A 71,607-nucleotide genomic window follows, 5' to 3' on the forward strand; every position below is an offset into this window, starting at 1 on the left:
GACTTTATTCAGTTCCCTGTAGTCTACAGTCATATGCCAGGAGCCATTTGTCTTTTTCACTGGCCACACTGGGGAATTAAAAGGACTCTGAGTGGGCTTTATGATGCCCATCTTCTCCAGCTCCTGAAGAGTTTCTCCAATTTCCTTGTGCCCCCCAGCACTTTATACTGCTTAGTATTTGTCAGCTGCCGAGGTACAGTTGGGTGCTTAGCATGTCCTCTCAGAACCGTCTTTGCCACATGTACCCTCAGTTTGAACTCACCTGCAGTGGTCTGTAACCATAGGCCCTGAAGGATATCTACCCCCAAAATAGATTCAGGGATGGGAGAAATGTACACAGTATACTCCTTTGGGGGTAAACGCCCTATCCCTGATGGGATTTGGGCTTTCTTCACTGTAGTTGCCTTACTCCCATAGCATCTATCATACCTGGGAAAACACTCAGGGTTTCCATAAATCAAAGAACACTCAGCTCCTATGTCCACCAGCATCAGGACACGTACATTCACAGGGAACCAATGCATTGCTAATTCTACAGTGGTCTCCAGTCCCCACCATGTCCCCCAAGGTGGAGACCTTGACACCCCTCTCAGTCAAACCATGATGCCTGTAGGGGCCGGCCTACGGCCGAGGCTGAGTCCCACTATGGCTGAACACCGCCTTTCCACTCTAGTTGACCAATGCCCTAAGATGGCGCCCGCTTAATGGGCGCCACCCTGCCTGGTTAGGTGGCATTAGCATAAGGAAGTTGCTCCTATAGGCTTGCCCCATGCTTCTGCGCTCGTGCTCAACTCATGCAGAAGGCATGCTACCAATCAGCTTAAAGGTCATGCATGATCTTGATCACCATAGGCCAGCTTCCCTTATATAAGGCATAAGCAGGAAAGAGAAGCACTTACTCACTCTCTCTCTCTCTCTCACTCACTCACTCTCCCACTCTCTCAATCTCTGTCTCCCTCTCTCCCCTCACTCTTCTTCTCATTCGCTCCCCCCGGCTGTTGCTTCTTCTCACTCACCTTCTCCCGGCCTTCCGAGCAACAATAAACAACTGAAATGAACCAGGTCTGTGTATGTATCGCTGTCGTCACCGCCACAAGGGGCGAACGCGGTAGATGCCCAATCATCCTCCTGTGTGGGTGAGGGCCCAGGTGAATCCTGAGTACCATCCCCCAGGAAGTTCTGCAGGGACACAGGGTGGGCATGAAGCCTTGACTCCAGTTTCCGTGTCCTGGACCTCAGCGGCTGCGATCGCTACTCTGGTGGCTTTAATTGTTGCAACAGTTCTAACAAGATCCTATTGGGCTGCCCATCAAGTTTTTCTTTCACTACCCTGGCCTTTATCAAATCAACCCACATCTGGGTCCTTGAGACCTTCAGTGGGCCTTTTGCACCTCTCCTTTCAGATGTAGTCCTACTTCCTTCTGTGCCCTTATTGTTTCAATCTCCCCCAGATCTGCTAAAGTATGAGTAGCCTCACTTATGGGTTGTCCAAGGTGGGTGGCAAGAGTAGTCACTAGGGACCCAAAGCGAGATGTGGGAGCTGTATGCAGCACCAGGTTTCTCATTCCTACAGTGAACAACTCATCGGGTACCTGGGTCCATATTATAGATGATATTTTTCATACCCAATGCCCACAATAACAGTTGGAGCTCTACATACATTTTCAAACTACTGGGTAAATATGGTAAAACATTCTGATTAGGCCAAACTACCCTGATGGTAGCTGTCAGCCATTCCAGAATTGTCTGATTCCCTGAGGCATGATGGGAATTTTGCAACCACTGCTGGAGGGAAGGGTGAGTCATCAGGAAAGACATCCAACTCATTTCAGTACTGGACATAATGTTTTCCACCGTCATATCCCAGAGACATGAGAGCCATGTAGGCAGAGATTCCTTTGGCTTCTGCCTATACTGGAGGCTTATGTCCACCAGCGCATCCTGGGTACAGGGACAGAGCATGGAGTGCTCCACAACCTGAAGAGGGGGTGGCTGTCCCTCCTGAGGAGTCCGCAGTTGTTTCGTTTTTATTTTCTTAATTACAGCCTTTAATACAGGAGAGGCTGGTATCTCAGGAGGTGGCTTTGCAGCAGACTGGCCCGTGGCCCCGCCTCCTCTTCTTCTCCCCAGGCTCCTCCTCCATCTCTGGGGCTGAAGGCACCACTCTTTCCTCCCCTCCCCCATGGCCTCCTGCAACGGCTTTTCCTGCTGCGTTCCCCTCACTGCGGCTAAGGAATCTTCCAGGACTGTGACCTGTCTTTTCAATAACTGTCTCCCTTTCTTAATGGCATCCCATATATTATTGCCCAGCTCCCCCAGCAATGCTGAAGTGTGTCTCTCTCCCACTTAATTCCCTCTCTCTCTTTGCTAACCCTCTGGATAATCCTCTTTTTCTGCTAGATAACATTTTCCACTATCTCAATGAAAAGAGATCCTACAATGGCAGCTGCTACATGGCCACTTAGGGTCTCTAAGAAGCCTTCCATCTCACGGAGGGGTAATTCTGCAGCTTCCGGTGTCTCCACCCTTCCCCAGTTCTCGGGAAGGCCCACCCCTCTAGGAGGTACTTCATCCTAGACCAATTCCCCAGTAGGAGCTCTCAAATGGAAGCCCCACATATGCAGGGACAAAAACAGGTGAAGCTGCACTCTCTGCTGCTGCATCCACTGGGACCTCCCCAGTATCCATAGGTGGGATTCTGTGCATCTCCGCACCATCTCTAGGTGCCCCTCCCAAAAGTTGCACCCATTTAGACTGATTTCAGGTTGAGAGATCCTGCCAACTACGCCAGTTGCCGCTCTGGGGAGAGGAAATCCCGGGCCAAAATACCTCTAAAATTAAAATCAGTCAAAGGGAGAGATAAAGTTTAAAACTGGGTTATTGCTTACAAACTGCGGCCTGGGGCTGTTTCCTCTCTCCTGCTCTGGCAGAAGCAAGAGACCTCCCGCCAACCTCTTAGGTTCAGATAAACCCTTGGTTGCCCAGGTAATTACCCATTGATATGAAGATGAACTACTTCTCACCACCCCTTAGGAATACCTGTTCATAGGGAGATGCACTAAAGCCAGGAGAGATATTCTGAATACTACAATTTTACCCACAAGCCCAAAGGAGGGGTCCAGAATCATTAGCTGTCTTGGGCTCATCACCCTGCTGAATGGATTTGAATTCCTTAAATACAATCATATTACTTTAACAGGTTAACTGCTTCTGAGGACAAAAATGATCATCTGCTTCCTTAAGAGAAACTCAAGAAAGAGAATTAGGGAAAACAATTCTTGTGATTAGACTTTCATTGTGGGCAGGTTTCACCCCCTGGTGAGAGTCCAGGTGTGCTCCAGGTGGGAGGGGATATGGATGAGCTCTAACTCTGTGCCAAATCAATGGTTGGTGGTTGTATTTCATGGTTTTATAATACCTAAGTTTGTGAAAAGTTTGATTTTTTTGGTTTGTCCCAGGTCAAAGTTAATAATTGCCATATATAATAGGTAGTACATTTAAGGTATTAGGGAAAAAAAGATATTTGTCAGGTGAGAATATACTTGCAAACTGGCAGCTGAGAAGCAGTAGTCCTGACCTAGATACTGATTTTACTGCAATATCAGTTTAGATGAGCAGATTAGGGGAAGGAAATTTACAGCTGCCTTGAGGCTGAAACTTGCAAGGTCAACCTCCATTTTAAAAATAAGGGCCCTACCCTTGCTTCAGGGGCCATCACTTTCCTTTCTAGTAAGCCTGAGTATGTCTGGTGAAAAATAACTATGAAAGTTGTACCAAATACATATTCATTTTTCCTGTGAAGTTTCTCGACTCCTTCATGGATGTATTTCTCTTAAAAAGGACCACTTAGAATTCACATTTTTTATGGTTTTTATCCCAAATGGTGTGGTGTTAAAGAAAGTATACCAATGCCCTCCCTCCATGGTGTCATGCAGGTAACACAAGACTGGTTCCAAATACTCTTGGTGGTTTATACATTGTCTACTTTCTTGCTACAACAGCAAATCTGAGTAATTCCAACAAGACCTGCAAAGCTGAAAATCATGACTATCTAGCTCATTCTGTAACGTTTGTCAACCTCTGAGTTATCCTGTCCCTTGCCTTGGCTAAACATTTTGGTCTTTAGTCACCTGAGCTTGTTGGTATGTAAAATATCAGCACAAATGGACACTTGTAAAGAACCATTTATTCATCTAAGATGTTCAATCATTCTTATCATCTTTCCACTTTTTGTTGCCTTTTATCACTGAGGAAATTACTAAAGATGTCACAGAATTGGTATCCCACTGAGAGTGAGCACTCCATGATTCTGTTTGTTTGTTTGGGCTGTGATTTTTTTTTTTAAATATAATTATATAATTTTTTTTAATAATTATTTTTTATTGAAGGGTAGTTGACGCACAATATTATATTACATTAGTTTCAAGTGTACAACACAGTGGTAAAACATTTATATACATAATTCTAGGTTCCAGCTATCACCCTACCAAGCTGTTACAGTATCTTGACTATATTCCTTATGCTATACATTACATCCCGGTTACTTATTTATTTTACCATTGGAAGTCTGTCCTTTTTTTTTTTTTTTTTTGTGAGGGCATCTCTCATATTTATTGATCAAATGGTTGTTAACGACGATAAAATTCTGTATAGGGGAGTCAATGCTCAATGCACAATCATTAATCCACCCCAAGCCTAATTTTCGTCAGTCTCCAATCTTCTGAGGCATAACAAACAAGTTCTTACATGGAGAACAAATTCTTACATAATGAATAAGTTACATAGTGAACAGTACAAGGGCAGTCATCACAGAAACTTTCGGTTTTGCTCATGCATTATGAACTATAAACAGTCAGTTCAAATATGAATACTCATTTGGTTTTTATACTTGATTTATATGTGGATACCACATTTCTCTCTTTATTATTATTATTTTTAATAAAATGCTGAAGTGGTAGGTAGATACAAGATAAAGGTAGAAAACATAGTTTAGTGTTGTAAGAGAGCAAATGTAGATGATCAGGTGTGTGCCTGTAGACTATGTGTTAATCCAAGCTAGACCAGGGCAATAAAACATCCACGTATGCAGAAGATTTCTCTCAGAACAGGGGGGGTGAGGTTCTAAGCCTCACCTCTGTTGATCCCCAATTTCTCACCTGATGGCCCCCCTGCGACTGTGCCTGTCTTAGGTTGTTCCTCCCTTGAGGAATCTTACCCGTCTCTGGCTAACCAGTCATCTTCCGGGGCCATACAGGGAAATGTGAAGTTGGTAAGTGAGAGGGAAGCCTTATTGTTTGAAAAGGTTAGCTTTTTACTTCTTTGCATATTTATGCCCTGTGGCTTCTATGCCCAGCATTTGTCTTGAGGTATCTTTACCACTTGGAAGAATTATGATACTCGGTAAATTTGATATGAGGCACGAATTCTATTTAAGGGTTGTAATTAGGAAGGAAGAAGAAAAGCTATAGAAGTAGCAGGCGGAAGAAAACATGGGAAGATTGATTATTTCTTTGACATATCTTCTTGTAGAGTAACTTCAGCATGGATAGGTTTTAAGCTACTACTTAAATTGCGCACACACATTAACATAATAGGAGTATAGTTACCTAACCAAAGCATATCTGTAATTACCAGCCATCTCCAGTGAAACCAAGAAAACCAGTTAGGCACCTTAGGCATTTGTGAAAACTTATCTATGATATGGTGGATATTGTCCAACTGAACTTGAACAGTCTGAGAGAAATCAGACAAATTAAAACAACCCATTCCTGGGGAATGTTCACCTCCCTTATGTTCTTTTAACAGTAAATAGTCTGTAGTTGTAAGAGTTTGGAGCGCTACAATTTGCACTTCTCCTAATTCTTGGTTGAGTTCCAACAGTATAGATCCAGTCAAATTTGTTGTTTTACTGTATGCACAGGCCAGCTTAGATATCTCCTTCCTCATTCCCATGGCAAGTCCAGGAACTGGTGGGATGAGTGTATCTACAGCTGTAGCAGTGCGTGGATCTTTGTTGGGGTTTTTTGATGATCATCTTCTGGCATGAGTCTTCCAGAGAGTGCAGATGTTGGAAGTTCTCTTTCATATCGTATCTTAGTTCATTTTTGGGGTAGCCCAATTAGGCTTTGATCCTCTGTATAAACACAAACAGACCCTTTGCCTACACTTTTATATGCCCTTTATACCCTTGTGTAGAACTTGTTGGAGGTTACCACACAGAAACTGCCCTTTTTTTTTTTTTTGCTTTGTTTTTGGTATCACTAATCTACACTTTCATGACGAATGTTATGTTTACTAGGCTCTCACCTATACCATGTCTCCCCTATAAACTCCTTTACAGTCACTGTCCATCAGCATAGCAAAATGTTGTAGAATCACTACTTGCCTTCTCTGTGTTGTACATGGGCTGTGATATTTTTGACAGTATTTATATCCTTCTGCTAAAATCACAGCACACCACATAATTGCAGCCATGTAGGGAGCTCTGAACCGGATTCTCATTCTTCTCCAAAACAGACTGTCTGAGAGGGCCTTCAGCATTTGAGAGACAAAGGGCCAAGTACACGGGAGTCTCCACTCATTCTTCTGGGCTTTTCAAGGCAGAGGGTCACCCATGTCGGTTCTTAATCATCTGGGGCAGCAGGCATTCAAAAGGATCCTGTCTCTTCTCCTCTGCTCACTCAGTTTCCTGGCCTAGATCATGGACAGGACAGTGATGCCGAGCTTTGACACTGCATAGGAAGTGAACTTCTAATGAGGTCAGCCATCCTGCATGTGCACTCCATTCCTTATATCTTCCATAAGCTTGTTCATGAGTCCCACCAGCTCCTTCTCTGTGATGGTCTCACTTGTAAACTTCTGCTGCAGTTCTGGGCTGCAGCATTTAAGAGCTACCAAGCTCAGTGTGCTAGAGAGATTCACCACTCTGCCTAAAATTCTTAAGATATCATTCTATAGAAGGGTATGCACAAGAATGATAAAACCAAATGTGGTAGGATTTTGTCTTGTGAGAGGCCATTACTAGCTGCTGTATTAATGAAGACTACCTGTATGAATAAAGGACATGATGCATGCTTGAAACTTGCCATAACCATAAATTTCAGGTGTCAGGAAATGTTCTCATGGGAGGGCAGTGCCCAGAAATTCCCAAAGAAAATGAAAAGTATATAATGAACATGCTAAGGGATGTAAGGCGGTGCTCATTTCATTCATGAGAAGACAGCTTTGTTCCCCCTAAAGCAGCTTGGGTCCACCTGTGCACCTTATAGTCACAGGGTCAGTGCTCTGTGAACAGATGTCTCCTGACCAAGAAAGAGCTGATGGGTTTAGTGATGGCGGTTCAAAGGTGAATGCACAGCACCTGGTTTGGAAGGTGGCTGCTCCGCTCCAGCCATGGTAAACAACACAGCTCAGTGGGCTGAATGGCATGCATTTTTCTGTAGCTGGGGTCTGTATCAACTCATGAGTAGTGACTAGTGGCCTGATGCCTGATTATATGGTTCTGGGGTGGGGTGGTGAAAACGTGGAAAAGTTGAGGGATGCTTGGAAAAGGAATGGCCTGCTGCCACATGATGAGGCTTGAGCACATCGTGCCAAGTTACAGAGGCCTGTTGCAAAGAACATATTATATTATTCTACTTATATGGGATGTGCACACCAAGAGTATCTAGAGACAGAATGTAGATTAGCGGCTTCTTAGTGTCAGGGGGAATGTGAGACCAGAGGATGAATAGCTAGAGGGCCCAGGATTTCTTTTTGGTGTGATGAAATATTCTAATCTTGAATGTGGTGATATTTCTACAACTGCGCATATACTAAACATCACTGTATTGTATAGTTTAAGCATGTGAAGTGTATGTATGAGACTTGTATCTGAATAAACTATTGAAAGTGTAAAGCAAAGACATGTTTCTCACTAATTGTTTTGGAAAATATATTAGGTATTCATAAAGATGAATTTATATTAGCATTTGTGAAAATGAGTTTATAACTTTCACATTAAATAAATTTACTAAATATTATAACAAGGTCATGACAGCATAGTAACAAAGACAAGGAAATTAATAAACGATCACTTTTTACTGTGCATATTCAGGGAAGGCTGCCACCATCAGATAGCACTGGTCACGATCAAATAGACTTTCTACCCCTTTGCCCCTCCTCCTTCTGGGACCCCTACTATGCAAATATTGTTTTATTTAAAGTTGTCATTGTGGTAAAATGAGAGTTCCTGTGGCCAGGATTCTCACCTGGCACTGGTTGACTAGCTCACTGCACACCTGTGGGCAATACATGGCTGTTGACTCTATATAAAGAGCTCTGCCCAGTGCTCTGGGTGGCATGGTGGCAGGGCCGCAAGGCTGCAGGAGAGGAGATCAGAGGCTGGAGTGGTGGCAGCACCAAGGACAGAGACTGAGACCGCTGCGCAGGTAGAGAGGTCCATAGGCAGAGACTGGCTTGCTGCATGCAGACTTGCTCTGAGTGAACAGGATTTTAGTGACTGACCTGCCACCTGGAAATAAAGTTGCTATAACCCTTTTACACCGAGAATGTTGTCATTTCTTTGTCACACTGAATCCATAGAGAACTTGCCCGGGGCTGAAACCCACTGGCAAGACAGTCATACAACTGTTAGGATTTTCTCATGTTTAAAAATTCTTTTTCCCTCTGTTCCTCAGCTTGTGTACTTGGCAGTTCTCAATCCTCCTACACGCTGATGAGCACCACGGCCCCTTGCAGCCTGCTATTTGTATTTATTATTTGGTTATTCTGTTATTTGTTTTTTCATTACTGCTGTATTTGTTATTTTGGTGAATGTGTTCTTCAGCTCTCAATGTCTCTTTAAAATTTTTCTCTCTCTTTGTTGAAATTCTCTTTTACCATGAGTTGATTTCCACATAATAGTGAGCGTCTTTATGCCCGTTACTTTGGATTCTTTATGAAGAAGACTGCTTATCCCCATTTCCTAAGCCCTTTTCCTGGAGTTCTATATTGGAACATACTCCTCTGCCTCCTCATGTTGTCTATGAGTCTCTGTGTTTCTTCCTTTGTATTAGATAGAAGGGCTGTGTGCCTCCTGGTCTGGAAAGTAATGGCTTTAGGAAGTAGGCATTCTCTAGTGCCCAGAACCTCAAAACCCTGTGCTCCCAAGAGCCTGGTTCTGTGCTGCCTCTGAGTAGCAGTTGCTTTTAGTCAGATGTGGGCAGAGCCCATCTTACTGCCTATCTGCCAGCAATGGCTCATCCCATAGCTGGCCTCTGCACGCCTGTGTGATGTGACTCACTGTGGGATTGCTGGGATTCACTGTGGGCATAGCTTTCTTCTGCATTTAATCAGCAATGATGGCCCCTGTTGAGCTGAGCATGTGAGGTAGAGCAGGTTTGCAAGGCCACACTGGGTGAGCCAGTGAAGCAGGTAGAGAGATTCAGAGCTGTCTGCTACAGGTCAGACTGGTTGTTCTTGGAAAGTGTTGCCTGCCTGCCCTTTCTCCTCTGGTAAGAGCTCCTTCCAAGCCACCCACCCTCACCAGTTTCTATGTTGTCTGTGGCTACCTTTCTGCTACAACATGATCTGAGTGCAACAAGACCATGTGGCTTGTAAAGGTGAAAACACTTACTTCATGAATCTTCCCATAATGTTCACTTATCTCTGAGTTGTACTTTCCCTTCTCTACCTAGCCTGGCTAAGGTCTACTAGATACCTGACAGTTGGCTCATGAACAGTCTATATAAAAGGAAATTTGTAAAGAAATATTTATTCATCTCAGATTGTCATTCATCAGTGGGATGTTTCTCCCTATATCACAGTGTTATCACAACCCAGTCACAGAGAAGTACCCAGTGGAAGCAGTAGTCCATAGACCGAAATGCCTTCCTGTTGTTCTTTATTTTCTGGATGGGGTTATTTTGGATAGAGTCAAAATAATGTCATTTGGCTCAGATCCAGACATTGCACACACTTGGTCCAATGAAGGGAAGTCTGATAGGAGTCCTTGCTCTACATTCTTCTCCATGACATACTGTCGGTCAGCGTCAGCATCTGAGGGACAAGGGGCCAAATACACAGGAGTCCTCACTCCTTCTCCTGTGCTCTGACTGCTGTCCACACCCCCCTGCCCATTCTCACCCAACCAGGCAGCAGACCTTCTGAAGGATCTTGGCCCCTCTCTTCTAATCACTCAGCGTCCAGGTATGGATTCTTGGTAGGACTGTGAGAACAAGCTTTGTCACTGCGTAGATGGTTGTGTTCATATAAAGCCAGCCCTCCTTCAAGTGCACTCTGTTCTTTGTATCACAAACTTGCTTGCAAGCCCTACCAGCTCCTCCTCTGTGATGGTCTCACTCTTACACTACTGCTTCACTTCTGGGCTGCACTGCTGAAGAGCTACCAAGATCACCATGGCAGAGACATGCACCAGTCTTCCTAAAATTCAACACCTGTTGTTACGTAGAAAGCATGCACAAGAATGATAAACAACAATGTCACTGGGGTTTTGTCCTTTGGAGAGGCAATAACCAGCTTCTGTGAGCTTTACTGAAGACTGCCTTGTGCAGGAAGGACATGATACATTCCTGAAACTTGTGTTACCTATACTGTCTCAGATGATGTCAGAGAAATGCTCTAAAGGGGAAAGCTGTTCCCAGAAGTTGCATAAGAAAATGAGAAGCATTTATACAGAAACCTACTAAGGGGAAAGTAAGGATCTGCTCATTACCACGACTTGAGGATCTAATGACATGTAGGCAGTGCTCTCTGAACATGTGTATGATGACCAACCGAGGGGTGATTGGTTTACCTGCAGTTTCAAGATGAATGCAGCGCATCTCGTTGAAAGGCTGCCAGCCTGAACAAGCAATGGGAAATCAAATTACCTCAGAACACTGGATTGCATTCTCTTTTCTCTATGTTTGGGTTTTATCAACTTAAGAGCATTGACTAATGGAGTGATTATGTGGTACTCGAGAGTGGCAGTGGAAAACAGGCTTAGTAAGGGACACTCTCCAAAGAAATGATGCAGTGATCCATGCTACAATGTGGATGGAGCTTGAAAGCATTTAGGTAAAGTGACTGTTTTGTCCCAAATATCAGCTACGGTGAAGGGGAGTTAACACGGCCTGGGGGTAGTCAGTTCAGATGCCAGGGAGACATACACACATGCTAAGGTCTTGGACATCCACCAGAAAGAGTTTTGGGAGGGAGTAAGCATGCCAATGGTACAGAGAAGGCTCAGGAAGGAAAATACTGAAGAAGCTGCTCTCTTACACGGGTTTACAATTGTCCCAGGTGAACATGTGTTGTAGAGCTGGGGTGGAGGGGGAGGCCTGTGGAGAAACTCAGGTGGGCAGCTCCTGGGACCTGGTTAATGATAATAACAGGTGTGCGTGTGACCTCCAGGGACTGGTGGGTGGATTAAGTCACATGCCAAATGGTTGGAGAAAGGATGAGTGTGTTTTGGAAATGAATTTCATGGGGTGGGTTCTGGGGATGGATGGCCCACAGGACAAGACTGACTGGCAGTAAGACACGTATGTGAGTCTGGAGTCTGGGAATGTTCTGGGCAGGTGACACATATTGGGGGTTCTAATAAATCGGGGTTGTGAAGATTCCACTCTCCTGAATATGCTCCCCCTGAGAGAGAGAGAAGGGGGAGAGAGGGCAAGAAGGCCCGCTGAGGGACCCCGTGTGAGAGAGGCAGGGAGGAAGGAAAGGACCCGCTGGGGACCCTTGACTGAAGAGCTGGGAGTGCGAAAGAGGCAGTTGTGCAGGGGACAGAGCACTGATGGCCACTGACAAGTGTTTAGTCCTGAGGAGGAGGCGCTGGGCCCTGAGGAGACACACCCTGGGGGCCAGTGTAGCATAGCAGGGAGAGGGGGCCGGGCCTCGGGTGAGGTCAGGGGCAAGGGGGCAGGTCCTGCCAGAGACGCCCCATGGGGACTGCCAGCCCGACTTGCCTTGACGTCTCTCTCTATTGGCAGCAGCTCTGTGTAGACATCTCTGGTGTCAAAAAAATTGGTTTTAATTGTAACATCTGCCTCCATATGTATGTGATGGGGACAGTAGTCTAGGGGAGAGAGAAAGCAGAGTTAGTAAACAGTGTGCATGTGGGATAATTTGAAAGACAGAATTGTTTTTCCTATGAACTCTGATGACTCCTAGAAAATGTCTGGTCCCAGGTAACTGTATTGTGTCACTTTCAATATCCTGGCTCCTCAATGCTGCATAGTGTGTAAGATGGCTCCACTGAGGAAGGCTAAGAGAAAGGTACATTGTGGCATCTCTGTGTATCATTCCTTGCAATTTCCTGTTTATTTCATTAATGGTTACAAATTCACCAAACTATTCCAAAGTCCAAACAAACATAAGGGAAATTTGGATGAGATTCCTGGTTCTGATTCATGATAAAGCAAAGGTTATCTGGCTCTATAGGTTTATGAACTTGGGGTATTTTGTTGTACCTAATACCTGGCATGTGCCCTCCTTCCTTATGGAGCCCGTTGCAGATTCCACAGGAGTTAATGGCCACACGGCAGTGGTTCAGGATGAGTCCACCATGGCTGGACTCCCTCCAGAGGCTGCCGGCCCTCCCAGAAACCAGCTCGTTACTGTGGAAGGTGACAGGCATTTTGCTGAACAGCTCCTGTAACCAGTGACATGCAGGTGTCTGATGAAAAGGTTGGGTGGGTGGACACTGGCCACAACAGCTGTGGGGGACTCTGATTTTGGAGGTCAGGCCACAGTCTGAGGAGTTTCACAAAAATGGGTTCTGGTAAACAGCATAGAAACTAAAGGCTGGGGCCTCCCGTTTCTCCTTTCCTTCAAGGTGAGTTAGTGTGGGTAAAACTGCACCATTTCCAGAATCTGTCGCCTGGCCTTAGTGCATCTCCGTGTTAGTGGGTAATTACATGGGGAACAAGGGCATATCGGAATCAGAGAGGATGGGCGGGGCCCCTTCTTGCAGCCGGGTCATGACAGACCTGGGCAAGTAGAAGTGGACGACTGCTTGTGCGCAATAAACGGTTTTCTCCTACTTTTTTTTTCTATCTTTGACTGATTTCAGTTTCAAAGGTATTTTTCCCCAGGCAGGTAAAATATTTCCCCTTGTCCAGAGTTACATCTGATGGTAATAGGCAGGACCTCTGAACGTGAAGTCTGTCTTCATGGGTGGGACCCTTGGATGGGCAGCCCCTAGAGGTGGTGGTGAGATACCCCGAACCCTTCCTGTGGATGGTGGGAAGGGCCCAGTGTCTGCATTGGTGTAGGGTGCAGCTTTCCCTGGGATCACCGGATCTGTGGGGCTTCCAGTTGGGGAGCCCCTAGTGGGGAATGGGTCTGGGGTAGAGCACCTCCTAGGGCAGTGGAACTCCCCAGCTTTGGGGACGTGTGGAGACACTGGAGTTTGTCTAAATAGCCCTCTGTGAAATGGGAGACTGCTTCGAGGCCCTGAGTGGCTGTGTAGCAGCCGGGGTTTTGGGGTGTCTGTTTTTCGAGATAGTGGGAAGGGTTATGAGGGGAGAGAGAGACTTTAGCAGGAGAGAGACACATTGCAGCACTGCCTGGAGGAGCTGGGCAGTGACCTACAGGAAGCCCTCATGAGACAGACAGCTGTTGAGAAGAGAGTGAGGACCCTGGAAGATTCCTGAGCAGCAGCGAGGGAGGAGGCAGCAGGAGAATCTGCATTGCAGGAGGCCGTGGGGGAGGGGGTGGGGGAGGGGGGAGGGAGGAGCAGTGTCCTCAGCCCTGGAGATGGTAGAGCAGATGTTGGGAGAGGAGAAGGGGGTGGGGCCCAGGGCCAAACTGCCGCTGAGGCCAACTCCAAGGCACCAGACACTCCCTCATTAAAGGCTGCCTGGTTGTAATTAAGGAAATAAAAAAGCTACATCTTTGGGCACCTCAGGGGAGGAGCTGCCCCCTCCTCAGGTTGTGGATGACTCTATGCTCTGTGCCTTAATGCAGGATGAGCTGGTGGACACGGGCATCCGGTTTCAGTTCAAGCCGTCGGAATCTCTTCCTACATGGCTTTTGTGTCTCTGGGATATGTTGGTGGAGAACATTGTTATGTTGGGATCTGAAACAGGTAGGCTGGCTTCCCTGATGATTCTCCCTTCCCTCCAGCAGCAGTTGCAAGATGCCCATCACACCTCAGGGAATCAGACACTTGTGGATTGGCTGACAGCAGCCACCAGGACAGTTTGGCCTGATCAGGGTGATTTATCATACTTACCCACTAGCTGGAATATGTATGCAGAGCTCCGGCAGGTGTCACGGGACTTGGGCATGAATAATATCGTCTGTAGGATGGACCTCCATGGCCCCAGTGAGGAGCTGTGCACCACAGGAATGAGAAATCTGGTGTGCCATGCAGCTCCCCCATCTCTCCTTGGGTCTCTAGTGACTATTCTTGCCCCCCACATAGTGCAGCCTAAGAGGGAGGCTACTCATGGTTTAGCAGATCTGGGGGCTGTTGAAACAATAAGAACACAGAAAGAAGTACAGGCTATGACTAAAAGGAGAGGTGCAAAGGGCCCCGTGAAGGTCTCGAGGACCCAGATGTGGGTTAATTTGATAAAGGCTAGGGTCGTGAAAGAAAAACTTGATGGGCAGCCCAATAGGATCTTGCTAAAACTGTGGCATGAATTAAAGCCAGAGTAGCACTTCCAGCTGCTCCAGTCCAGGACACAGAAGCCAGAACCAAAGCCACATGTCCAGCCTGTGTCTCAGTACCAGACTTCCTGGGGACGCTGCTCAGGATCCGTGTGGGTCCTCAGCCCCATAGGAGGATGATTGGGTGTTGCAGTTTGACTGAGAGTTGGGTCAAGGCCCCCACCTTGGGGCGCATGGTGGGGACTGGAGGCCACATGTAGAATTAGCAAGTTATTGGTCACCTATGAATGAACAAGCTGTCTTGGTGCTGGTGGACAGAGGAGCTGAATATTCTGTGATTTCTGGCAACCCTGAGCATATCCTTGGGACCCCTGCTGTGACAGATGGCTTTGGGTGTAAGGCAGTTAGAGTAAAGAAAGCCCAAACCCATTGGAGATAAAGTATTTATGCCCAAAAGGAATTTATGTACATTCCTTCCAACGCTGAAACTATTTTGGGGATTGACATGCTGCAGGGCCTGTGGTTACAGAACACTGCAGGTGAGTTCAGATTTAGGGTATGTGTGGTAAAGAGAGTTCTGAGGGGACATATTCAGCATCCACCTGTAGATCTGCCTGTACCTCAGTGGGTGATAAATTCTGAGCAGTATAAATTTCCTTGGGGACCCAAGGAAATTGGAGGTACTCTATAGGAGTTGGACAAGGTGGGCATCATAAAGCCCACTCATAGTCCTTTCAATTCCCCAGTGTGGCCAGTGAAAATGCCGTACTGCTGTTCGCACATTACTGTTGTTTACAAGGAACTGAATGAAGTCACATCTCCTTTGCATGCTGCTCTCCCCTCTCTAGCAGCCCTTATGGACACCCTCAGTCATGAAGTAGGGACATATCATCATGTTGTGGGTCTTGCTAATGCTTTCTTCTCTATTGACATAGCACAGGAAAGTCAAGAACAGTTTGCCTTCATGTGGGGAGCCCGACAGTGCACATTCACAGTCTTAGATTTAGAATGGGCAGTTCCTAGACTGCTGCAACATCTACAGGAGAAAGGACGGGCTGTGAACAGCACCAAGGTTCACAGACCTTGTTTGTCTATGTAGTTCTTGCAGTTGTCTGGTTGGGGAAAATGAAAGTTATGCCAGAAGCATAGACAATTCCAGGCTTTCCCTACCCCTGCCACTGTGGCAGGATTACAACTGATTTGGGGTCTGTTGGGCACTGGAGAGTGTTCATCCTGCACCTCGCAGAAATTCTGGAGCCCTTATACCTGTTGGTACAAAAGAGCATCAGGTGAGTCTGGGGTGAAACATGTGCAGCTGCTTTTACTGCGGGTGAGCGAGCAGTCACGGCAGTACAGGCCTTGAGTGTAATGGACTCCCCAAGGCCCTGTGTACTGGATATTGATGTAACCAAAGACTGGATGGGGCCTTTGGCAATGACTTCAATGGACATGCCAACCTCCTGGATTCTGGTCACAACTAGGGAGAGGAGCAGAGGTCCAGTGCACCTTGAAAGAGAAGCAACTGGCTCCTGTTTACTGTGCCTTTCTGGCAATGGAGCCCATCACCGGAACAGCTCTGACCATGGTAACAACCATCTATCCCATTGTGGGATGGGTGCGAGATTGGACCCGAAGGCCATGGAGTGGCATGGCACAGACACCTACACTGGCCAATTAGGGTGCATATTTAAAGCAGTGTAGTGCCCTCTCTACTAGCCTCTTATATGGAGAACTCTAACACTAATTAAGGCCAATGACATACACCAATGGATAGCTGTAAAAACTTGTTTTTGAGCTATTGGTAGCCAAGAGTCTTAATAATGAGGGAAAATCCCATATACCTGAACATGCTTGTCACACAGATGGCTCCAGTCGTGGGCATCCCCAAAGTGGAGGGCTGTGGCTTTTCATCCTAAGACTGAGACTGTATGGAAGGAAGACAGAGAGGGGAAGGGTAGTCAATGGGCTGACTTGCTAGAAGTATGGCCCCTGACCACCCAGGAGCCCCTTCCCCTATAGTTGTCTGCACTAACCAATTCGCCATCTATCAGTGCTTCCCCTGTTCCTACTGACATGATAACATGCCAACTGGATGGGTCACTGGCCCCTTTGGGGGCAAGAGTTGTGGCAAGATCTGTGGGCCTGTGGTGAGACTGAAACAGTTACTGTAAGTCATGTGACTGGCCGTTTGCCTTTGGCATCCCCAGGGAATGATGAACCAGACACATTGGCCCAGGTGCTTTTGCTAGAAGGAAGGCCTGCCTCCAGTGTCGCCCAATGGGTATATCAGCATTTGTTCCCCGTGGGTCAAAAGACAATGTGGGCTGTAGCCCATCAGTGGGGCTTGCGGTTGCCCTTTGAAGGAGTCAGCAGAGCCCGGAAGGAGTGCCTTGTGCACTCCAAGAGGACTTACACTGAGTCCTGTGGCAACATGTGACAATAGTACAGGGACCAAAACCCCTTGTCAGGTGACAAATAGACTGTATTGGGCCACTGCCTGTGTCAGAAGGGTACCAGTATACCATAACTTGTGTGACCACAGCTACTGAACTGTTGGTTGCTTTTCCTGCTCTTCATGCAGATCAGCAAATGACCAAAAGGGTCCTAGAGGGACTCTGTGCAGCCTGTGGGCAGCCTTGGTTGATGGAGAGAGATCCAGGCACCCACTTTACTGGACATGCATGAGGAGAATGGGTGCAGCAGTTAGGAGTAAAGTAGAAGTTTCATGTCCCATACAATCCTACTGCAGCAGGTCTGACAGAGAGGAACCATGGTTTGTTGAAGTCTGGTCTGAAGTCAGACACCAATAGTTTATGGCACTTGTCTGTTTGCCTATGGACAGTGCCATGGCATTGAATGAGAAGCCCCAAAAGGAGCCTTGAGCCCTGTGGACATTCTAAGACACATTGGTGCCTCTCCTAAAGTACTGTATGTACCAACCAAAGAATAGACATTGAAACCATGATATGGCCATCGGAGCAAAATCCTGCTGCTGGCCCCAAGTGCATTAAATGCTGGAGACAGTGTTGAGTGGACATGGCACTGGACTTCTCAACGCATGGACCCACAATGGCTGGCCCTTTGGCACATTGGGAAAAGGCCTGGAAGCTGGCATATCACACGTTCCTGGAGTAACAATAGTGTGGCCCCCAAAGATCACAGTGGTGACAGCATCTTATGGGGAAGTTTTATTTTATATTTATGGCCAGTGCACATACCTAGCATAGCCCTATATATTACTCATCTGTAACTCCCACAGGGAGAGGGGTGAAAGTCTGGTATGCTAGACAAGTACGAGATCCTATTCCTGCCACTGTCCTATCACAGGACCCCTCTCCTACATGCATCCCACCTGATGGACAAGATTTGCCTAAGCTGGTGTCATTAAGGCATGTATCTTATCTCCCTTAAGGTTATTTGCTTCTTAAATCCCTGTTTCCTGTACCTGGCCTCTGGCTGCAGCTGCTGGGTGATGATTGTTTTGAACTCCCGACCCATTCAGCTACTGACTGCCTGTGGAATGGGTGAGCTATGGACTTATCAGTGTAGGACTTTGAATTAGGTGAATTCTCCAGCTTGAGGAATATCGTGATTGTATTGCTGTTGTTATTGAATCGTATTAGTCTGGTTACAGTGCTCCAGTTTTCTCGTATAGGGCTTATTGTGGAAGGTAAGGAGTGAGTAGATTGAGAAGGGTGGCCTGTGGGTAAAATTGTAACATTTCCAGAATCTCTAGCCTGGGCTTAGTGCATCTCCATATCAACAGGTGTTTCCAAGGGGTGCAGAGAAGTAGTCCATCTCCATACAATGGGTAGTTACAGGGGAACTAGGGCATATCTGGACTGGAGAGGTTGTGTGGCACCCCTTTTTGCAGCCAGGTCATGAAAGACATGGGTGAGTAGAAGTGGACAGATGCTTGTAAGAAATATATGAGTTTCTCCCACTTTATTTCTCCCTTTGACTTCTTTTGGTTTCAAATGTATTTTGCCCTAGACTAGGAAAATATCTCCCCCTGAGAGTTAGAGTCAGATTGTTCCAGAAAGTTCCTAGTGGAAAAACTCTTGGCTGACTTCTACAGTTAGGCACCTTGGACAAACCTGGGCACAGCACTCATATGATCTGGGTGGAGAGGTGGACAGGCATGCTTCCCCAAACCAGCACATGCTAGCCATGGCTCAGTGTACGGTGGAGATCCTAGGCAGTTCAGCTGAAAGTGTTTTGGGAGGGGATCAGAGGAGAAAGAGGAACCCCAAGTCATTGGCTTGGCTGTGGGCCCATCTCCCCGCAGTATGGATTTGATTTCCCTAAGTTGCAATGCTATTACTTGAATAGGTTATCTGTTTCTGGGGACAAAAATGATTGTTGTGCTTCCTTAAGAGAAACCCAAGAAGGAGAGTTAGGGAAAATAGGCCCTGTGATTAGACTTTCACTGCGGGCAGGGTTTGTCCCCTGGTGGGAGTCCAGGTGTGCTCCAGGTGGGAGGGGATATGGATGAGCTCTAACTCTGTGCCAGACCGGTGATTGGTTGTTTCATTTCGTGATTCTATAATCCCTAAATCTGCAAAATGTCAAATTTATTGGTTCTGTTCCAGGTCAAAGTTAGGAAAAGGTATATCTAATAAGCTATTATATTTAACCTCTGGAGAAAAAAGAAATTTTTTTGTGATACCAAAATACATTTACAGACCAGCAGCTGAGAATCAAATGTCCTATCACAGAAATTGATTTTAGTGCTATGTCAGTTTAGACAAACAAGTTAAGCGAAGAAATTCACAGCTCTGTTGAGGTTGGAACTTGCAAGGTCAACATCCCTTTTAAAATAAGGACCCTACCCTTGCTTCAGGGGCCATCACTTTTCTTTCTAATAAGTTTGCATATTTTTAATGAAAAAGTTATGAAATCTGGACCTAATCCATGCTCATTCTCCCCCCAGTTATCTAAGATTCCTTCATGGATGTGTATTTCTTACAAAGGCCATCTGAGAATTCACACTTTGCTATGGTTTTGATCTCAAACAGTTTGGTGTGAAAGCACAGCTATGCATTCTCTCCTTGGTTTCATGCAGGTAATAAAACAAGAGGCTGGTGAAGTCGGCACCAGGCCTGTTCTATGTACTCTGCAAAGCTGAATGTCATTTCTATCTGGCTCATTCTATACTGTTTGCCGATCCCTGAGTTATCCTGTCCCTTGTCTTGGCCTAACCTTTATGTCATTAACTCCGTGAGCTGGTTGGCATGTAAACAATCAGCACAAACAGACATTTGTAAAGAACCATTTATTCATGTAAGATGTTCATTCATTATTATCATCTTCCCACTTTTTGACCCCTTTTATCACAGAGGAAATTACTAAAGACTTCACAGAATTGGTATCCCACTCAGAGTGAGTACTTCATCATTCTTATTGTTTGTTTGCACTGGGACACTTTTGACAGCATTCAGGTCCTTTTGGTCAATCACAGCTCTCCATATAATTGCAGCCATGTAGGCAGCTCTACACCAGGTTCCCATTGTACAACCTTCTTCTCCAAAACAAACTCTCCATGAGGGCCTTCAGCTTTTGATGGCAAAAGGGCCAAGTACACGGGGGTCTCTGCTCCTTCCTCTGGGCTTTTCAAGGCCTCTGGTCCCCCCATGTCGGTTCTGACCCATCCGGGACAGCAGGAATTCAGGAGTATCTTGTCCCCTTTGCTCTGCTCACTCAGTTTCCGGGCCTGGATTCTGGACAGGACTGTGAGGCCGACCTTTGACACTGCATAGGGAACCAATTTCATAGAAGGCCAGCCCTCCTTCAAGTGCACTCCATTCTTTGTATCTTCCACGAACTTGTTCATGAGCCCCACCAGCTCCTCCTCTGTGATGGTCTCACTTGTAAACTTCTGCTGCAGTTCCGGGCTGCAGCGTTTAAGAGCTACCAAGCTCAGTGTGCTAGAGAGAGTCACCACTCTGCCTAAAATTCAACAGATATGAGTAAGTGGAAAGGTGTACACAATAATGATAAATAGCAAATATGTCTGGGTTTTGTCCTTTGCGAGATCATGACTAGATGCTGTGAGTATTAATGAGGACTGTCTGAGTAAAGGACATGATGACATTCTGAAACCTGCCACAAGTGTCACTTTAAGATGTCAGGAAGTGTTCTCATGGGAGGGCAGTACCCACAAGGTCCAGAAGAAAATGAAAATGTGTATAATGAACCTGCTAAGGGTTGTAAGGAGGTGCTCTTTGCATTCATGAGAAGACAGCTTTGTTCCCCCTAAGGCAGCTTGGGTCCACCTGTGCACCTTATAGTCACAGGGTCAGTGCTCCGTGAACAGGTGTCTCCTGACCAAGAAAGAGCCGATGGGTTTAGTGATGGCGGTTCCAAGGTGAATGCACAGCACCTGGTTTGGAAGGAGGCTGCTCTGCTCCAGCCACGGTAAACAACACAGCTCAGTGGGCTGAGTGGCATGGTTTTCAGTCTAGTTTTATGAAGTCGTGAGTTGTGACTAAGGGCCCAATAATATGGTCCCGGTGTGGGGCAGTGGAAACATGGACATTTAAAGGGATGCTTGAAAAAGGAATGGCCTGCTGCCCCACGCTGCCACACCGATGAAGCCTGAGCACATTGTGCCGAATTACAGAGGCCAATTGCAAAGAACAGATCATATGATTCTACTTACATGGGATGTCCAGACCAAGAATATCTTGAGACAGAATGCAGACAGTGCCTGCTTAGGGAATGTGGGAAAAGATCGTAAATGGTTAAAGGGCCCAGGATTTCTTTTTGGGACATTGCAGTGCTCTAATCTTGAATATGGTGATGTTTCCACAACTGAGCATGAATATTAAACATCAGTGAGTTGTAGAGTTAAGTGGGTGAAGTGCATGGTATGGGAATTATATCTTAAAAAGCTGTTAAAAGTGTAAAGCCATTACATGTTTCTCACTAATAATTTTGGAAAATATACTAGGTATTCAAAGATGAATTTATATTAACATTTATGAAAACTGGTTTATAATGTTCATATTCAAATCAATATGTAAAATATAAGAACGTCATGAGAGCATACTACCAAATAGAGACAAGGGAGCCTGGAAAGCTGTGTGTTTCTGCTGAGCACATTCAGGGCAGGCTGTCACCAACAGAGAATGGTGATCCCCGTCCCACTAAAGGAGTGTGGGGCAAAAAAAAAGTAAAAATGATAATGCATGGCAATATGATCCACAGTAAATAATCTGTAGAGCCACTTAAAGGGAATGACATAAAGTTTTATTTACTGCCAAAAATCTTCTAAGATGAATAATTTAGAACCAGGTCGATATTTGTGTCCTCCCTTTCCCGTAGATCATGTAAATTGTAAGAATCAATTGAATCTATGTGTCAAATGTTGTAGAACCCACCACTTAGAGGTCCTACTAGGATATATATCATTTTCTAAAATACTGCTTAGCCACTCATAAAAAAATAATACATGTGTCTTGACTTAAAATTACAAAATACTAGAGGGGATGTAGGAAAATAAAGCAGCAGGGAGTCAGCCGGAGCGGGTGACTGGAAGAGGAGAATGCAGCTGCAATCACAGACTCACACCAATTTCCCCCATGCCTTTAGTCTAGGCAGGAGGTGGAGAAACTCTTAGCAACTCTCTCTGGGCTGTTTATACTGTATAAAGTAGGGATGACCTCTTCTCTATTCAGTATCATCCATCCCAGGAGGTCTAAACCAGCTGTGAAAACACATGTCTGTGGGCACTGGGGAAGCCTGAACTGGGAGGCCACAGGGCTTTGTGGGTAAATTCCGGGATGTGGGGCTGCATCCAGGTCTATCTTCCCCCAAGCTTTTCACCCGACTGGTCATGCTCCCAAGGGGGACAGGGGAGCCTTCTGGGGGTGTCCCTGCACAGCTGGGTGAGACTGTGGACCCTTGTGGCCTGACACCTCAGGACAGGAAACACACACAGAAGCTGGAAGCACTTGCTGGAGGTTACACAGCAGGAGTTGGATGCAGACATTTATTTCTCTGCAGTGTGCTCATGGCTGCCACAGGGCATTTCATAGACACTCTACTGGCCTGAGCAGAGCCAATCCTCCACGAAACGCTATGGGCAATCCAGGCATTATTTTATTACTGTGTGTGTGTGTGTGTGTGTGTGTGTGTGTGTGTGTGTGTGTGTGTGAAGCAGTTGCCCTTTAATAGTCACTCTGATGGAGGAAAAAGCATGACACCAATTTAAAAAGAACCACTACTCTGGTGGTGCTAATACTTGACGCAAGCCATCCATTTTATCAGATCAATAAAGCTATTTTAGGGAAGCCATGTTTTCCGTCAAAAGGGTAAGTAAATGGAAACACCGTGGCCCCAAATAGGTTGAGGCCTTCCATGGACTGACCCTCTGCACTGGCTGGGTGAGGTTTCACTTGACAAATGAGACTCTTGGCATAAGAGATTTGAGGACCTTGGAATACTTGGAAGAGCAATCAGGTTGGAGACCACACGTCCACGTCTGCATCTGGCTGTGCACGTGACCTTGAGACTCCTTCAGACCCCATGTCTTTTTCTGGACAGTATATAAAATGCCCAGCCCGCTGCATCAGGATATATCCACCCACCCATCCTTCTAAACCCCAAATTGTCAGAAGGGGAAGAGAGCTTTAGCAATGTGATTTTCACCCCAGCTTCCTCCTGTGAATTTTTCACACCACAGGAAGTTGAAAAGCAGCCCTTCTCAAACCAAATTTGGTTACAGTTTCCTCAAAGGATTACTTGGTAAGTGTAGCCCTAAGAAGACCATTTATATCCTCCTAGACGTCTTTAAGTTAATATCTGATGCACAAGAGTGTTAGGATTTCAATATAGGTATTACTCAAACATATTTTTCCTTATATTTTCAAAATAAATGTATAATATATTCAAGAAAATAGGACAAACTACCTAACATTGTTCTTCAAATTCAGAATGACGGCAAGTTTATGTGAACAGGGAGGATACTGCTGGATTGGTTAAGCTCTGTCATGGTTGCCTGGACATTGTAGACTCTTATATTTTATGAGGTGAGTTATTTCAGAATACCTCTTGTTTAAAAAAAGAAATAATAAAAAGAAATTCACATGTATTCTTCCTCAGTGATCGTCAAGGTCACCAATCTCAACCCCTTCCTCTTTTGCCAACAAAACCCAGATGGAACAGTTCTCTTCTGGAAAGTTTATACTGCCCTCAGAGATTCTGTGGAAACCCTTCAGGACTTTGCACCCTTTTATCTGGTGTTGGGGGGATTGGCAGTATTTGCTTTTGGTTTCCTAGCTGGGATTTCTCCCAGACTCTTTACTGAAAGTGAACTAATAAAGTCATGATTCCATGAGCAATGTGGCTGCCTTTCCCCTGAAATGATGGCAAACTCTCCTACTTCAAAGGTTTGCAAAACCTTGCTCTAATGCACAGAATACTGCATGAATTTCCATTTCCACTATCTCCCGCTTTAGAGAGGCACTGTTGATCCATTCATTTAAGGCTGATTTGGCAGGTCAGGAGTGCCATCTATCCTCCACCTGGGACAAGGACAGTGCCTGCAACAACTCGCACAGGGCAGGTAAATAAAACACATAAAAGAATCTGCCAGAAGTCATTAGTATGCATTTTAACAGAAATACACATAGGATGTGTGGTTGTGACACAAGGAATTCCATCCTGCTCTCAGGTGTTGGGGTGAATGTAAGAGTCAGGGTGCCATTCAAAAGAGCTGCACTTTGAGGCCTGACTGAGCCAAATCATAAAGATACAGTAGAACTTTCCTGGAGGACAGTACGGGGAACTGGGCAGAACTCAGAATAGACTGTACACGCATATTGTCAATTCCAAGCCAGAGCTTTAATCTCTCTCAAAGTATCTGCGTGTCTTATTTGGTGTATTGAAGGGGTGGTGTTTCCCCATCCCTTCCCACACCTTGGGGTAGGTGGTGCAGGAGGTCACCTCCAAAGTAACATGATAGTCTGTTTTGCTCAGTCTATTAGTCCTGGTGAAAGAGAAGTAACACCAGCCGGGACAAAGGCAGGTCAGATGAGAGAGAGACCTACAAGCCATGCTGAGGGCCTGGACTTTGCTCCTAAAGCACTTTATGGAGGGAGTGAGCATTTAGAGTACAGAGAACGCTCAGGAAGGAGTGGCCTTAATAGGAGGGTCCCTTAGTGGGGTTCCAATTGCCTCAAATGACATCTGAGCATCTGTTGTAGGGCTGGGGGCAGAGGCCTGGGGATAAACTCAGGTGGATAATACCTGGGGTCTGGTTAATGATAGTAGGAGGTGGTTATGGTGACCTCTAGCATCCAAGGGGGCGGATCAAGTCAGAGTCCAAAAGGTTTGGGTAAGGATGAGTAAATTTCGAAATGTATTATATAAGGAGGATTCTAGGGGAAGGGTGGACGTCAGGACAATATTGACTGGCAGTAACAGATAATTGAGTGTCACAAGCTCTGGATGTGTTCTAGGCAGCTGACAGGGTTTTGGAAGGCCTAATAAATTGGGGTGGAGAAGGCTCCGTTTGCTGGAATAAGATCACACTAGACACAGGCGGGGAGGGCAGAGGGCAGGAAGCCATGCTCAGGGACCTGCAGGTGTGAGGGGCCTGGAGCAAGAGAAGGGCCCGTGGGACAGCTGGACTGAAGAGTCGAAGAAGAGGAAGAGGTGGTTGTGCCACGGAGAGAAGCACCGATGGCCACTGACCAGTGTGTAGTCCTGGGAGAGGGGCCCCTGGCCCTGAGGAGACACACCCTTGGGGCCAGTGTAGCAGAGCAGGGAGAGGGGGCAGGGCTGGGGACGAGGTCAGGGACAGCAGGGCCCGATCCTGCCAGAGACACTCCGTGGGGGCTGCTCACCAGACTCACCTTGGGGTCTCACTAGAGGCAGCAGCTCCGTGCAGACATCTCGGGTACCAAAAAAGTTGGTTTTCATTGCCATTTGTGCTTGAAAATGCAATCTTGTGGGATCATCTGTTCTTCCAGGAGCAAGAAAACAGAGTCACTAAATAGTAGCCATGTGGGATAATTCTGCAGAAAGACTATTTTCTTGCCTGTGAAATGTGGTCAATTGTACGTAACGTCTGAGTTCTGATAATGGTATTGTGTCAAGGTCAGTTTCCTGGCTCTTTAAAGCTACAAAGTGTGTAAGTTGGCACCATTAGAGAAGGCTATGAAAAGTGTGCAGGATGGGATCTCTGTGTGTCATTCTTTTCAATTTCTTGTTTATTCTGAAGTGAGTTAAAAATTTACTAAACTGCTCCCCAGTCCCATTAACAGAAACTAGACACGTGGGGGAGGCCCTAAGAGCCGGCTTCATGATAATACAAAGATCCTTTGCCTGAAAGCCTTGTATATCTTGGAGGATTCGAATGCCCCTGACGCCCGAAGTGTGACGTCTTTCCCTAGGGAGCCCGTCTGGATCCTGCAGGATGTACAGGCCCCACAGTGGCTCAGGAGAATCCTCAGCCCACCCTGGCTGGACACCCTCACCAAGCGGTCCCTTCCCAGCACCCACCCCTTGCTTACCATTGAAGCAGATCCCCGCATTGTTGACCAGCACGTCGAGGCCCCCGTACTCCTTGAGCAGGAAGTCCCGCAGGGCCCGGATGCTCTGCCGGTTGCAGATGTCCAGCAGGTGGAAGCGCGGGCTCAGGCCCTCCGCCTGCAGCTGCTGCACAGCCGCATGACCCTGTGCTGCGTCCAGCGCCGTGAGCACCACGTCCCCCGAGAACTGCTGGCACAGGCTGCGCACGATGGCCAAGCCAATGCCCCTGTTGGCCCCAGTGACCAGCGCCACTCGGCTGTAGGATGACATGGCTGGGCGGTGTGGGGGTGATGGTGCTGAAGGCAGACGGGCTTGCTAGCCGAGGGCGTGGAGGCTGCAGAGGCCTGGCACAGTCCAGAGAACCTGCTCTGTAATGGCTTCTGGGAACCAGCGCTGTTAATTCCTGTTGAAAGAAGCCCCGCCTGTGACCCTCCTTCCAGGAGGAGCCAAGTATCCCGGAAGGATTCGTCCTGCCCCCTCCCTTGGTCGGCCTCTCCAGGTGAGGCTCCCTGGGCCCAGCAGGACACAGCACTCATGTGATCCCACTTCAGTGCCAGTAACACATTCTGGGTGAAGAGGTGCGCTTACCCAAAGCAGCACAGGTTGGCGAGGGCTCAGTAGGAGGGCAAGAGTCAGGGCAGGGGAGGGACACTGCTTTGGGAGGACCCCTGGGGAGCGGGAGCAGAGTGGTGGCTGGGTCTGGCCCATCCCCCTGCAGAGTGGGTTTGCTTGCTCTTCCCCAAGGGGCAATGAGGTGACTTTGGCCCGGGAAGCGGTTCTGAGGACAGTGAGCCCCAGGCTTCCTTAGGAAGAGAGAAACTCAGGAGACAGAGTTAGGGACAGTGGGTCCTGTGATGGGACGGGTGCTGTGGGCGGGGCTGGTCCCCCAGTGTGAGCCCAGGTGCCCCCAGGTGGCAGGGAATGTGTATGAGCTCTGCCTGGGTACTTAGGTTTTGTTCGGAATGTGTCATTTCATGGTTACATAATCACTAGGTTTGCGAAAAGTCCTGCCTTTTCGTTTTTTCGCGGGTCCAACTTAATAAATGTTACGTTTACTTCGGTGTCATTTTTAGTTAATTAAGGTGAATAAACCATCTTTGTGGGATGAGAATACATTTGCATCCTAGGAGTTGAAGTTATCAGGTATTGATCTAGAGAAAAATGTTCCACCGTGGCAATTCAGAAAAATTAATTCCGGAGATGGACCTTCACAGTCCGATGCAGGTGGCACTGGGAAGGTAACCTCTTCTTTACAGTAAGGCCTTGCCCTTATCTTTTGGGTACCATCTCTTTTCATTCCCAAACGCCTGACATTCACTGGTGAAGAGTGAAAATAATCCTGAGAGCAGAGGTGTCTTTTAGTCTTTTTTTGGGTGCTTCTGTGAAGGAGGGCAGTGGGGTGCCCTCCCAGAGGCCCAGAGGGGCCGGACTTGGTCAGGGGGCAGGGAGCAGCTCCCTGTCACTGCCCTGCTGTGTTAGGGCTTCTCCCAGGCTCTCACGTGATCACACGCTTTCCCTTCCCGTGTGCTTCCAACGTTTGCATCTGTGTCCCTGCACTTAATCTTCACTGCACTCCTACGACCATCCTGCCCATTTTCCTATGTCCTTTTTTGTTGAAATATAGTTTGATAAATGATATTGGTTTCAAAAGTACAACATAGTTATCCAACTATAATCCACGTTACTAAATGTTCAACCAACTCGTGTAGTTACTATCTGAGAACATAGAAGGATGTTACAGAACTGTTGACTGTATTCCCTGTGCTATGTTCTCTTTCATTCCCATGACTAACCTAAATATGATTTGGATTTTGTGCCTCTTTATCCCCTTCATCTATTTCAGCCACTTACCTCAGTCTTTCCCCCGTGGTAACCACCTGTCACTTCCCAGTGTCTCTAAGTCTTTTTCTGTCTTTTTCATTTGTTTCATTCTGTTCATCTTTTCCCGTGTATATAAAATCATAGGTTATTTGTGTTTCTCAGCTGGCTGATAGAACTTAGCACAATACCGTCTAGGTTAATCCATGTAGTTGCAGATGGCAAGAATTCCTTCTTTGTATTCCTGAGTAATATTCCATTGTGTCTATGTACCACCTCTTCTTTATCCATTACCTGCTGATGGACACTTTGGTTCCTTCCATAACTAAGCTACTGTGAATAATACAGCATGAAATATAAGGGTGCATGTATCTTTTCAAGTCAGGGAGTTTGTTTTTTTCCTGGTATATTCCCAGAACTGCAATTGCAGAGTCTTTGGTGTTTCTAATTGTAGTTTTTGGATAAACCTCTGCACTGCTTTCCATAGAGCTGGACCCATTTACACTCCCACCAATGGGTAGGAGGGTTCCCTTTTCTCCACATTCTTGCCAACACTTGTTATTTCTTGTCTTTTGGATAGCTGCCATTGTGACTCATGTGAGATGATACTCACTGTGGTTTTGATTTGTATTTCCCTGATGATTAGTGATATGGAACACATTTTTATGTGCCTGTTGGCTATCTGTATGTATTCTTTGGAAAAGTGTCTATTCAGGTTCTCTGCCAATTTTTTCTACTGGGTTATATGGTTTTTATGGTGTTGAATCATATCAGTTCATTATTTATTTTTTGTATTGGCCCATTATCAGGTTTATAATTTGGGCATATATATTCTTTTTTTAATATATGTTTTTATTATTTTTATTTTGGTATCATTAATCTACAATTACATGAAGAACATTATGTTTACTAGGCTCCCCCCTTCACCAAGTACCCCCCACATACCCCTTCACAGTCACTGTTCATCAGCGTAGTAAGATGCTGTAAAATCACTACTTGTCTTCTCTGTGTTGTACAGCCCTCCCCGTGCCCACACTATACATGCTAATTGTAATGCCCCCTTTCTTTTTCCCCGCCTTTGTCCCTCCCTTCCCACCCATCCTCCCCAGTCCCCTTCCCTTTGGTAACTGTTAGTCCATTCTTCGGTTCTGTGATTCTGCTGCTGTTTTGATCCTTCAGTTTTCCTTTGTTCTTATACTCCACATATGAGTGAAATCATTTGGTACTTGTCTTTCTCCGCCTGGCTTATTTAACTGAGCATAATACCCTCTAGCTCCATCCATGTTGTTGCAAATGGTAGGATCTGTTTTTTTTATGGCTGAATAATATTCCATTGTGTATATGTACCACATCTTCTTTATCCATTCATCTACTGATGGACACTTAGGTTGCTTCCATATCTTCGCTATTGTAAATAGTGCAGCGATAAACATAGGGGTGCATCTGTCTTTTTCAAACTGGAGTGTTGCATTCTTAGGGTAAATTCCTAGAAGTGGAATTCCTGGGTCAAATTGTATTTCTGTTTTGAGCATTCTGAGAAACCTCCATACTGCTTTCCACAATGGTTGAACTAATTTACATTCTCACCAGCAGTGTAGGAGGGTTCCCCTTTCTCCACAACCTCGCCAACATTTGTTGTTGATTGTCTTTTCGATGATGGTGATCCTTACTGGTTTGAGGTGATATCTCATTGTGGTTTTAATTTGCATTTCTCTGATGACAAGTGATGTGGAGCATCTTTTCATGTGTCTGTTGGCCATCTGAATTTCTTCTTTAGAGAACTGTCTTTTCAGCTCCTCTGCCCATTTTTTAATTGGAATATTTGCTTTTTGTTTGTTGAGGTGTGTGAGCTCTTTATATATTTTGGATGTCAGCCCTTCATCGGATCTGTCATTTATGATTATATTCTCCCACACTGTAGGATACCTTTTTGTTCTATTGATGGTGTCCTTTGCTGTACAGAAGCTTTTTAGCTTGATATAGTCCCACTTGTTCATTTTTGCTTTTGTTTCCCTTGCCTGGGGAGATATGTTCATGAAGAAGTCACTCATGTTTATGTCCATGAGATTTTTGCCTATGTTTTTTTCAAGAGTTTTATGGTTACATTCAGTCTTTGATCCATTTCGAATTTACTTTTGTGTATGGAGTTAAACAGTGATCCAGTTTCATTCTCTTACATGTAGGTGTCCAGTTTTGCCAGCACCAGCTGTTGAAGGGACTGTCATTTCCCTATTGTATGTCCATGACTCCTTTATCATATATTAATTGGCCATATATGTTTGGATTAATGTCTGGAGTCTCTATTCTGTTCCACTGGTCTGTGGCTCTGTTCTTGTGCCAGTACCAAAGTGTCTTGATTACTGTGGCTTTGTAGTAGAACTTGAAGTTGGGGAGTGAGATCCCCCCACTGTATTCTTCTTTCTCAGGATTGCTTTGGCTATTTGGGGTCTTGGTGGTTCCATGTGAATTTTTGAAGTATTTGTTCCAGTTCATTGAAGAATGCTCTTGGTAATTTGATAGGGATTGCATCGAATCTATATATTGCTTTGGGCAGGATGGCCATTTTGACAATATTAATTCTTCCTAGCCAGCCAGGAGCATGGGATGAGTTTCCATCTTATTTTTCTTCAGAGTGTCTTATAGTTTTCAGGGTATAGGTCTTTCACATCCTTGGTTAGGTTTATTCCTAGGTATTTTATTCTTTTTGATGGTACTGTGAATGGAATTGTTTTCCTCATTTCTCTTTCTATTAGTTCATTGTTGGTGTATAGGAAAGCCAAAGATCTCTGTGTGTTAATTTTGTATCCTGCAACTTTGCTGAATTTCGATATTAGTTCTAGTAGTTTTGTAGTGGAGTCTTTAGGGTTTTTTATGTACAATATCATGTCATCTGCAAATAGTGACAGTTTGACTTCTTTTTTACCAATCTGGATTCCTTGTATTTCTTTGTTTTGTCTAATTGCCGTGGCCAGGACCTCCAGTACTATGTTGAATAACAGTGGAGAGAGTGGGCATCCCTGTCTTGTTCCCGATCTCAGAGGAAAAGCTTTAAGCCTCTCACTGTTCAGTATGATGTTAGCTGTGGGTTTATCACATATGGGCTTTATTATGTTGAGGTACTTGCCCTCTATGCCCATTTTGTTGAGAGTTTTTATCATGAATGGATGTTGAATTTTGTCAAATGGTTTTTCAGCATCTATGGAGATGATCATGTGGTTTTTGTCCTTTTTGTTGATGTGGTGTATGATGTTGATGGATTTTCGGATGTTGTACCATCCTTACATCCCTGGCATGAATCCCACTTGGTCATGGTGTATGATCCTTTTGATGTATTTTTGAATTCGGTTTGCTAATATTTTGTTGAGTATTTTTGCATCTACGTTCATCAGGGATATTGGTCTGTAGTTTTCTTTTTTGGTGGGGTCTTTGCCTGGTTTTGGTATTAGGGTGATGTTGGCTTCATAGAATGAGTTTGGGAGTATTCCCTCCTCTTCTATTTTTTGGAAAACTTTTAGGAGAATGGGTTATGTCTTCTCTGTATGTCTGATAAAATTCTGAGGTAAGTCCATCTGGCCCGCGGGTTTTGTTCTTGGGTAGTTTTTTGATTACTGAATCAATTTCGTTGCTGGTAATTGGTCTGTTTAGATTTTCTGTTTCTTTCTGGGTCAGTCTTGGAAGGTTGTATTTTTCTAGGAAGTTGTCCATTTCTCCTAGGTTTTCCAGCTTGTTAACATATAGGTTTTCATAGTATTCTCTAATAATTCTTTGTATTTCTGTGGGGTCCGTCATGATTTTTCCTTTCTCATTTCTGATTCCGTTGATGTGTGTTGACTCTCTTTTTCTCTTAATAAGTCTGGTTAGAGGCTTATCTATTTTGTTTATTTTCTCAAAGAACCAGCTCTTGGTTTCATTGATATTTTCTATTGTTTTATTCTTCTCAATTTTATTTATTTCTTCTCTGATCTTTATTATGTCCCTTTGTCTGCTGACCTTAGGCCTCATTTGTTCTTCTTTTACCAATTTCGATAATTGTGACATTAGACTATTCATTTGGAATTGTTCTTCCTTCTTTATATATGTCTGGATTGCTATATACTTTCCTCTTAAGACTGCTTTTGCTGCATCCCACAGAAGTTGGGGCTTTGTGTTGTTGTCATTTGTTTCCATATATTGCTGGATCTCCATTTTAATTTGGTGATTGATCCATTGACCTGCTTGATTGCAACACCTGCTTTTTTCTCTCTGTTGATTGCATGAAATATCTTTTCCCATCCCTTGACTTTTAATCTGTGCTTATCTTTGGGTTTGAGGTGAGTCTCTTGTAAGCAGCATATTGGTGGGTTTTGCTTTTTTTTTTTGTAGATAATTATTTTTTATTGAAGGGTAGTTGACACACAGTATTACATTACATTAGTTTCAGGTGTACAACACAGTGATTCAACATTTATATACATGATAATTCTAGGTACCAGCTATCACCATACCAAGTTGTTACAATATTTTGACTATATTCCTTATGCTATACATTACATCCCGGTTACTTATTTATTTTACAATTGGAAGTGTGTTTATATATATATATGTATATATATATATATATATATATACATATATATATATTTGTGTGAGGACATCTCTCATATTTATTGATCAAATAGTTGTTAACAACAATAAAATTTTGTATAGGGGGGGTCAATACTCAATGCACAATCATTAATCCACCCCAAGCCTAATTTTTGTCAGTCTCCAATCTTCTGATGCATAATGAACAAGTTCTTACATGGAGTACAAATTCTTACATAGTGAATAAGTTACATGGTGAACAGTACAAGGGCAGTCATCACAGAAGCTTTCGGTTTTGTTCATGCATTATGAACTATAAACAGTTCAAATATGAATATTCATTTGATTTTTAAACTTGATTTATATGTGGATACCACATTTCTCTCTTTATTATTATTATTTTTAATAAAATGCTGAAGTGGTAGGTAGATAAGAGATAAAGGTAGAAAACAGAGTTTAGTGTTGTAAGAGAGCAAATGTAGATGATCAGGTGTGTTCCTGTAGACTATGTGTTAATCCGAGCTAGACAAGGGCAATAAACATCCACGTATGCAGAAGATTTCTCTCAGAACGGGGGGGGGGAGGTTCTAAGCCTTACCTCTGCTGCTCCCCATTTTCTCACCAGATGGCCCCCTGCGACTGTGCCTGTCTTAGGTTGTTCCTCCCTTGAGGAATCTTACCCGTCTCTGGCTAACCAGTCATCTTCCGGGGCCATACAGGGAAATGTGAAGTTGGTAAGTGAGAGAGAGCCTTATTGTTTGAAAAGGTTAGCTTTTTACTTCTTTGCATATTTATGCCCTGTGGCTTCTATGCCCAGCATTTGTCTTGAGGTGTCTTCACCACTTGGAAGAATTATGATACTCGGTAAATTCGACATGTGGCACAAGTTCTATTTACAGGTTGTAATTAGGTAGGAAGAAGAAAAACTATAGAAGTAGCAGGCAGAAGAAAACCTGGGAAGATTGATTATTTCTTTGACATATCTTCTTGTAGAGTAACTTCAGCATGGATAGGTTTTAAACTACTAATTAAATTGTGTGCACACATTAACATAATAGGAATATAGTTACATAACCAAAGCATACCTGTAATTACCAGCCATCTCCAGTGAAACCAAGAAAACCAGTTAGGCACCTTAGGCATTTGTGAAAACTTATCTATGATATGGTGGATATTGTCCAACTGAACTTGAACAGTCTGAGAGAATTCAGATAAATTAGAACAACCCATTCCTGGGGACTGTTCACATCCCATATGTTCTTTTAACAGTAAATAGTCTGTGGTTGTAAGCTTTTGGAGTGCTACAATTTGCACTTCTCCTAATTCTTGGTTGAGTTCTAACAGTATAGATCCAGTCAAATTTGTTGTTTTACTGTATGCACAGGCCAGCTTAGATATCTCCTTCCTCATTCCCATGGCAAGTCCAGGAACTGGTGGGATGAGTGCATCTACACCTGTGGCAGTGCATGGATCTTTGTTGGGTTTTTTTTTTTTTTTTTTTTTGCTGATTATCTTCTGTCATGAGTCTTCCCGAGAGTGCTGATGTTGGAAGTTCTTTTTCATATCATATCTTAGTTTATTTTCGGGGTAGCCAAATTAGGCTTTGATCCTCTGTATAAACACAAACAGGCCCCTTTGCCTACACTTTTATATGCCCTTGATACCATTGTGTAGAACTCATTGGAGGTCACCACACAGGAACTGCCTTTTTTTTTTGATATCATTAATCTACACTTACATGATGAATATCATGTTTACTAGGCTCTTCCCTTTACCAGGACCCCCTATAAACCCCATTACAGTCACTGTCCATCAGCATAGCAAAATGTTGTAGAATCACTACTTGCCTTCTCTGTGTTGTACAGCCCACCCTTTTCTCCTACCCCCCCATGCATGCTAATCTTAATACCCCCCTTCTTCTTCCCCCACCTTATCCCTCCCTACCCACCCATCCTCCCCAGTCCCTTTCCCTTTGGTACCTGTTAGTCCATTCTTGAGTTCTATGATTCTGCTGCTGTTTTGTTCCTTCAGTTTTTCCTTTGTTCTTATATTCCACAGATGAGTGAAATCATTTGGTATTTCTCTTTCTCCACTTGGCTTGTTTCACTGAGCATAATACCCTTCAGCTCCATCCATGTTGTTGCAAATGGTAGGATTTGCCCTTTTCTTATGGCTGAGTAGTATTCCATTGTGTATATGTACCACATCTTCTTTATCCATTCATCTATCGATGGACATTTAGGTTGTTTCCAATTCTTGGCTATTGTAAATAGTGCTGCGATAAACATAGGGGTGCATTGGTCTTTCTCAAACTTGATTGCTGCATTCTTAGGGTAAATTCCTAGGAGTGCAATTCCTGGGTCAAATGGTAAGTCTGTTTTGAGCATTTTGATCTACTTACATACTGCTTTCCACAATGGTTGAACTAATTTACGTTCCCACCAGCAGTGTAGGAGGGTTCCCCTTTCTCCACAGCCTCGCCAACATTTGTTGTTGTTTGTCTTTTGGATGGCAACCATCCTTACTGGTGTGAGGTGATACCTCATTGTAGTTTTAATTTGCATTTCTCTGATAAGTAGCGATGTGGAGCATCTTTTCATGTGTCTGTTGGCCATCTGTATTTCTTTTTTGGAGAAGTGTCTGTTCAGTTCCTCTGCCCATTTTTTAATTGGGTTATTTTTTTTTGGTTTGTTGAGGCATGTGAGCTCTTTATATATTCTGGACGTAAAGCCTTTATCGGATCTGTCATTTTCAAATATATTCTCCCATACTGTAGGGTTCCTTTTTGTTCTATTGATGGTGTCTTTTGCTGTACAGAAGCTTTTGAGCTTAATATAGTCCCACTTGTTCATTTTTGCTGTTGTTTTCCTTGCCCGGGGAGATATGTTCAAGAAGAGGTCACTCATGTTTATGTCTAAGAGGTTTTTGCCTATGTTTTCTTCCAAGAGTTTAATGGTTTCATGACTTACATTCAGGTCTTTGATCCATTTTGAGTTTACTTTTGTATATGGGGTTAGACAATGGTCCAGTTTCATTCTCCTACATGTAGCTGTCCAGTTTTGCCAGCACCATCTGTTGAAGAGACTTTCATTTCGCCATTGTATGTCCATGGCTCCTTTATCAAATATTAATTGACCATATATGTCTGGGTTAATGTCTGGATTCTCTAGTCTGTTCCATTGGTCTGTGGCTCTGTTCTTGTGCCAGTACCAAATTGTCTTGATTACTATGGCTTTATAGTAGAGCTTGAGGTTGGGGAGTGAGATCCCCCCTACTTTATTCTTCTTTCTCAGGATTGTTTTGGCTATTCGGGGTCTTTGGTGTTTCCATATGAATTTTTTAATTATTTGTTCCAGTTCATTGAAGAATGTTGCTGGTAGTTTCACAGGGATTGCATCAAATCTGTATATTGCTTTGGGCAGGATGGCCATTTTGACGATATTAATTCTTCCTAACCACGAGTATGGGATGAGTTTCCATCTGTTAGTGTCCCCTTTAATTTCTCTTAAGAGTGACTTGTAGTTTTCAGAGTATAAGTCTTTCACTTCTTTGGTTAGGTTTATTCCTAGGTATTTTATTTCTTTTTGATGCAATTGTGAATGGAGTTGTTTTCCTGATTTCTCTTTCTGTTGGTTCATTGTTAGTGTATAGGAAAGCCACAGATTTCTGTGTGTTGATTTTGTATCCTGCAACTTTGCTGTATTCCGATATCAGTTCTAGTAGTTTTGGGGTGGAGTCTTTAGGGTTTTTTATGTACAGTATCTTGTCATCTGCAAATAGTGACAGTTTAACTTCTTCTTTACCAATCTGGATTCCTTGCATTTTTTTGTTTTGTCTGATTGCCATGGCTAGGACCTCCAGTACTACGTTAAATAACAGTGGGGAGAGTGGGCATCCCTGTCTAGTTCCCGATCGCAGAGGAAATGCTTTCAGCTTCTCGCTGTTCAATATAATGTTGACTGTGGGTTTATCATAGATGGCCTTTATTATGTTGAGGCACTTGCCCTCTATACCCATTTTGATGAGAGTTTTTATCATGAATGGATGTTGCACTTTGTCAAATGCTTTTTCAGCATCTATGGAGATGATCATGTGGTTTTTGTCTTTCTTTTTGTTGATGTGGTGGATGATGTTGATGGACTTTCGAATGTTGTACCATCCTTGCATCCCTGGGATGAATCCCACTTGGTCATGGTGTATGATCCTTTTGATGTATTTTTGAATTCGGTTTGCTAATATTTTGTTGAGTATTTTTGCATCTACGTTCATCAGGGAAATTGGTCTGTAGTTTTCTTTTTTGGTGGGGTCTTTGCCTGGTTTTGGTATTAGGGTGATGTTAGCTTCATAGAATGAGTTTGGGAGTATCCCCTCCTCCTCTATTTTTTGGAAAACTTTAAGGAGAATGGGTATTATGTCTTCCCTGTATGTCTGATAAAATTCCAAGGTAAATCCATCTGGCCCAGGGGTTTTGTTCTCTGGTAGTTTTTTGATTACCTCTTCAATTTCGTTGCTGGTAATTGGTCTGTTTAGATTTTCTGTTTCTTTCTGGGTCAATCTTGGAAGGTTGTATTTTTCTAGGAAGTTGTCCATTTCTCCTAGGTTTCCCAGCTTGTTAGCATATAGGTTTTCATAGTATTCCCTAATAATTCTTTGTATTTCTGTGGGGTCCGTCGTGATTTTTCCTTTCTCGTTTCTGATACTGTCGATTTGTGTTGACTCTCTTTTCTTCTTAATAAGTCTGGCTAGAGGCTTATCTATTTTGTTTATTTTCTTGAAGAACCAGCTCTTGGTTTCATTGATTTTTTCTATTGTTTTATTCTTCTCAATTTTATTTATTTCTTCTCTGATCTTTATTATGTCCCTCCTTCTGCTTACCTTAGGCCTAATTTGTTTTTCTTTTTCCAATTTGATAATTGTGACATTAGATCATTCATTTGGGATTGTTCTTCCTTTTTTAAATATGCTTGGATTGCTGTATACTTTCCTCTTAAGACTGCTTTTGCTGTGTCCCACACAAGTTGGGGCTTAGTGTTGCTGTTGTCATTTGTTTCCATATATTGCTGGATCTCCATTTTGATTTGGTCATTGATCCATTGATTATTTCGGAGCGTGTTGTTAAGCCTCCATGTGTTTGTGAGCCTTTTTGCTTTGTTTGTACAGTTTATTTCTAGTTTTATGCCTTTGTGGTCTGAAACGTTGGTTGGTAGGATTTCAATCTTTTGGAATTTTCTGAGGCTCTTTTTGTGGCCTAGTATGTGGTCTATTCTGGAGAATGTTCCATGTGCAGTTGATAAGAATGTATACCCTGTTGCTTTAGGATGTAGAGTTCTATAGATGTCTATTAGGTCCATCTGCTCTACTGTGTTGTTCAGTGCTTCCGTGTCCTTACTTATTTTCTGCCCGGTGGATCTATCCTTTGGGGTGAGTGGTGTGTTGAAGTCTCCTAGAATGAATGCATTGCAGTCTATTTCCCCGTTTAGTTCTGTTAGTATTTGTTTTACATATGCTGGTGCTCCTGTGTTGGGTGCATATATATTTAGAATGGTTATATCCTCTTGTTGGACTGAGCCCTTTATCATTATGTAGTGTCCTTTTTTATCTCTTGTTACTTCCTTTGTTTTGAAGTCTATTTTGTCTGATATTAGTACTGCAACCCCTGCTTTCTTCTCGCTGTTGTTTGCTTGAAATATGTTTTTCCATCCCTTGACTTTTAGTCTGTACATGTCTTTGGGTTTGAGGTGAGTTTCTTGTAAGCAGCACATAGATGGGTCTTGCTTTTTTATCCATTCTATTACTCTGTGTCTTTTGATTGGTGCATTCAGTCCATTAACATTTAGGGTGACTATTGAAAGTTATGTACTTATTGCCATTGCAGGCTTTAAATTTGTGGTTACCAAAGGTTCAAGGTTAGCCTCTTTAGTATCTTACTGTCTAACTTAGCTCGTTTATTGAGCTGTTATATACACTGTCTGGAGATTCTTTTCTTCTCTCCCTTCTTATTCCTCCTCCTCCATTCTTCATATGTTGGGTGTTTTGTTCTGTGCTCTTTCTAGGAGTGCTCCCATCTAGAGCAGTCCCTGTAAGATGTCCTGTAGAGGTGGTTTGTGGGAAGCAAATTCCCTCAGCTTTTGCTTGTCTGGGAATTGTTTAATCCCGCCATCATATTTGAATGGTAGTCGTGCTGGATACAGTATCCTTGGTTCAAGGCCCTTCTGTTTCATTGCATTAAACATATCATGCCATTCTCTTCTGGCCTGTAGGGTTTCTGTCGAGAAGTCCGATGTTAGCCTGATGGGTTTTCCTTTATAGGTGACCTTTTTCTCTCTAGGTGCCTTTAAAACTCTTTCCTTGTCCTTGATCTTTGCCATTTTAATTATTATGTGTCTTTGTGTTGTCCTCCTTGGATCCTTTCTGTTGGGGGTTCTGTGTATTTCCGTGGTCTGTTCAATTATTTCCTCCCCCAGTGTGGGGAAGTTTTCAGCAATTATTTCTTCAAAGATACTTTCCATCCCTTTTTCTCTCTCTTCTTCCTCTGGTACCCCTATAATACGGATATTGTTCCTTTTGGATTGGTCACACAGTTCTCTTAATATTGTTTCATTCCTGGAGATCCTTTTGTCTCTCTCTATGTCAGCTTCTATGCATTCCTGTTCTCTGGTTTCAATTCCATCAATGGCCTCTTGCATCCTATCCATTCTGCTTATAAACCCTTCCAGAGTTTGTTTCTTTTCTGTAATCTCCTTTCTGGCATCTGTGATCTCCCTCCTGACTTCATCCCATATCTCTTGCGTATTTCTCTGCATCTCTGTCAGCATGTTTATGATTTTTATTTTGAATTCTTTGTCAGGTAAACTGGTTAGGTCTGTCTCCTTCTCTGGTGTTGTCTCTGTGATCTTGGTTTGCCTGTAATTTTGCCTTTTCATGGTGATTGGAATAGTTTGCAGAGCTGGGACGAGTGACGGCTGGAAGAACTTCCCTTTTTGTTGGTTTGTGGCCCTCCTCTCCTGGGAGAACAGTGACCTCTAGTGGCTCGTGCTGTACAGCTGAGCACAGACAGGCATGTGCTTCCTGCCCGGCTGCTATGGAGTTAATCTCCGCTGTTGCTGTGGGCGTGGCCTGGCTCGGGCAGCTACTCCAAAATGGTGGAGTCGCGTTGGAGCAGGAGCGGCTGGGAGGCTATTTATCTCCATAAGGGGCCTCCCTGCTCCCTGCAGCCCAGGGGTTAGGGTGCCCAGAGATCTGTGGATTCCCTACCTCTGGATTAAGTGTCCCGCCCTGCCCCTTTAAGACTTCCAAAAAGCACCCGCCAAAACAAAACGACCACAAAAAAAAAAAGAAAAACATTTTTTTAAATTAAAAAAAAAAGTGACTGCTCGTTTTTCTTTATTCTCCAGCACCAGCCTCAGGCATGTGCTCCTGGTCTTGCTGCCCTGTTTCCCTAGTATTTGGGTTGCTATCCCTTTAAGACTTCCAAAAAGCTCTCGCCAAAACAAAACAGCAAAAAAAAAAAAAAAAAAAAAATGGCCGCTCGCTTTTCTGGTGTCCTCCGGCGTCATGCCTCCGGTGCCCGCTCACCGTTCTTGCTGCCCTGTTTCCCTAGTATCCAGGGCCCCCCGCGCATGCACTGTGTCTGTGCTCTGGCCCGGATGGCTGGGGCTGGGTGTTCGGCAGTCCTGGGCTCCGTCTCCCTCCCGCTCTGCCTATTCTTCTCCCGCCGGGAGCTGGGGGGAGGGGCGCTCGGGTCCCGCGGGGCCAGGGCTTGTATCTTACCCACTTAAGAGGCACTGGGTTCTCGCAGGTGTGGATGTGGTCTGGATATTGTCCTGTGACCTCTGGTCTTTATTCTAGGAAGAGTTGTCTTTGTTATATTTTCATAGATATATGTGGTTTTGGGAGGAGATTTCCGCTGCTCTACTCACGCTGCCATCTTGGCTCCCTCCTCTCCGGGTCTTGCTTTTTTATCTATTCTATTACTCTGTGTCTTTTGATTGGTGCATTCAGTCCATTTACATTTAGGGTGATTATTGAAAGATATGTACTTATTGCCATTGCAGGATTTAGATTTGTGGTTACCAAAGGTTCAAGGTTAGCTTCTTTACTACCTTACTAACTTAACTCACTTATTGAGCTATTATAACTGCAGCCTGGTAATTATTTCTCTCCCTTTTTATTCTTCCTCCTCCATTCTTCATATGTTGGGTATTTTGTTCTGTGCTCTTTTTAGGAGTGCTCCCATTTAGAGCAGTCCCACTAAAATACCCTGTAGAGGTGGTTTGTGGGAGACAAATTCCCTCAACTTTTGCTTGTCTGGGAATTGTTTAATCCCTCTTTCATATTTAAATAATAATCGTGATGGATACAGTATCCTTGGTTCAAGGCCCTTCTGTGTCATTGCATTAAATATATCATGACATTCTCTTCTGGCCTATAAGGTTCCTGTTGAGAAGTCTGATGATAGCCTGATGGGTTTTCCTTTCTATGTGACCTTTTTTCTCTCTCTCGCTGCCTTTAATACTCTGTCCTTGTCCTTGATCTTTGCCATTTTAATTATTATGTGTCTTGGTGTTGTCCGCTTTGGGTCCTTTCTGTTGGGAGTTCTGTGTACTTCCATAGTCTGAGCAACTATTTCCTCCCCCAGTTTGGGGAAATTCTCAGCAATTATTTCTTCAAAGACACTTTCTATCCCTTTTATTCTCTCTTCTTCTGTTATTCCTATAATGCGGATATTGTTTCTTTTGGATTGGTCACAGAGTTCTCTTAATATTGTTTCATTCCTGGATATCCTTTTATCTCTCTCTGCATCAGCTTCTGTGTGTTCCTGTTCTCTGGTTTCTATTCCATCAATGGCCTCTTGCTTGTTATCCATTCTACTTATAAATGCTTCCAGAGATTGTTTCAGTTCTGTAATCTCCCCCCGGATGTCATCCCTTAGCTTTTGTATATTTCTCTGCATCTCCATCAGCATGTTTATGATTTTTATTTTGAATTCTTTTTCAGGAAGACTGGTTAGGTCTATGTCCTTTTCAGGTATTGTCTCTGTGATTTTTGTCTGTCTTAGATTCTGCCTTGTCATGGCGATAGAGATAGTTTGTGGAGCTGGGGCAAGTGATGGCTGGGAGAACTTCCCTTCATGTTGGTTTGTGGCCCTCCTCTCCTGGGAGAACAGTGACCTCTAGTGGCTTGTGCTGGGCAGCTGCATGCAGACGGGGCCTCTGATTCCTGCCAGGCCGCTATGGAGTTTAGCTCCACAGTTGCTGTGGCCGTGGCCTGGCTCGGGCAGCTGCTCCAATATGGCGGAGCCGCTTTGGAGGGGAAATGGCCAGGAGGTTGTTTATCCCTGTAAGGGCTTCCGAAAGGCCCTGCTGCACAGGGGCTTAGGGTGCCCAGAGTTCCCCGGGATTCCCAGCTGCTGGGCTAAGTGTCCTGGGATGCTTCTGTCCAGCAGTGGGGTCCCTGTCCCTTTAAGACTTTCAAAAAGTACTCTCTTTTCTTTGTCCCTGGGGCATCGGCTGTGGGGACCCACTCACAGGTCTTACTGTCCTCTTTCCCTAGTTTCCAGCACCCCACGCACGCACTGTGTGTCTGCGCTCTGGTGCGGATGGCTAGGGCTGGGTGTTTAGCAGTCCTGGGCTCCCTCTCCCTCCTGCTCTGACTCGTCTCCTCGCTCCAGGAGCTGGGGTGTGGGGCACTTGGGTCCTGCTGGGCCTGGGCTTGTATCTTACCCCCTTTGCGAGGCTCTGGGTTCTCACAGGTATGGATGTAGTCTGGCTATTGTCCTGTGTCTTCTGGTCTGTCTTTTAGGGAGAGTTGTATTTGTTGTATTTTCAAAAATATATGTGTTTTTGGGAGTATATTTCCGCTGCTCTACTCACACCACCGTCTTTGCTCTGCCTTCCCATATATATTCTTATATAGTAGGTTGCCTTTTTGTTTTGTTGATGGTTCCCTTTGCTCTACAGAAGCTTTACAGCTTGATGTAGTCCCACTTGTTTAATTTTCCTTTAGTTTCCCTTACCCAGGGAAATATATCAGAAAAATGTTTCTCCTTTTGTTGTTTAAGAGATGCCTGCCTATGCTTTACACTAAGAGTGTTCTGGTTTTGTGTCTTATATTTAGGTCTTTAATCCATTTTGAGTTGACTTTCATGTATGGTGTTAGACAGTGGTCCTGTTTCTTTCTTGTGCATAGAGTTCTCCAATTTTTCCCAGACGATTTATTGAAGAGATGGAGTTTTCCCCATTGTATATTCTTGGTTCCATTCTCATATATTAATTGAATATATAAGCTTGGGCTCTCTATTGTGTTCTGTTGATCTATGTGTCTGTTCTTGTGGTCATATCATATAGTTTTAAGCAATGTAGCTTTGTAATATAGCTTGAAATCAGGGACTCTGAGAACCCCAGCTTTGTTCTTCTTTCTCAATTTTGCTTTGGCCATTCCGAGCCTTCTGTGTTTCCATGTAATTTTTAGGATGATTTACTATAGTTCATTGAAAACTGCCACTGGTATTTTCATAGGGATTGTACTGAATCTGTAAATTGCTTTGGGCAGGATGGCCATTTTGACAATGTTAATTCTTCCTATCCATGAGCAAGGGATAGCTTTCCATTTATTTTTGTTGTTTTCACTTTTTTTTCATCTGTGTCTTTATTTTTCAGAGTATAGGTCTTTCACCTCCTCAGTTAGGTTTTTTCCTAGACATTTTAGTCTTTCTGATACAATTGCAAATGGATTTGTTCTCTTGATTTCATTCCACTAGTTCATAACTAATATACAAGAATGCAATCCATTTCTCTATATTATTTTGTATCTTGCAGCTTTACTAAATCCAAGTTCTAATAGCATTTTGTTTAGGGTTTTCCATAAACAGAATCATGTCATTCACAAATAGTGACAGTTTTGCTTCCTTCTTACCAGTTTGGATGACTTTTATCTCTTTTTCTTGTATGATTTCTATGGCTAGGATCTCCAGTACTTTACTGAATAGAAGTGGTGACTGTGGGCATCCTTGTTTTGATGCTGATCTTAGAGAAAAAGTTTTCAGTTTTTTGTCATTCATTATGATGTTAGCTGTGGGTTTGTTTTATATGGCCTTCATTATATTGAGGGATGTCCCCCCTATACCTACTTTGTTGAGTTTTTATCATGAGTGGGTGAAGATTCAAATGCTTTTTCTTCAACTATTGAGATGATCATATGCGTTTTATGCTTCCTTTTGTTGATGTGTTATATCACATTGATTGATTTATGAGGCTTGTTCCATTCTTGCATCCCTGGAATAAATCCTGCTTGTTTGTAATGGGTAATCATTTGATGTATTTTTGAAATCAGTTTTGTAATATTTTGTTGAGGATTTTTGCATTCAGGTGTCTCAATGATATTGGTCTGGAATTTCCTTTTTTGAATTGCCATTTTCTCTTTTCTGTAGTAGTGTGATGCTGACCACTTAGAATTAGTTTGGAAGTATTCTCTCCTTTATTTTTTGGAATCCTTTAAAAATGATAAGTGTTAGCCCATTTTTAAATATTTGGTAATATTCACCCAGGAAGCCATCTGATCTTTTTTTCTTTGCCATATTTTGATTACTATTGAATTCATTACTGGTTATCTGTCTGTTCAGATTTACTATTTCTTCCTCCTTTAGTCTTGGAAGATTGTACATTTTGAGGCATTTGTCCATTTCTTCTACATTATACAATTTATAGGCATATAATTTTTCAAAGACTTCTCTAATGATTCTTTGCATTTCCATGGTTTTCATTGTGACTATTCTTTTTTTGATTCTGATTTTATTTGTGTCCTCTCTCCTTTATATAGTTTTTTGATAAGTCTTTCCATGGATTTGTCTATTTTTTAAATTTACCCAAAAAACCAGTGCTTGGTTTCATCGTTTTTATTTTCAGTTGTTTTCTTATTCTGTATTTTATTCATTTCTGCGCTCATTGTCATTATGTCCCTCCTACTAACTTTGGCCTTTTATTGATTTCCTTTTTTCTTGGTCTTTTAATTGTGAGGTAATGTTGTTCATTTGGGATTATTATTTTTTCTAGAGGTAGGCCTGTGTAGCCAGGTACTTCCCTGTTAGGAACACTTTTTTGCATTCCTAACATTTTTGATTTTTCTGGTTTTTTTTGGTCTCTATATATTGTTGGATTTCCTCTTTGAGCTGTTCATTGATTCATTGGGTTTTTAGAGGCATATTGTTTAACCTCAAGGCTTGTGTTTTTCTGTTTTTTGTTCCAAGTAATTAATTGCAAGTTTCATACCATTGTGGCCTCAAAAGATGCTTGATATAATCTCAATTTTTAAAAATCAATTGATACTTTTTCTGTGTTGTAATATGTGATCTGTTTGGAGAATGTTTCATAAGCACTTGAGGAGAATATGTATTCTGCTACTTTGGGATGGAATGTTCCATATATGTGTATTAAGTCTATCTGGTCTAATATCATTCAACATCACTGTTTCCTTATTTATTTTCTGTCTGGATGATCTATGCAGTGATCTAAGTGTCCTGTTAAAAATTCCTAGCATTATTGTGCTGCTATCTGTTTCTCTGTTTAGTTATGTTAGTATCTGTTTTATATATTTTGGTCTCCTATGTTAGGTGCATAGATATTTACAATTGTTACATTCTCCTGTTTAACTGATCCCTTTATCATTCTGTAATGCCCTTCTTTATTTACTTTCTTTGTTTTGAATTCTACTTTGCCTGATAAAAGTATTGCTGCTCTTGCTCTATTCTTTTATTTGTTTGAAATCTTTTTCAATCCCTTCCCTTTTAGTCTATGTATGTCTTTATGTCTGAAATCAATCTTCTGTAGGCAGCATGTAGATGGGTCTTGTTTCTTTATCCATCTTGCCACTGTATATCTTTTGATTTGCACATTTAATGCATTTAAATTACAAGCAATTGGTGATAGGTATGTACTTTTCATTTTATGATCTATTCTCTTATTTTTGTTTTTGGTTCTTCTCTTTCCTTTCTTCATTTTTATATTCTTCTCTTATGAGATTATGGTTTTCTTTAATGTTTTGATATATTAATTTCTTTGTCTTTTTGTATATCTATTATAAGGTTCAGGTTTCTGGTTACCATATGGTTCATATGTAGTTTCCTATACAGATAACATTTGATTTTAAGCTGATGGTTGCTCTATGTGAACACATTCTTAAAGGACCACTTTTTTTACTCTTTTTCCTCATTTACCTTTTATGTACATGTTATAATAATTGGCTACGTTTGTATATTCTTTGATGAATATTGTATATAGTTGATTGTAGCACTTCTGTTTTTTGAACTTCCTGCTTGCTTTGTAAGTGCTTGGTCTACTACCTTCACTTTAGATTTATTTTCAGTGATGAAAAGTATTTAGCCTTAAGAACTCCATTTAATGAAGTCTCTAACATTTTGTGCCAGTGAATTGTTTAAATGTTCCTTTCACTTGCAAACTTTTGGTCTCTCCTTCAAGTCTGAATAATAATCTTATTGGGTAGAGTAGATTTTTCCCTTTTAATATATTGAATACTGCATGCTACTCCCATCTGGCCTGTAAAGTTTCTGAGAAGTCTGCTGATAGCCTTGAGGAATTTCCTTTATAGGGAAATGTGTGCCTCTCTCTTGCTGATTTTCAGATTCTCTCTTTATCTTGAGTATTTGCCATTTGAATTACTGTGTGTCTTGGTGTTGTTCTCCTGTGGTTCATCTAGGTAGGGGCTCTTTGTGCTTCCAGGACCTGGGTCTCTATTTCCTTGACACTGTAGGGTCAGCTCCTATGTCTTCAAATGTACATTCTTCCCCTTTGCCCCTCATTCCTCCTTCCAGGGCCCCTTCTGTGCAAATACTGTTTTATTTGGAGTTGTCATACAGCTCTGTTAGCATTTTCTCATGTTTAAAAATTCTTTTTTCTCTTTTCTTCAGCTTGCTTACTTGGCAGTGCTCAATCCTCCCACCCGCTGATGAGTACCACTGCTCCCTGCAGCCAGCTTTTTGTATTTATTATTTGGTGATTCTGTTACTTGTTTTTTCATTACTACTGCATTTGTTATTTTGGTGAATGTGTTCTTCATCTCTCAGTGTTTCTATCTCTTTGTTGAAATTCTCCTTTACTCCTGAGTTGGTTTCCACATACTAGTGAGCGTCTTTATGCCCGTTACTTTGGATTCTTTATGAAGAAGACTGCTTATCCCCATTTCCTAAGCCCTTTTACTGGTGTTCTGTATTGGAACATACTCCTCTGCCTCCTCATTTTGTCTGTCTCTGTATTTCTTCCTTTGCATTAGATAGAAGGGATGTGTGCCTCTTGGTCTGGAAAGTAATGGCTTTAGGAAGTAGGCATTCTCTAGTGCCCAGAACCTCAAAACCCTGTGCTGCCAGAGTCTTGTTCTCCTCTCAGTAGTGGTTGCTTTTAGTCAGATGTGGGCAGAGCCCATCTTACTGCCTATCTGCCAGTAATGGCTCGTCCCATAGCTGACCTCTGCACGCCTGTGTGATGTGACTCACTGTGGGATTGCTGGGATTCACTGTGGGCATAGCTTTCTTTTGCCTTTAATCAGCAATGGTGACCCCTGTTGAGCTGAGCATGCGAGGTAGAGCAGGTTTGCAAGGCCACACTGGGTGAGCCAGTGAAGCAGGTAGAGAGATTCAGAGCTGTCTGCTATAGGTCAGACAGGTTGTTCTTGGAAAGTGTTGCCTGCCTGCCCTTTCTCCTCTGGTAAGAGCTCCTTCCAAGCCACCCACCCTCACCGGTTTCTATGTTGTCTGTGGCTACCTTTCTACTACAACAGATGATCTGAGTACAACAAGACCATGTGGCTTATAAAGGTGAAAACACTTAGTATATGACTCTTTCCATAATGTTCACTTATCTCTGAGTTGTACTTTCCCTTCTCTATCTAGCCTGGCTATAGGTCTACTAGATACCTGACAGTTGGTTCATAAACAGTCCATATAAATGGACATATGTAAAGAAGTATTAATTCATCTCAGATTGTCATTCATCAGTGGGATGTTTCTCCCTATATCACAGAGTTATCACAACCCAGTCACAGAGAAGTACCCAGTGGAAGCAGTAGTCCATAGACTGAAATGCATTCCTGGTGTTCTTTATTTTTTGGATGGGGATATTTTGGATTGAGTCAAAATAATGTCGTTTGGCCCAAATGCAGACATTGCACTCACTTGGGCCAATGAAAGGAAGTCTGATAGGAGTCCTTGCTCTACATTCTTCTCCTTGACATACTGTTGGTCAGCGTCAGCATCTGAGGGAAAAGTGGCCAAATACACAGGGGTCCTCATCCTTCTCCTGTGCTCTGACTGCTGTCCATGCCCCCCTGCCCATTCTCACCCACCCAGGCAGCAGGCCTTCTGAGGGATCTTGGCCCCTCTCTTGTATTCACTCAGTGTCCTGCTATGGATTCTTGGTAGGACTGTGAGAACAAGCTTTGTCACTGCAGAGATGGTGATGTTCATATAAAGCCAGCCCTCCTTCAAGTGCACTCTGTTCTTTGTATCTTCCAAAAACTTGCTCGCAAGCCCTACCAGCTCCTCCTCTGTGATGGCCTCACTCTTACACTACTGCTCCACTTCTGGGCTGCACTGCTGAAGAGCTACCAAGCTCACCATGCCAGAGACATGCACCAGTGTTCCTAAAATTCAACACCTGTTGTTACATAGAAAGCGTGCACAAGAATGATGAATACCAATGACATTGGTGTTTTGTCCTTTGGAGAGGCAATAACCAGCTGCTGTGAGCTTTAGTGAAGACTGCCTTGTGCAGGAAGGACATGATACAATCCTGAAACTTGTGTTACCTATACTGTCTCAGATAATGAAGAATGCTTGAGTGGGGAAAGGCATTCCCAGAAGTTGAATAAGAAAATGAGAAGCGATTATACAGAAACATACTAAGGGGAATGTAAGGAGCTTCTCATTAGCATGACTTGAGGATCTAATGACATGTAGGCAGTACTCTCTGTACATGTGTGTGATGACCAAGCGAGGGATGATTGGTTTACTGTCAGTTCCAAGATAAATGCAGTGCATCTCACTGGAAGGCTGCCAGCCTGCACAAGCAATGGGAAATCAAAGCAGCTCAGAGCACTGGATTGCATTCTCTTTTCTCTATGTTTGGGTTTTATTAACGTGTGAGCATTGTCTAATGGACTGATTATGTCATACTCAAGAGTGGCAGTGGAAAACAGGCTTAGTAAGGGACACTCTCCAAAGAACTGATGCAGTGATCCATGCAACACTGTGGATGAAGCTTGAAAGCCTTTAAGTAAAGTGATTGTTTTGTCCCAAGTATCAGCTATGGTGAAGGGGAGTTAACATGACCTGGGGGAAGACAGGTCACATGACAGGGAGACATACACACATGTTAAGGTCTTGGACATCCACCAGAAGGAGTTTTGGGAGGGAGTAAACATGCCGATGGTACAGAGAAGGCTTGGGAAGGAAAACACTCAAGCAGCTGGTCCCTTATGAGGGTTTACAATAGTCAGGTGAGCATGTGTTGCAGAGCTGGGGTGGAGGAGGAGGCCTGTGGAGAAACTCAGGTGGGCAGCTCCTGGGACCTGGTTAATGATAATAACAGGTGTGCCTGTGACCTCCAGGGACTGGTGGGTGGATTAAGTCACATGCCAAATGGTTGGGAAAAGGATGAGTGTGTTTTGGAAATGAATTTCATGGGGTGGGTTCTGGGAATGGATGGCCCTCAGGATGAGACTGACTGGCAGTAAGACATGTATGTGAGTCTGGAGTCTGGGAATGTTCTGGACAGGTGACACATATTGGGGGTTCTAATAAATTGGGGTTGTGAAGGTTCCACTCTCCTGAATATGCTCCCCCTGAGAGAGAGAGAAGGAGGAGAGAGGGCAAGAAGGCCCGCTGAGAGATGCCGTGTGAGAGAGGCAGGGGGAAGGAAAGGACCTGCTGGGGACCCTTGACTGAAGGGCTGGGAGTGTGAAAGAGGCAGTTGTGCTGGTGAAAGAGTGCTGATGGCCACTGACAAGTGTGTAGTCCTGTGGAGAGGGCCCTGGGCCCTGAGGAGACAGGGACCATGGGCTTAGACAGAGTAGGGTGAGGGCCTCCAGAAAAAGCAAGGCAAGGTATTTACAGTCAAAGCAATGTAACAGTGTAAAGTCCCTATCGAAACTCTTTGTTCAGCATTATGCAAATTCAAGGCCACACTAATTCTCTGGGGTAAAGATACCAGACTAGGAATATAGACATCTGTAGTGAGATCAGTTAAAGGTCGAAATGCAAGGAGATACTTGGCCTGGAATATTTGAATGTTCCGCAAGGTTTCTCTGCATAACCCGTGACTTCACTGTAAAGAGCCCTTGCAGACAACAACCCAGCCCACCTTGAGGGCAGAGCAGGTGGTACAAGTCTACACCCTAAGCCCTCAGTTTCCGCAAATCCTCAACTGCCTATAAATCCCCTAGACAATCCACCAGCCTGGGCTCTCTTGTCCCCTCCTGGCTCATGCCAGGAGCTCTGTCTGTTCTCTCACTGTATCTCTGAGTAAAAGTCTTCCTGGCTCTCCTCCCTTGGGTGTTTGCTAAGTTCATTCTTTGACTCTCAAACAAGATCCCCGGCATCTTCTTTGGGGGCTCATCCGGGATAACTTCAGAGGTGAGTATCGGCATCCAAGCCTGCCTTTTCTTTCATTGTCCTTATAGCAGGAAGTCATCTATGGCACACAGCATCAGGCATTCATCAGCCACTTAAATGGGTCCAGCCCGGCTTACAATCACAAAGTCTCGAGTGACAGGTTCTCCTGCGTCTCCCTCAGTGGATCACCCATCCCCTTTGGGAGCCAGGAAAGTCTCCTGAGTGGAGGCCAGGATTCCCTTTCAGAGGCATCTCCTCGGATGCGAGGGACTGAGGAAAGCCATGGGCAACTGCAAGAGTCTAGGCTGAGGCTACACTTCAGCGGCTTCTCAAAGGCAATGTGTCTGGAATCACACCCCAACAGCCAAACTGGGTATCCATGATTAGTGTCTCTCTCTCTCTGTGTCTCTGACTTCCAGCCTGCTTCTTCAGGCCACCCTGGCCTCTGAGTGAGGCAGGGGTTGTTCCTAACTCTTTCCTAAGTTCATCAATTTCATGGATCCAATGCTCACCACCGCAAGGTAGAAGACCTACTCTTCACTCTTATTCCTGACTAAATGCTGCACTCTTTATTTCATAAAATGTGTGTGAGCACCCGTAAGCCACTTAAAAGACAATTAGTGTCGGCTACCAGTCTTAAGTCTTAGGTGAAAGGTTTTCCAGTGTCTGCTGCTGGAGATCCCCTGCCTCCAGTTGGATGAGAATGGACGGGGAGTGGCTGAGCTGATTTCCTACTTTCTTCTCCTAATCTGCAGACTCTGTGTGTGGACTGGAGTAGCAGACAGTGTTCCTTGGATCTCGGCTCTGGCTGATCGATCTGATGGTGCTGAATGAACCTCCGGCTAGGCTCCTTCCTATGCAAGAGTCGCAGATGATACCTGACCTCTTGTCTCACAGATCAGATTTCTTACAGTGGGTGACTAGCAGGATAATTACCAAGGAGTGGCAGAAACTGGTGTTTAAGAGTATGGATCTCCCCCAAAAATGTTTGTGGCAGCCTCTGAATTTTATCTCTGGCCTTGGAAAAAGTTCCCTTGCTCCCCATACAAAGCAATCCTCTTAGGCCTGCACCACTTTCTCCTGTGTAATATAAATGGAGTCTGTAAAGTAATCAGGCTGAAACCTTGAGCCCACCATGTAAATGTCTGTATTCCCTTGACTTCCCTTCCTTAAAGGCAGCCATCCTGGGGCTAGGCATTTCCTTTTCTGCAGCCCCAGGGAAGTGAAACAGGCTTGTGGCTCTGACCAAGGCTCTGGCAGCGAGAGGTCACACAGTCCCTGCACTTATCGGACAGGCCGGGGGTTCTCAAGGATTGATCCCGAGTGGACTATGCTAAAGCCCATGCAGAGAAACTAGGGTCTCGTTCAGGACTCCCAGAAGGCATAAAGTAAGAGCATACTTGTGAGGTTCCCACTAGATCCAGGGCTCTGAATCAACTCTTGCTGAGTGTGAAGTTACGAGGGAAATCAAGGCAAGATACAGGCCACGCTGGGAAGGAGTGGTTAAGTCCAGTAGGCCTGGCAGAAGAAGTGATTGGCTGCTGTCACCCAGGCTCCAAGGCGAGGGGATGCCCTCACTGAGAAAGGCCAACCAGGTGTCGCCCATCTGTCTTTCTCTCTCTTCCAGATAGGAGCTTCCTCTTAAAGCCATACACCCCTCTGTCATGCATTCTGAAGAACTGGGAGTAATTTGACCCCCAGAGCCTGAAAAAGAAGTGCTTTATCTTCTGTACACAAGCCTCTCGTCAATACAGACTCTATTCTAATAGAGAGGCTTGGCCCCTGAGAGAAGCATACATTATTATAAGGTTATGCGGCTAAATGTATTTTGCCACAATGAAAGAAAATAGTCAAAGTCCCGTGGACTCCTACAATATGGGGGTAATTTTCTAATTTTTTTTGGTGAAAATCTATTCTACTTATTGGGTTCATTATCTTCAAAAATTGGGAGGTTTTTAAACTAGACTCCCTGTAGTGGAAGAAATTTATCTTATGCAATACAGCCTGGCTTTAAATGACTAGTGCTTGTACTGTGCTTGTATTTCATTTCCAGCCACCTAGACACACACAGTCCCTATCAATACAGAGCCTTCATCTGCCCTGTTAGTCTAGGGTCATCTAAACCTTAATCCAGTTATGTAAACTGTCCATCTTTAGAGTGTATTCCTGAAAACTGAGATACTTTTAGTCAAATAAACGAAAAGGAAAGAAGGTAATTGGATAGCACTAACTCAAATCTTTGTATCAGCTTATCTGTCTGTGTATATGTTCTTTTATGAACAGTGTTGCTAACTGTAGTCATTAGGTCTCATTCTATATGTTTGTGTGTGTAAGAGTGTAAATGAAAAATATTTTTCTACCTCCAGATAGTATTAATAAAATCGATTTAAAGACAAGTGCTTCTGAAAATTGGGCATTCTAAAACTTCCAGAAAATTCTAATAGAAGATATTAAGCATTAATGCTAATTTAAGTTGAACTGAAATAGACATGTTCTTACAGTTATCAGCTGCTTAAGTTTACCTAAAATCATTTAAGTTAATGTTATCTGTTAAATCTTTCAAGAATAAAATGCTTAGAGGCTTGACTTTGTCTAATGTTCAGTAAGGGTTTGAAAGTAATCTAGCATAGTTGTTAGAAATGAGTAGACTAAGTGTAACAAGTGGACACTTTAATAATCGTGTGTTACAGTGTGTATACCTACAGACTGATAATCTTTGTAGTAACCTAAAACTTTAAAGTTTTGCTAAGTTAAGTAGACATACTTTGTGCTCAGTGAGAGATTGTGCTGTAAAGCTTATGGTTACAGAAATTATAACATGTGTTCATAAATCTGTCAATCTAAGGAATGCTAGTGTACCAGTTTACAATAGCCTACTTCTCAGTGTTCACTGAAAATTAAGGTACCTAATGGTTTTAAGCTATAATTAAAACCACTTAAAGTAATAAAGAAAACATTTCTGTGTGCTAAAGAATGTGTCTTTTGATAAAATAAAGTAACTTTGTTCTAAAGGACAGCTGTTTATTTAAAGAGGGAGAACTCTGAATGTAAAAGGAAGTTGTGGAAAGTGTGTGGAAGAACTGATATGGCCATGCTGTGTAAAATTAAAGCGAATGAGTCTCGGTATCAAGTACACAGCAAATTAGAATTTTATTTTCAATTAAAAGACAGAGTTTTCTTAAACTGTTTGTCTGCTCCTAATGTTGAAAGATTGCAAAGGGTTCTCTAATTGTTTTGTCAAAGCTGTTTCTCATGCTTAAAGTCTCAATGAGTTGTCTGAGTATTTAAGAAAGTGAGATCTTAATATTAAAAGGACTAAAAACTAAACTTTGCTAACAACTGTAATCTTCTGTATTTGTCTTTAAGGTATTTTATTGTCATTCTAGTTAAATGGATAAGTATTGCTTCATGGCAACCTATAATCCTATTTAAGCAAGTGCCAAAGAAACTTTCTTCTGACTTCCCAAAATCAAACCAAAAAGGTGCTTTTACCTCTAGTTAAGTCTGATATTTTTCAGAGGGTCCCTGAAACATGTCAGAGGAATTTTTTTCTCATTGGGGAAAGGATTTGGCTCATTTGGCTTATTTATCTGATACATAATTACCTGCTTAATTACCTGGAAAGCACTGTCAAAGGAAATGATGCTAAACTGAATGCTTGCTATCGCAATGATGCTATCATTGAATGTTTTGTGTTACAGAAATTTCCAAATTTCCTTATGTCAACTGTCTCATATTAAGCTCTCATCAGATCTTTAGGCATTGTCATTTGCGAGTCTTTTGTCATTTAGTCACTGGTTTATTACTCCTAAACTAGTAAAGAACTAGATTTCAGCAGAACAGGTATTAGATACATAAGATTAAGTAAACCAAGGAAGATGATTTTGTGGCTCTTTATTTCAAATGTTGCTGTTAAAGTGTTTTAAGCTTTTTCTCTTAAGCTGACAACAGTTTAATAAATGACAATACCTTTATAAGCAGAATTGAAACATTTATTTTTCTCTCTACCTGATACCTCCGGAATTAAAAAACTCTCAGTGACTGTTTTTTTAATATTTCATGGCAGTATGTTTATTTGCATAAGTTCAATAAGAATCTGCTTTCCTTGTAAAAGGAACAATTAGAAACACTGATTATATTACCAAGGCTTTGACTGGAGTGTTATACCTGAGAGACACATGTGTAAACTCAGATATGAACAGACAGCTTTAAGGAACTAGGGTTGTCTTAATAAAGCCTACAAAGCCCCTTGGAAGAACTGGCTTGATACCTTGCTTACAGGGTTCCCAGCAGCCTTACCAGGTGAGTAAGGAAGGTCACTTCCTGGCAGGTGTCGGAACCTCAGGATGTCTTAGGGACCTCGAGAAGAGAGGAATTCACCCAAATGTACAGGTACTGTAGGCAAAACCTGGAGGCAAGTCTGGCTTGGCTTTCTGGCCTTGAGAGGACTTTAAAAGTCCAATCTGAAATTCCTTATAAAAAGTTCCAGCAAAGCACATTTAAAAGAGCCTATATAATCAATTGATATTCTTACTGCACTTACACAAATAATAAAGCCAAGTGTTAATTATTTTCTTAATCTGGTTGCTTCTAATAAAAATGAGGGTGATTTTAGAGAAAAGTATTGTTTCAATAATGCAGCCTTATCTATAGTAAATCCTAATACTAGTCATTGGGACATAAACTAGATCTAGAATTCTAGTTTCTTCAAAATATCTGGCTATGATTCTTCAGATGTGTTAGTTTTCTCCCATCATTTCAATTAAAGTTTTGAGATCTATTTCTAGTTCTCACATTGAGCCATGCATTCTTAATCTCATCAAGTTTGTCCTTCCAGAATGGAAAATCCAACTCCAGATGTTGCTACTTAACTTAATAACACAATTTGTTCTATCTTGCCTAGAAGCCACAAAACCGCAAATAGTAATAGAAATGGAACCTGGAATAGAAGTGCCCATCTTCTGAGGCCCTCTCAACTGACCACTGATGGAGACCTAACTGCACCCTTTACTGCACACCTTCTCAGCATGAAGCAGCCAGAGTGGTCATCGTCCCCTTTCTATAGCACCAGCTAGGGTCTCTATCTGTAGAGTTGGGAATGAGACAGGGACCGTGGGCTTAGACAGAGTAGGGTGAGGGCCTTTGTGCAATGCAAGATATTTACAGTCAAAGCAATGTAACAATGTAAAGTCCCTATTGAAACTCTGTGTTCAGCATTATGCAAAGTTAAGGCCACACTAATTCTCTAGGGTATGGATACCATACTAGGAATATAGACATCTTCACTGAGATCAGTTAAAGGTCAAAAGGCCAGGAGGAACTTGGCCTGGAATGTTTAAGTGTTCCACAAGGGTATCTCAGCATAACCTGTGACTTCACTGTAAACAGCCCTGGCAAACAGACAACAACCCTGCCCACCTTGACTGCAGGGCAGGTAGTACAAGTCCACACCCTAAGCCGTCAATGCCCCCAAATCATCAAAAGCCTATAAATCCCCTAGACAATGCACCAGCCCGGGTTCTCTTGTCCACTCCTGGCTCAAACCAGGAGCTTTGTCCTCTCACTGCATCTCTCAATAAAAGTCTCCCTGGCTCTCCTACCTTGGGCATTTGCTAAGTTCATTCTTCGACTCTGCAAACAAGAACCCCAGCATCACTGAGGAGACAAACCATGGGAGCCAGTGTAGCAAAGCAGGGAAAATGGGCCGACCTGGGTTGAGGTCAGAGGCAAGGGGCCCAATCCTGCCAGAGACACTCCATGGGGACTGCCAGCCAGACTCGCCTTGAGGTCTCTCTATTGGCAGCAGCTGTGTGTAGACATCTCTGGTGTCAAAAAAAATTGTTTTTTAGTTGTCACATCTTTCTCCATATGTAGGTGGATGAGAACACTAGTCTCTGTCTCTATAGAGACAGAGAAAGCAGAGTTAGTAATCAGTGTGTATGTGGGAAACTTTCAAAGATTGATTTTTTTTTTGCTATGAATTCTGGTGACTTCTAGAAAATGTCCAGGTCAAGTTAACGGTATTGTGTTACTCTCAATTTCCTGGCTCCTTAATGCTGCATAGTGTGTAAGATGGCCTCACTGAGGAAGGCTAAGAGAAAAGTGCATAGTGGCATCAGTGTGTATCACTCTGCAATTTCCTGTTTATTTCATAAATGGTTACAAATTCACCAAACTATTCCAAAGTCCAAAAAAACAGAAGGGAAATCTGGATGAGATTCCTGGTTCCGATCCATGATAAAGCAAAGGTTATCTGACTGAATAGGTTCATAAATCTTGGGGTATTTTGTTGTACCTTATGCCTGGCATGTGCCGTCCTTCCCCATGGAGCTCCTTGCAGATTCCACAGGAGCTAATGGCCACACTGCAGTGGTTCAGGATGAGCCGCAGCCCACCATGCCTGGACTCCCTCCTGAGGCTGCCGGCCCTCCCAGAAACCAGCTCCTTACTCTGGAAGGTGACAGGCATTTTGCTGAACAGCTCCTGTAACCAATGACATGCAGGTGTCTGATGAAAAGGTTGGGTGGGTGCTTGTGGTCATTGATATGGAGTGTGGATTGGACACTGACCACAACAGCTGTGGGGGACTCTGATTTTGGAGGTCAGGCCACAATCTGAGGAGTTGCACAAAAACGGTTTCTGGTGAGCATGAGAGAAATTAAAGGCTGAGGCCTGCCCTTTCTTCTTTCCTTCAAGGTGAATCAGTGTGGGTAAAATTGCAATATTTCCAGAATCTGTTGCCTGTCCTTAGAGCATCTCCATATCAATGGGTAATTACATGGGGGAACAAGGGTATATCTGCATCCCAGAGGTTGGGCGGGGCCCCTTCTTGCAGCCGGGTCATGAGAGACCTGGGCAAGTAGAAGTGGACTGCTTGCTAGCAATAAACGGTTTCTCCCACTTTTTTTCTCCCTTTGACTGATTTCAATTTCAAAAGTATTTTGTCCCATCTTGGGAAAATATTTCCCCCACCTACCCCTGGAGTTACGTCTGACGGTAATTGGCAGGACCTCTGAACGTGAAGTCTGTCTTTATGGGTGCGACCCTTGGATGGGCGGCCCATAGAGGTGGTGGGGAGATACCCCGAACCCTCCCTGTGGATGGTGGGGAGGCCCCAGCGTCTGCATTGGTTTAGGGTGCAGCTTTCCCCGGGATCGCCGGACCTGTGGGGCCTCCAGCTGGGGAGCCCCTAGTGGGGAATTGTTCTGGGGTAAAGCACCTCCTAGGGCAGTGGGGCCTCCCCAGTTTTGGGGAAGTGTGGAGACACTGGAGTTTGTCTAACTAGCCCTCTGTGAGATAGGAGACTGCTTCGAGGCCCTGAGTGGCTGTGTAGAAGCTGGGGTTTTGGTTGGTTGTTACTTGAAATAGTGCGAAGTGTTATCAAGGGGAGAGAGAGACTTTAGCAGGAGAGACACACTGCAGGAGGACACCTGGAGGAGACACCTGGAGGAGCTGGGCAATGGCCTACAGGATGCCCTCATGAGAAACAGACAGCTGATGAGAAGAGAGTGATGCTCCTGGAAGATTCCTGAGCAGCAGTGAGGGAAAAGGTAGCAGGAGAATCTGTGTTGCATCAGGCTGTGTGGGAGGATTGAGCGGGGTGGGAGAGGAAAGAGATGTGTCCTCAGACCCAGAGATGGTAGAGGAGATGTTGGGAGAGGATAAGGGGTTGTGACCAAGGGCCAAACTGCCGCTGAGGCCAACTCCAAGGCACGAGACACTCCCTCATTAAAGGCTGCTTGGTCATAATTAAGGAAGTAAAAAAGCAACAACTTTGGGCACCTCTGGGGGAGGATCCGCTCCCTCCCCAGTTTGTGGAGGACTCCATGCCTGTGCCTTTATGCATGACAAGCTGGTGGACACGGGCATTCCGTTTCAGTTCAAGCCAACAGAATCTCTTCCTATATGGCTTTTGTGTCTCTGGGATATGGGGATGGAGAACATTGTTGGGTTCTGAAACAGGTAGACTGACTATACTGATGATTCTCCCTTCCCTCTGGTAGCAATTCCAAGATTCCCATCACACCTCAGGGAATCAGGCACAGGTGGATTGGCTGACAGCAGCCATCAGCACAGTTTGGCTTAATCAGGGTGATTTATCATACTTACCCACTAGCTGGAAAACATATGCAGAGCTCCAGCAGGTGTCATGGGAATTGGGCATGAATAACATCATCTATAGTATGGACCTCCATGGCCCAAGTGAGGAGCTGTGCACCACAGGAATGAGAAATCTGGTGCTCCATGCAGCTTCCCTATCTCTCCTTGGGTTCCTACAGACTATTCTTGCCCCAACATAGTGCAACCTAAGAGTGAGGCTACTCATGGTTTAGGAAATCTGCGGGTGGTTGAAACAATAAGAGCACGGAAGGAAGTACAGGCTACAACTAAAGGACAGGTGCAAAGGGCCCTGTGAAGGTCTCGAGGACCCAGATGTGGGTTGATTTGATAAAGGCCGGGGTCGTGAAAGTAAAGCTTGATGGGAAGCCCAATAGGATCTTGTTAGAACTGTGGCATGAATTAAAGCCAGAGTAGCACTTCCAGCTGCTCCGGTCCAGGACATGGAAGCTGGAACCAAAGCCACATGTCCAGCCTGTGTCCCTGCCAGAATTCCTGGCAATAGTGACCAGGATCCATGTGGGTCCTCAGCCCCACAGGAGGATGATTGGGTGTTGCAGTTTGACTGAGGGTTGGGTCAAGGCCCCCACGTTGGGGCACATGGTGGGCACTGGAGGCCACATGTAGAATTAGCAAGTTATTGGTCACCTATGAATGAACAAGGTGTCTTGGTGCTGGTGGACAGAGGAGCTGAAGGTTCTGTGATTTCTGGCAACCCTGAGCTTTTTCTTGGGACCCCTGCTGTGACAGATTGCTTTGGGTGTAAGGCAGTTCTAGTAAAGAAAGCCGGAAACCCATTGGGGATAGAGTGTTTATGCCCAAAGTAGTATCCTGTGTACATTCCTCACAACGCTGAATCTATTTTGGTGGTTGACATCCTGGAGGGCCTGTGGTTACAGAACACTGCAGGTGAGTTCAGACAGAGGTTATGTGTGGTAAAGAGAGTTCTGAGGGGACATGATCAGCATCCACCTGTAGATCTGCCTGTACCTCAGTGGGTGACAAATACTGAGCACTATAAATTTCCTTGGGGACAGAAGGAAATTGGAGATACTCTATGGGAGTTGGAGAAGGTGGGCATCATAAAGCCCACTCATAGTACTTTTAATTCCCCAGTGTGGCCAGTGAAAATGCCAGATGGCTGTTAGCACATTACTGTGGTTTACAAGGAACTGAATAAAGTCACACCTCCTTTGCATGCTTCTCTCCCGTCTATAGCAGCCCTTATGGACACCCTCAGTCATGAAGTAGGGACATATCATCATGTGGGTCTTGCTAATGCTGTCTTCTCTATTGACATAGCACAGGAAAGTCAAGAACAGTTTTCCTTCACGTGGGGAGCCTGGTAGTGCACATTCACAGTCTTAGATTTAGAATGGGCAGCTCCTACACTGCTGCAACATCTATAGGAGAAAGGATGGGCTGTGAACAGCACCAAGGTTCACAGACCTGGTTTGTCTATGTAGTTCTTGCAGTTGTCTGGTTGGGCAAAATGAAAGTTATGCCAGAAGCATAGACAATTCCAGGCTTTCCCTACCCCTGCCACTGTGGCAGGATTACAACTGATTTGGGGTCTGTTGGGCACTGGAGAGTGTTTATCCTGCACCTCGCAGAAATTCTGGAGCCCTTATACCTGTTGGTACAAAAGAGCATCAGGTGAGTCTGGGGTGAAACATGTGCAGCTGCTTTTACTGCGGGTGAGCGAGCAGTCACAGCCGTACAGGCCTTGAGTGTAATGGACTCCCCAAGGCCCTGTGTACTGGATATTGATGTAACCAAAGACTGGATGGGGCCTTTGGCAATGACTTCAATGGACATGCCAACCTCCTGGATTCTGGTCACAACTAGGGAGAGGAGCAGAGGTCCAGCGCACCTTGAAAGAGAAGCAACTTTCTCCTGTGTACCATGCCTTTCTGGCAATGGAGCCCATCACCGGAACAGCTCTGACCATGGTAATAACCATCTATCCCATTGTGTGATGGGTGCGAGAGTGAATCCAAAGGCCATGTAGTGGCATGGCACAGACACCTATGCTGGCCAATTGGGGTGCATATTTAAAGCAGTGTAGTGCCCTCTTTACTATCCCCTTATGTGGAGAACTCTAATGCTAATTAAGGCCAATGACTTACTCCAGTGGAAAGCTGTAAAAACTTGTTTTTGAGATATTGGTAGACAAGAGTCTTTAGAAGGTCAGGAAATCCCATATACCTGAGCATGCTTGGTATACAGATGGCTCCAGTCGTGGGCAGCCCCAGTGTGGAGGGCTGTGGCTTTTCATTCTAAGACTGAGACAATATATTAGGAGGACAGAGAGGGGAAGGGGAGTCAATGGGCTGCCTTGCCAGAAGTATGGACCCTGACCACCCAGGAGTCCCCTCCCGTATAGTTGTCTGCACTAACCTCGGTGCCATCTATCAGGGTTTCCCCCTGTTCCTACTGACATGGTACCATGCCAACTGGATGGCTCACTGGCCCCTTTGGGGGCAAGAGTTGTGGCAAGATCTATGGGCCTGTGATCAGACTAAAACAGTTACTGTATTTCATGTGAGTGGCCATTTTACTTTGGCATCCCCAGAGAACGATGAACCAGACACAATTCCCCAGGTGCTGTTGCTAGAAGGAAAGCCTGCCTCCGATGTGGCCCAGTGGTTATATCAGCATTTGTTCCCCATGGGTCAAAAGAATGTGGGCTGTAGCCCATCGCGGGGGCTTGTCATTGCCCTTTGAAGGAGTCAGCAGAGCCCGGAAGGAGTGCCTTGTGTGCTTCAAGAAGGACTTACACTGAGTCCTGTGGCAACATGTGACAATAGTATAAGGGCTGATACCCCTTGTCTGGTGTCAAATAGGGTATATTGAGCCTCTGACTGTGTCAGAAGGGTACCAATATGCCATAATTTGTGTGGCCACAGCTACTGGACTGTTGGTTGCTTTTCTTGCTCATTATGCAGATCAGCAAATGACCAAAAGGGGCCTAGAGGGTCTCTGTGCAGCCTGTGGACAGCCTTGGTTGATGGAGAGAGATTCAGGCACCCACTTTACTGGACATGCATGATGAGAATGGGTGCAGCAATTAGGAATAAAGTGGAAGTTTCATGTGTCATACAATCCTACTGCAGCAGGCGTGACAGAGAGAAACCATGGTTTGTTGAAATCTGGTCTGAAATCAGACACCAATAGTTTACAGGACTGGTCAGTTTGCCTATGGACAGCGCTTTGGCATTTGCATGAGAAACCCCCAAAAGGAGACTTGAGCCTTGCGGACATGCTAAGAGACATTGCTGTGTCTCCTAAAGAACTGTATGTACCAACCAAAGAATAGACATTGAAGCCACGATATTGTCAGCAGAGCAAAATCCTGCTGCTGGCCCCAAGTTCATTAAACGCTGAAGATGGTGTTCAGTGGACAGTGCACTGGACTTTTCAACACATGGACCAACAATGGTTGGCCCTTTTGCATGTTGAGGAAAAGGCCTGGAAGCTGGCATACAACATGTTCCTGGAGTAACAGTACTGTGGCCCCCAAAGTTCATGGTGTTGTCAGCATCTTACGTGGAAATTTTATTTTACATTTATGGCCAGTGCACATACCTCCCATAGCCCTATATATTACTCATCTGTAACTCCCACAGGGAGGGGGGTGAAAGTCTGGTATGCTAGACAAGTACGAGATCCCATTCCTGCCACTGTCCTATCACAGGACCCCTCTCCTACATGCCTCCCACCTGATGGAGAAGCTTTCCTATGCTGGTGTCATTAAGACATGTATCTTATCTCCCTTAAGGTTATTTGTTTGTAAAATCCCTGTGTCCTGTACATGCCCCCTGGCTGCAGCTGCTGGGTGATGATTGTTTTGAACTCCTGACCCTTAACTGACTGCCTGTGGAATGGGTGAGCTATGGACTTATCAGTGTAGGACTTTGAACTAGGTGAATTCTCCAGCTTGAGGAATATTGTGATTGTATTGCTGTTGTTATTGTATGTTAGTAGTCTGTTACAGTGCTCCAATTTTCTCACACAGGGCTGCATGTGGAAGGTGAGGAATGAGTAGATTGTGAGGTGAGATTTCTGGATGGGTGGGCTGTGGGTAAAATTGCAACATTTCCAGATTCTCTAGCCTGCCCTTAGGGCATCTCCATATCAACACGTTTTTCCAAGGGGTGCAGAGAAGTAGTAATCCATCTCCATACAATGGGTAGTCACAGGGGAACTAGGGCATATCTGGACTGAAGAGGTTGTGTGGCACCCCTTTTTGCAGCCGGGTCATGAAAGACATGGGTGAATAGAAGTGGACAGATGCTTGTAAGCAATATATGAGTTTCTCCCACTTTATTTCTCCCTTTGACTTCTTTTGGTTTCAAATGTATTTTTCCCTAGACTAGGAAAATATCTCCCCCTGAGAGTTAGAGTCAGATTGTTCCAGAAAGTTCCTAATGGAAAAACTCTTGGCTGACTTCTGCACAGGCACCTTGGACAAACCTGGGCAAAGCACTCATAATATCCGGTGTAGAGGTGGACAGTCTTGCTACCCCAAACCAGCACATGCTAGCAATGGCTCAGTGTACGGTGGAGATCCTAGGCAGTTCAGCTGAAAGTGTTTTGGGAGGGGATCAGAGGAGAAAGAGGAACCCCAAGTCATTGGCTTGGCTTTGGGCCCATCTCCCTGCAGAATTGATTTGATTTCTCTAAGATGCAATGATATTACTTGTAAAGGTTAACTGTTTCTGTGGACAAAAATGATTGTTGTGCTTCCTTAAGAGAAACCCAAGAAGGAGAGTTACGGAAAATAGGTCTTGTGATTAGACTTTCACTGTGGACAGGGTTCATGCCCTGGTGGGAGTCCAGGTGTGCTCCAGGTGGGAGGGCTATGTATGAGCTCTAACTCTGTGCCAGACCGGTGATTGGTTGTTTCATTTCGTGATTCTATAATCCCTAAATCTGCAAAATGTCAAATTTATTGGTTCTGTTCCAGGTCAAAGTTAAGAAATGGTATATCTAATAAACTATATATTTAACCTCTGGAGAAAAAAGATTTTTTCTGTGATGCCAAAATACATTTACAGACCAGCAGCTGAGATTCAAATGTACTGACATATAAATTGATTTTAGTGCAATGTCAGTTTAGACAAAAATTAGGGGAAGGAAATTCACAGCTCTGTTGAGGCTGAAACTTGCAAGGTCAATGTCCCTTTTAGAAATCAGGGCACTACCCTTGCTTCAGGGGCCATCACTTTCCTTTCTTATAAGTTTGCATATGTCTAATGAAAAATAATCATGAAATCTGGACCTAATCCATGCTCATTTTCCTCCAAATTATCTGGATTCTTTCATGCATGTATATTTCTTACAAAGGCCATCTGAGAATTCACACTTTACTATATTTTTTTTTATCTCAAACCGTTTGGTGTTAAAGAAAGCACACCTATGCATTCTCTGCCTGGTTTCTTGTAATAATACAAGAAACTGGGGAACTGGCACCACGACTGTTCCATGTAGCCTGCAAAGCTGAATGTCATTTCTATCTGGCTCATTATATTCTATTTGCCAACCCCTGAGTTATCCTGCCCCTTGCCTTGGCCTAACCTTTACATCATTAGCTCCCTGAGCTGGTTGGCACATAAATAATCAGTACAAATAGACATTTGTAAAGAACCATTTATTCATCTAAGATATTCATTCACTATTATCATCTTCCCACTTTTTGACCCCTTTTATCACAGAGGAAATTACTAAAGACTTCACAGAATTGGTATCCCACTCAGAGTGAGTACCCCATCATTCTTATTGTTTTGACAGCATTCAGGTCCTTTTGTTCAATCACAGCTCTCCATATAATTGCATCCATGCAGGCAGCTCTACACCAGGTTCCCATTGTACAACCTTCTTCTCCAAAACAAACTCTCCATGAGGGCCTTCAGCTTTTGATGGCAAAAGGGCCAAGTACACGGGGGTCTCTGCTCCTTCCTCTGGGCTTTTCAAGGCCTCGGGTCCCCCCATGTCAGTTCTGACCCACCCGGGACAGCAGGAATTCAGGAGTATCTTGTCCCCTTTCCTCTGCTCACTCAGTTTCCGGGCCTGGATTCTGGACAGGACCGTGAGGCCAACCTTTGACACTGAATAGGGAACCAATTTCATAGAAGGCCAGCCCTCCTTCAAGTGCACCCCATTCTTTGTATCTTCCACAAACTTGTTCATGAGCCCCACCAGCTCCTCCTCTGTGATGGTCTCACTTGTAAACTTCTGCTGCAATTCCGGGCTGCAGCGTTTAAGAGCTACCAAGCTCAGTGTGCTAGAGAGAGTCACCACTCTGCCTGAAATTCAACAGATATGAGTCAGTGGAAAGGAGTGTACAAGAATGATAAATAACAAATATGTCTGGGCTTTTTCTTTTGAGAGATCATTACTAGTTGCTGTATCAATGAGCACTGCCTGTGGGAGTAAACGACATGATGCCATCTTGAAACCTGCCACAAGTGTCACTTTAAGATGTCAGGAAATGTTCTCATGGGAGGGCAGTGCCCACAAGTTCCAGAAGAAAATGAAAAAGTGTATAATGAACCTGCTAAGGGTTGTAAGGCGGTGCTCATTCTATTCATGAGAAGACAGCTTTGTTCCCCCTGAGGCAGCTTGGGTCCACGTGTGCACCTTATATTCACAGGGTCAGTGCTCCGTGAACAGGTGTCTTCTGACCAAGAAAGAGCTGACGGGTTTAGTGATGGCAGTTCCAAGGTGAATGCACAGCACCTGGTTTGGAAGGAGGCTGCTCTGCTCCAGCCACGGTAAACAACACAGCTCAGTGGGCTGAGTGGCACGCTTTTATGTGTAGTTTTAACAACTCATGAGTTCTGACTAATGGCTGTTAATATGGTCCCGGGGTGGGGTAGTGGAAACGTGGACAGTTAAAGGCATGCTTGAAAAAGGAATGGCCTGCTGTCCCATGCTGCCACACCGATGAAGCCTGAGCACATTGTGCCAAATTAAAGAGGCCAATTGCAAAGAACAGATCATATGATTCTACTTACATGGGATGTCCAGACGAAGAATATCTTGACACAGAATGCAGAATAGTGCCTGCTTAGGGAATGTGGGAAAAGACAGTGAATGGCTAAAGGGCCCAGGATTTCTTTTTGGGGCATTGCAGTGCTCTAATCTTGAATGTGGTGATGTTTCCGCAACTGAGCATGAATATTAAACGTCAGTGAGTTGTAGAGTTAAGTGGGTGAAGTGCATTGTATGAGAATTATATTTCAAAGAGCTGGTAAAAGTGTAAAGCAATTACACGTTTCTCCCTAATAATTTTGGAAAATATACTAGGTATTCAAAGATGAATTTATGGTAACATTTATGAAAATTGGTTTATAATGTTCATATTCAAATCAATATGTAAAATATTATAAGAACGTCATGAGAGCATACTACCAAATAGAGACAAGAGAACCTGGAAAGCTGTCTCTCTGCTGTGCATATTCAGGCAAGGCTGTCACCAACAGAGAATGTTGATCTCTATCCCAGTAAAGGAGTTGTGGGGCAAAAAAATTAAGAAAAAATGAAAATCCATGGCAATATGATCCACATTAAAAGTGAATGACAAAGTTTTATTTACTGCCAAAAATCTTCTAAGGTGAATAATTTAGAACCAGGTCGATATTTTGTGTCCTCCCAGTCCCGTAGATCATGTAAATTGTAAGAGTCAATTGAATCTATGTGTCAAATGTTGTAGAACTCAACACTTAGAGGTCCTACTAGAATATATGTCATGTTCTAAAATCCTGCATAGCCACTCAAAAAAAAAAATAATACATATGTCTTGACTTAAAATTGCAAAATACTGGAGGGGATGTAGGAAAATAAAGCAGCAGGACAGGCAGCCAGAGCGGGTGACTGGAAGAGGAGAATGCAGCTGCAATCACAGACTCACACCAATTTCCCCCATGCCTTTAGTCTAGGCAGGAGGTGGAGAAACTCTAGCAACTCTCTCTGGGCTGTTTACACTGTATAAAGTAGGGATGACCTCCTCTCTATTCGGTATCATCCATCCCAGGAGGTCTAAACCAGCTGTGGAAACACTTGTCTGTGTGCACTGGGGAAGCCTGAACTGGGAGGCCACAGGGCTTTGTGGGTAAATTCCTGGATGTGGGCTGCATCCAGGTCTCTCTTCCTCCAAGCTTTTCACCCCAGTGGTCATGCTCCCTAGAGGGACAGGGGAGCCTTCTGGGGGTGTTCTGGCACAGCTGGGTGAGACTTTGGACCCTTGTGGTCTGACACCTCAGGACAGGAAACACACACAGGAAGCTGGAAGCACTTGCTGGAGGTTACACAGCAGGAGTTGGATGCAGACATTTATTTCTCTGGAGTGTGTTCATGGCTGCCACAGGGCATTTCATAGACACTCTATTGGCCTGAGCAGAGCCAATCCTCCACGAAGCGCTATGGGCCATCCACGCATTATTTTGCTACTGTGTGTGTGTGTGTGTGTTTATGTGAAGCAGTTGCCCTTTAGTAGTCACTCTGATGGAGGCAAAAGATAGACACTATTTAAAAAGGACTATTTCTCTGGTGGTGCTTATACTTGATGCAGGCCATCGATTTTATCAGATCAATAAAGTTACTTTAGGGAAGCCATGTTTTCCATTGAAAGGGTAAGTAAATGGAAACACCGTGGTCCTAAATAAATTGAGGACTTCCACGGACTGACCCTCTGGCCTGGCTGGGTGAGGCTTTACCTAACAAATGAGACTCTTGGCATAAGAGATTTGAGGACCTTGGAATTCTTGGAAGAGCAATCAGGCTGGAGACCACACACCCAAGTCTGCATCCAGCTGTGCACGTGACATGAGATCCCTTGAGACCCCATGTCTTTTTCTTGAAAGTATATAAAATACCCAGCCCGCTGCATCAGGATATATCCACCCACCCATCCTTCTAAACCACAAATTGTCAGAAGGGGAAGAGAGCTTTAGCAATGTGATTTTCATCCCAGCTTCCTGCTGTGAATTTTTCAGACCTACCGGAAATTGAAAAGCTGCCCCTCTCAAACCAAATTTGATTACAATTTCCTCAAAGGATTACTTGGTACCTGTAGCCTTAAGAAGACCATTTATGTCCTCCTAGACCTCTTTAAGGTAATATCTGATGTACAAGAGTGTCAGGATTTCAATATAGGTATTGCTCAGACATATTTTTCCTTATGTTTTCAAAATAAATATATAATATAATTTAAGAAGAATAGGACAAACTGCCTAACATTGTTCTTCAAATTCAGAATGACGGCAAGTTTATGTGGACAAGGGAGGATATTGCTGGATTGGTTAAGCTCTGTCATGGGTAACTAGACATTGTAGATTCTTATATTTTATGAGGTGAGTTATTTCAGAATACCTCTTGTTTAAAAAAAGAAATAATAAAAAGAAATCCACATGCGTTCTTCCTCAGTGATCGTCAAGGTCACCAATCTTGATCCCTTCCTCTTTTGCCAACAAACCCCAAAAGGAACAGTCCCCTTCTGGAAAGTTTCTACTGCCTTCAGAGATTCTGTGGAAACCCTTCAGGACTTTGCTTCGCACCCTTTTACCTGGTATGCGGGGGAGGGGCAGTATTTGCTTTTGGTTTCCTAGCTGGGATTTCTCCCAGACTCTTTAGTGAAAGTGAGCTAATAAAGTCATGATTCCATGAACAATGTGGGTGCCTTTCCCCTGAAATGATGGCAGAACTCTCCTTCAAAAGATTACAAAACCTTGCTCTAATGCACAAAATACTATATGAGTTTCCATTTAAACTATCTCCCGCTTTAGAGAGGCACTCTTGCTCCTTTCATTGAAGGCTGGTTTCACAGGTCAGGAGTGTCATCTGTCCTCCATCTGGGACAAGGACAGTGCCTTCAACAACTCCCACAGGTCAGTTAAATAAAACAAACAAAAAATCGGCCAGAAGTCATTAGTATGCATTTTACCAGGAATACACATAAGATGTGTGGTTGTGGCACAAGGAATTCCATCCTGCTCTCAGGTGCTGGGGTGAATGAAAGAGTCAGAGTGCCATTCAAAAGAGCTGCACTTTGAGGCCTGACTGAGCCAAATCATGAAGATATAGCAGAACTTTCCCGGAGGACAGTACAGGGAACTGGGCAGAACTCAGAACAGACTGTACATGCATATTGTCAATTCCAAGCCAGACCTCTTAATCTTTCTGAAAGTGCATGCTCATATTATTTGGTGTGTTGAAGGGGTGGTGTTTCCCCATCCCTTCCCACACCTTGGGGTAGGTGGTGCAGGAGGTCACCTCCAAAGTAACATGATAGTCTGTTTTGCTCAGTCTATTAGTCCTGGTGAAAGAGAAGTAACACCAGCCAGGACAAAGGCAGGTCAGATGAGAGAGAGACCTACAAGTCATGCTGAGGGCCTGGACTTTGCTCCTAAAGCACTTTATGGAGGGGTAAGCATGCAGAGTACAGAGAATGCTCAGGAATGAACAGACTCAATAAGGGGGTCCCTTATTGGGTTCCAATTGCCCTCAAATGACACCCGAGCATGTGTTGTAGAGCTGGGGGAGGAGGCCTGGGGAGAAACTCAGGTGGCTAATTCTGGGGTCTGGTTAATGATAGTAGGAGGTGGTTATGGTAACCTCTAGCATCCGAGGGGGCGGATCATGTCAGAGTCCAAAAGGTTTGGGTCAGGATGAATATATTTGAAATGTATTATGCAAGGAGGATTCCAGGGGAGGGGTGGATGTCAGGACAATACTGACTGACAGTAACAGATAATTGAGTGTCATGAGCTCTGGATGTGTTCTAGGCAGCTGACAGGGTTTTGAAGTCCTAATAAATTGGGGTGGAAAAGGCTCCGTTTGCTGGAATAAGATCACACTAAGACAGGCAGGGAGGGCAGAGGGCAGGAAGCCATGCTCAGGGACCTGCAGGCATGAGGGGCAGGGAGCAGGGAAGGGCCTGTTGGGAAAGCTTGAGTGAAGAGCTGGAAGAAAAGAAAGAGGTTGTTGTGCTGGGGACAGAAGTACTCATGTCCACTGCCAAGTGTGTAGTCCTGGGAGAGGGGCACCTGTCCCTGAAGAGACACAGCCCAGGGCCAGTGTAGCAGAGCAGGGAGAAGGGGGCCAGGCTGGGGATGAGGTCAGGGGCAGCGGGGCCCGATCCTGCCAGAGGTACTCCGTGGGGTCTGCTCACGAGACTCACCTTCGGGTCTCACTAGAGGCAGCAGGTCTGTGCAGACATCTCGGGTACCAAAAAAGTTGGTTTTCATTGCCATTTGTGCCTGAAAATGTAATCTTGTGGGATCATCTGTTGTTTTAGGAGTAAGAGAACAGAGTCACTAAATAATAGCTATAAGAATATAGTAATTTATCCTCCATTTACCCCATGGTCCCAAGCACATAAGCCGGTGAGAATTATGGCTGGGTTTGTCTTGGGCTTGCCTTTTCTTGTCCCACCTTATTTCTAAGCATTCTGACCCTCCCCCAAGGCAAGAGGCCAAGCGGATCAGCCACAATAAAAGACACAATGCTCTGCACCACATTGCTGCTCCCTTTCTCTCTCTCTCTCTTTCTCTCTCTCTGGGCAGCCACTTTCTCCTTCAGATAATAAAATCTCTTGCATGGGCCCGTGTCTCCTGAGTCGTCCTGGGTAAGGAGGCGAGATACCCTTTCATTGGTGCCTTGACTTCAGATGAGGCTCTCCCATTGACTCTGCTCTTCCTCCGGGAATCTGAGCTGCTCTGGGAACCCTCACTGCCTGATCCTCCTCCATGGGCACACCGCCCATTTCCCCTGTCGCTCGTCTTCTCGCCCAACACTGGACTTCAATTTGGTGAGTCTCCCCTTCATGGTCGACTTAAATGTCCCTTTCGAACCTGGGAAGTGACTGTTGAGTGTCCGGCACCTCCAAGGGCTCCTCTGGGACAGGGGCACCCCCAACCATGACTTTCAGAATCACGGTTCATCCCCATAGTCGACCCTTCTCTGCCTCCCCATGGTGAGAATCCTAATTCACTGAGGCCCGGTCTCCCTTTATCTACTTGTAAACTCCTGGTACCAGGTACCAAGCCTCCTTGGCGTTTTCACTTCGATGGCTGGGTTAGAGGTAGTGACGACCCCCTAACTGTGCCTGGTCTTCTCCGTGATCTTCTCAATCACTCAGAGATGCCTCAGCGACTTCTGAACAGTCTTGTTCTGAACAGTTCAGATCCATGGGATCTGGCCCCTACGTTCCCGCAGATTCACTGCTAGGGTGCTTACTCAATCTTTATCTAAAGCCTCTCCACATCACTCCAGACCTCAAACCTGTTCCCTACTGTAATGAGATCTGGCCACACTATCCCTTGGACAATGAGTCTAAATGGCCCCACAATGGATCTTTAGATCCTAAAATTCTCCATGACTTATACAACTTCTGTGAGCGCACGGGCAAATGGAAAGAGATCCCATATATCCAGGCTTTCTCCTACCTCCGAACCAAGCTCTCTCTCTCTGTCTCCCCTGCAATCCTAAACACCTACTTCTTGCCTTAAAGTCTACACCCCTAAACTTTCTTCACATTCCCAAATATCCTCAACTGCCTAAAAATCCCCTAGACAATGCAACACCCCGGGCTCTCTTGTCCCCTCCTGGCTCATGCCAGGAACTCTGTCCTCTCACTGTATAATTATGTCACAATCTGTATGTTTGTGTGTCTAAGTATGTAAATGAAAAATATTTTTCTACCTCTAGATGGAATTAATAAAAATTGATTTAGAGACAAGTGCTTGTGAAAATTGGGCATTCAAAAACTTCCAGAAAATTCTAATAGAAGATATTAAGCATTAATGCTAATTTAAGTTGAACTGAAATAGACATGTCTTTATAGTTATCAGCTGCCTAAGTTTACCTAAAGTCATTTTAGTTAATGTTATCTGCTAAATCTTTCAAAGAAAAATGCTTAAAGTGAAGTGTAGCTTTGTCTAATCTGAGTAAAATATCATAGTTGTTGGGAATGAATAAACTAAGTGTAGCCAGTGAACATCTTAACAATAATTGTGTGTTACAGTGTGTATACATACAAACAGCCTGAGAATTTTTGTAGTAACCTAAAATCTTAAAGTTTTTCTAAGTTTAAACATATTTTGTGCTTAGAGATTGGGCTGCAAACCACACAGTTCCAGAAATTATAAAATGTGTTCATAACTTTGTCAATTTAAAGAATGCTAGTGTAACAGATTACAATAGCCTACTTCTCAGTGTTCACTAAAACTTAAGGTACCTAATAGTTTTAAGTTCTAATTAAAACTACTTAAAGTAATAAGGAAAACATTTCTGCTTGCTAAAGAATGTGTCTTTTGACAAAAGAAAATAACTTTGTTCTAAAGTAGAGC

At 44.0% G+C, this 71,607-nt stretch overlaps 2 protein-coding genes and 1 pseudogene across 3 annotated transcripts in view; all 3 read right to left on the reverse strand.

Annotated features, from left to right (window-relative positions):
* Positions 1-6,457: 6,457 nt before the first annotated feature.
* LOC130682370 (carbonyl reductase [NADPH] 1-like) lies at positions 6,458-12,622 on the reverse strand (annotated as a pseudogene).
* A 7,238-nt stretch (positions 12,623-19,860) lies between these two features.
* On the reverse strand, positions 19,861-26,524 carry LOC118919392 (carbonyl reductase [NADPH] 1-like). Its single transcript, XM_057496741.1, has 3 exons — positions 26,121-26,524; positions 25,461-25,565; positions 19,861-20,550 (listed from the first exon to the last, which is right to left on the reverse strand). The coding sequence occupies exons 1-3, from the start codon at positions 26,407-26,409 to the stop codon at positions 20,057-20,059; spliced, it is 888 nt and encodes a 295-aa protein (XP_057352724.1). The 5' UTR covers positions 26,410-26,524; the 3' UTR covers positions 19,861-20,056.
* Positions 26,525-63,892: 37,368 nt separating this feature from the next.
* LOC118928354 (carbonyl reductase [NADPH] 1-like) overlaps positions 63,893-71,607 on the reverse strand; it is a 21,423-nt gene continuing 13,708 nt past the window's right edge. The window contains exons 2-3 of one of the 2 annotated variants that reach the window (XM_057496742.1): positions 69,438-69,542; positions 63,893-64,563 (exon numbers count right to left, since the gene is read on the reverse strand). In XM_057496742.1, the coding sequence (XP_057352725.1) occupies positions 64,070-64,563; positions 69,438-69,542 (599 nt within the window). In that variant the 3' untranslated portion in view covers positions 63,893-64,069. The remainder of the gene's footprint in view (positions 64,564-69,437; positions 69,543-71,607) is intronic. The other variant, XM_057496743.1, reaches the window with a different exon arrangement.

Source organism: Manis pentadactyla, unplaced genomic scaffold (assembly GCF_030020395.1).
Source record: "Manis pentadactyla isolate mManPen7 unplaced genomic scaffold, mManPen7.hap1 scaffold_354, whole genome shotgun sequence".
NCBI lineage: Eukaryota > Metazoa > Chordata > Mammalia > Pholidota > Manidae > Manis > Manis pentadactyla.

Coding starts and splice junctions, on each gene's coding strand:
- LOC118919392 (XM_057496741.1), bottom strand. CDS start 26,409: ATGTCATCCTACAGCCGAGTGGCGCTGGTCACTGGGGCCAACAGGGGC. Junction 25,566..26,120: donor TGCGGGGATCTGCTTCAATG/GTAAGCAAGGGG, acceptor CTGGAAGAACAG/ATGATCCCACAAGATTGCAT. Junction 20,551..25,460: donor GCCTCTAGTGAGACCCCAAG/GTGAGTCTGGTG, acceptor GTTGAATTTTAG/GCAGAGTGGTGACTCTCTCT.